Source organism: Papaver somniferum, chromosome 10 (genome assembly GCF_003573695.1).
Source record: "Papaver somniferum cultivar HN1 chromosome 10, ASM357369v1, whole genome shotgun sequence".
Classification (NCBI taxonomy): Eukaryota; Viridiplantae; Streptophyta; class Magnoliopsida; order Ranunculales; family Papaveraceae; genus Papaver; species Papaver somniferum.
In genome coordinates, this window is record NC_039367.1 from 66,473,893 (window position 1) to 66,537,602 (window position 63,710).

At 36.0% G+C, this 63,710-nt stretch overlaps 5 protein-coding genes across 6 annotated transcripts; 1 reads left to right on the plus strand and 4 right to left on the minus strand.

The window, feature by feature from the left end:
• Positions 1 to 5,867: 5,867 nt before the first annotated feature.
• On the minus strand, positions 5,868 to 6,550 carry LOC113315238 (glutaredoxin-C9-like). The gene has a single exon (XM_026563540.1). The coding sequence runs from the start codon at positions 6,462 to 6,464 to the stop codon at positions 5,958 to 5,960; it is 507 nt and encodes a 168-aa protein (XP_026419325.1). The 5' UTR covers positions 6,465 to 6,550; the 3' UTR covers positions 5,868 to 5,957.
• Positions 6,551 to 16,258: 9,708 nt separating this feature from the next.
• LOC113318704 (prohibitin-1, mitochondrial-like) lies at positions 16,259 to 19,297 on the minus strand. The gene is made up of 5 exons (XM_026566923.1): positions 19,018 to 19,297; positions 17,964 to 18,080; positions 17,247 to 17,417; positions 16,892 to 17,104; positions 16,259 to 16,763 (listed from the first exon to the last, which is right to left on the minus strand). Exons 1-5 carry the CDS (start codon positions 19,195 to 19,197, stop codon positions 16,569 to 16,571), a joined length of 876 nt encoding a protein of 291 aa, XP_026422708.1. The 5' UTR covers positions 19,198 to 19,297; the 3' UTR covers positions 16,259 to 16,568.
• An 8,565-nt stretch (positions 19,298 to 27,862) lies between these two features.
• On the plus strand, positions 27,863 to 31,215 carry LOC113318739 (mitochondrial arginine transporter BAC1-like). Of its 2 annotated transcripts, XM_026566964.1 has the most exons (9): positions 27,863 to 28,216; positions 28,870 to 28,959; positions 29,515 to 29,616; positions 29,750 to 29,854; positions 29,943 to 30,041; positions 30,124 to 30,327; positions 30,411 to 30,509; positions 30,663 to 30,798; positions 30,881 to 30,970. In XM_026566964.1, exons 1-8 carry the CDS (start codon positions 28,112 to 28,114, stop codon positions 30,780 to 30,782), a joined length of 924 nt encoding a protein of 307 aa, XP_026422749.1. In that variant the 5' UTR covers positions 27,863 to 28,111; the 3' UTR covers positions 30,783 to 30,798; positions 30,881 to 30,970. The 2 variants fall into 2 exon arrangements, with proteins under 2 accessions (XP_026422749.1, XP_026422748.1); XM_026566963.1 differs by lacking the exon at positions 30,663 to 30,798 and having other exon boundaries at positions 27,867 to 28,216; positions 30,844 to 31,215.
• Positions 31,216 to 31,334: 119 nt separating this feature from the next.
• On the minus strand, positions 31,335 to 32,690 carry LOC113318740 (squamosa promoter-binding protein 1-like). Its single transcript, XM_026566966.1, has 2 exons — positions 32,218 to 32,690; positions 31,335 to 31,748 (listed from the first exon to the last, which is right to left on the minus strand). The coding sequence occupies exons 1-2, from the start codon at positions 32,565 to 32,567 to the stop codon at positions 31,523 to 31,525; spliced, it is 576 nt and encodes a 191-aa protein (XP_026422751.1). The 5' UTR covers positions 32,568 to 32,690; the 3' UTR covers positions 31,335 to 31,522.
• Positions 32,691 to 34,121: 1,431 nt separating this feature from the next.
• LOC113318515 (protein RETICULATA-RELATED 3, chloroplastic-like) lies at positions 34,122 to 38,304 on the minus strand. Its single transcript, XM_026566684.1, has 2 exons — positions 38,134 to 38,304; positions 34,122 to 35,522 (listed from the first exon to the last, which is right to left on the minus strand). The coding sequence occupies exon 2, from the start codon at positions 35,428 to 35,430 to the stop codon at positions 34,303 to 34,305; it is 1,128 nt and encodes a 375-aa protein (XP_026422469.1). The 5' UTR covers positions 35,431 to 35,522; positions 38,134 to 38,304; the 3' UTR covers positions 34,122 to 34,302.
• Positions 38,305 to 63,710: the final 25,406 nt, after the last annotated feature.

The following is a 63,710-nucleotide window of genomic DNA, read 5'->3' on the forward strand; positions in this document are numbered from 1 at the left end:
CCCCCCCCTCAAGTTGGAGCGGTAGAGCCCGAATGAACGCCCAACTTGGTAACCAATCAGCCAAACTGTGGAGCACCTAAAGGTTTTGTAAATATATCTGCAAGTTGATCGGAGGACGGAAGATACTTCGGCAAAATCAATCCACTAATCAACTTCTCACGAACAAAATAACAATCAATTTCAATATGTTTAGTACGTTCGTGAAATACATGATTCTGAGCAATATGAATTTCTGCTTGACTATCACAGGAGATGGTGATAGGAAGAGGACATGAAATGCGCATGTCATTAAAAAGATATCGCAACCATTGTAGCTCAGCTGTTAAGTTGGCTAATGCACGATATTCAGCTTCAGCCGAAGAGCGAGAAACCGTTGTCTGCTTCTTTGATTTCCAGGAAATAGGACTGGAACCTATTGTAACTAAATATCCTGTGGTAGAACGCCTAGTTATAGGACATCCTGCCCAGTCTGAATCAGAGTATCCATGTAAAGAAAGATTACTGGACGAAGAAAGAAAAATACCATGTCCAATGGTACCTTTAAGATATCGTAAGACACGATGGGAAGCATCAAGATGAGCGGTATGCGGATGCTGCATGAATTGACTCAAATAATTTACGGCATACGTAATATCTGGACGAGTGACAGTAAGATACAAAAGTCTTCCAATAAGACGACGATAAGAGCTGGAATCAGGTAAAGCCTTACCATCAGTAGGTAATAACTTAAGATGTGTATCCATCGGAAATGATGAAACACGAGCTCTTGTAAGTCCAGAATCCTTAAGAATGTCAAGAATATACTTTCGTTGACATAGAAAAATACCTTTAGAGGATCGTGAAACTTCAATGCCTAAGAAATATTGAAGACGACCAAGATCTTTAATTGAAAAATGAGAGGCAAGACGTGATTTAAGTGAAATAATGAAATCATTATCTGTGCCAGTAATGATGATATCATCTACATAGACAAGGACAAAAATAGATGTTGTGCCTTGATGATATGTGAAAAGAGAATTATCACATAGAGATTTCTGAAATCCTTCCTGTAATAAAACGGAGGAAAGTTTGGAAAACCATTGACGAGAGGCTTGTTTAAGACCATAAATGGATTTCTTAAGTTTAAAAACTTTGGACTCACCTTTTCCAGCTAGTCCGGGAGGAATTTTCATGTATATTTCTTCATCTAGATCTCCCTGAAGAAACGCATTATTGACATCGAGTTGATGAAGAGACCAATTTTTAATTGCCGCAATAGACAGTAGGACGCGAACAGTCACCAGTTTGGCAATAGGTGCAAAGGTGTCATAGTAGTCGATTCCTTCTTGCTGAGTGTATCCCTTTGCCACGAGACGAGCCTTGTATCGTTCCACGGTACCATCAGATTTAAATTTGATTTTAAACACCCATTTGCATCCAATGGATGTTTTCCCTGGTGGCAAATCAACAATAATCCAAGTGTCATTTGCTTCGAGAGCCATTATCTCTTTTGCCATTGCTGCACGCCATTTAGGGCATTGAGTGGCTTGAGAAAAGGATTCGGGTTCTGCGGACAAAATAACCTTAGTAAGGAAAGCTTTATGAGAAGATGAAAACTTGTCGAATGACAAATAATTAGTCATAAGATGAACTGAAGTTGAAGTACATTCAGTAGAAAAGCAATGATAGTCTTTTAAATAGGCTGGTGGATTCCTAGCACGAGAAAATCGAGAATCTGTAGGAGCTGCAGGTATTTGCTGCAGATTTGAGGAGTCCACAGACGGGACTGCAGGGGCCGATGAAGGAGCATGTGTAGGTCCTGGATCATCTGCAGGGATAGAGGTAGAAGTAACTGCAGTTACAGGCGGAAAATCTGTGCGTGTAACAACAGATGCGTCTGGCGAAGAAAGAACTAGTGTGTTCGGCGAACTAGAACCGGGAGATTTGCTGCTCGGCAAGGATTGTGAGCGAACAGGAAGAGCAGGAGGTGCACTGGGAAAAGGATCAGTGGCTGCAGAATCCAAGTTACTCGGCAGAGAATCAGTAACATTGGAGCTTCCTGTATGGCTGTCAGGAACGTGCATGGAAGGATCATGCAATGAAGACTGTGACAAATGCACAGGAGTAGAAGATTGTGAATTAAAAATAGAATCGTAATGAATATATTCTGAAGATTGCACAGGTGGGGATGCCTGGAAGTGAGTATTGATATCATGAAATGGGAAACAATCCTCATGAAAAACGACATCCCGAGAAACATATATATGTTTTGATTCGAGATCAAAAATTTTGTACCCTTTCTGACCATGGGGGTAACCAATGAAAATGCCTGGTTTAGAACGCTGATCAAACTTATGAGAGATTCTCGTGTTTCTGCCAAAACACAAACAACCAAAGACACGCAAAGACATATAGTCCGGAGATTTATGTAACAACAGTTCATGCGGAGTTTTGTGAGCCAGAACTGGTGTGGGCATTAAGTTTATTAAGTACGCAGCGGTGAGAATACACTCGCCCCGAAAACGAAGAGGCAAGTTGGATTGAAACCGTAATGAACGTGCAACATTGAGAAGATGTCGATGTTTTCTTTCGACACCACAACCATTCTGTTGTGGTGTATAAACACAACTGGTTTGGTGTAAAACACCGTTTTGATGGAACCACTTTTGTAATTCAGTGGATTTGAACTCAGACCCATTATCAGAACGAAAAGTCTGTAATTGAGGAATGAGAAATTTATTGATACCAGAGGAGATGCTGGTAATAGAATGACCAAACTGAGTGATCACAAAAGCAAAAAAATATTTGAGAAACTTTAAAGTTTCGGATTTAGATTTCATGAGATAAACCCAAGTACACCTAGTATAATCATCCACAATGGTAAGGAAATATTTCGCACCAGTGAATGATTCAGTTGCAAAGGGACCCCATATATCAGCATGAATTAATTGAAAAGGTCGTGAAGACAAAGAATGACTTTTATTAAACTTCAATCGTGTTTGTTTTGCCATAGGGAATACATCATATGAATGATTAAACCGAGAGATAATATAAGCAAATTTGGAAGCTAAAAAACGAAAACAATCCATACTAGGATGGCCGAGACGGCGATGTCATGTATCAACATGCTTATTTGCAGAAAGTGATAAAGCAAATGGACGAAACATGAAATGATAAAGACCAGCGATGCGTTTACTCCATCCAATCTCCGTGTTCATGGACAGGTCCTGAAAGATACAATAATCTTTTGAGAATTTGAGACAACAATTCGTTGAACTAGTCAATTGACTAACCGAGATTAAATTGAATTTGAAACTAGGAATATAAAAAACTTCCAATAGTTTGAGAGTCGGAGACAAATCAATGTTGCAAATATGTGTCACGGAGGTAAGAGATCCATCCGGCAGTTGCACACTAATTGGTTTGGTAACCAAAGTATAAGTAGTAAAGAAAGAAAGAGATGAACATATGTGATGACTAGCACCACTATCTACTATCCAAACATGATTCGAACAAGATAAAATAGTACTTGCAAAGTTTGCAGAGGGGATAATATAGATACCTTCATTGGCTGGATCCAACAGCGAGAGAAGCCGGGCATACTGTGCTGCGGAGATAGTCAGTGCAGCAACGGCCGACATAGGCACAGACGCTGGTATCGTGGCAGCAGCGAGAGGATGAGAATCAGAGTCTCTGGGCTTTGGTAAGTCCTTTGGATATCCATTCAGTTTCCAGCAGGTGGCCCTGGTATGACCGTGCTTGTTGCAATGGTCACAAAAGGGGCGTTGTCGTTTGTTATTTCCCGAGCTATGGTTGTTGTTTCCTCCAGGTTGTGCAGAGAACCTTTGGGTTCGATAATCACCACGAGAAGCATATAAAGTTGATGATTCAGTCGTAGGAAAAGAGGAAGAATTGATACCTTGTTGCTCTTCCTCATGCCTAACATAGTTGTAGATCTTAGCAGGAGATGGCATAGGTTCCATTAAAAGAATATGGCTTCGCAGAGAGGAAAATCTTTCATGTAAACCCTGCAAAAATTCTATCGATTTATCTTGATTATGATGATCCACATAATTTTTACCTGCTCTGCAGATGCATGGTTCGATCGGCCTGAAGGTATCTAGCTGATCCCAAAGAGTTTTGAGTTGAGTATAATACATCGCCACATTAAGATTCTCTTGCTTTAATGTTGCAATCGACTGCTTGATTGCATAAAGCTTGGATGCATTGTGATGTGAGAATCGGGACTTTATCTCCAGCCATTGTTCACGCGCGGAAGGAAAGTTCTGTGTGCTGGATCGAATCCCTGGATCGACCGAGTTGGAAATCCAACTTCCAACGAGATCATCGCAACGCGTCCAGTGAGAGATGTATGTCGGGTTTGTAGGTTTCACAATAGTTCCATCTATGTATCCTGTTTTTCCTTTCGCACTAAGTGCTTTCATCATTCCTCTTCCCCAAGTGCATTATTTTTCACTATTAAGAAGAGGAGTATAGATGACTGATGTAGGATTATCAGAAGGATTACATAATATGGACTTGATGGAGTTAATACAGTATCTGTTTCAGGATTAACTTTAGGAGGGTTTAGGTTTGATTGATCTTCTGCTAGAGTCTAATGATTAGGATTCTCAAAAAAAATAATTAAGCTAGCTCTTGTATACCATAAAGAAATGGTTGACAAGGTTGTTTGATTTCACAACAATGTGAAGTTTCAATTCATTGATCAGTGTATTTTATATACACGGTTACAATTGTGTTTACAAAAATAAGGAAAGGAAAATAATTAAAGATCCAGAAGACTTAAAACAAGAATAACAACAAAATAGGGAAACAAAGTGTGTACAAAAGAATGTCGTCATAGGAACGACAACAGAATGTCGACATACGTCGTCATAGTAGTCTGATTATTCTAATAGGTATTATCTTCTTAGGTTTAGTCATATCACACTATAAATAAGAGCGTGAATGTAAATGTAAAGTCATCCCAGAATTATCAAACTCTGGAGATCAATCAAATTCACCCTTCGGGGTTCTATCAGTGGACGTAGGCGTTAGTGCCGAACCACTTTAAACAACCAATAAAGATTGAATAAATCACCATCAAAGTGAAGAAATAATCGCTCTCAAAGCGAAAAAAGAGTCGCTTAAAAAGCGAAGTTAAAATCACCAAAATGGCGAAGAAATGTATCAAAAGACACCATAAATTAAAAAACAACATCTTATTCAATTACAAAAATCTACTAAAACGAAAGAAAAACAATAGTCCTTGCTCAGATCTGGCCCAAAATGACCAAATCTGAGCAAGAAAGATGAAAAGATTTTAGGGTTTTCTTTAGAAGGGAAGAGAAAACAAAAAAGAAAGATGAAAAGATTAATCTAGACATAAACCATATTATTAGATTTCTTGCTATTAGTACCCGTGCTACTTATTATTAGTCTTGCAAAAAATAAAAAAGAACAACCAGTTTATGACTTTTCTAATGCTCATGAATAAAACTCTTTCTCCCATCCAAATATAACCACAGAATTTTTCCCTCCGAGAGTGACAACCGGGGCACTGTTGCGCCAACATTTTTCAGTGTGTAGAGTAAGGGACTCAAAAAGCCAAGAGTTCAATTCATTTCAGTCATGCATGATTCAATTTTGAGATATGATGCCAAAAGACATCCGTATGTACATTCTAGCGGTCACCCGTAACGGAAGGGAACAAAGAAACCGACAATCAAACAACAAAAAGATCACAAGTGACAAGTACCTAGATGTGCAGTCCTTAACATATCATACAAAATTTCTAGGAAATGTGTAGTTCTTAAATGTAAAAGGATCTCACAATTAAAAGAAAGGAGAATGGAAAAAACAGAACGACATTACTAAAACAAATATACACAGGAACAATCACAAAAATCTTCAAACTATCGTCCACAAGATCGCCAAATATGGAAAACTAGACAAAAAGAGAAAGGAATATTAACTAACTAAAGCAACAAGGCCCCTGCTTTCTTCAGTATGGGTATCAATCCACCTGAAATATGAGCACCCATGAGCTGCTCCAATCCCCCAAATAAATGGCCTCCTATATACACTGCTGGGAATTGATCACCCCTATTAATACTAGTACTTTCCTCATCGGTGGCAAATTCTCTCAATTCATGGATGAGAACAACTTCATCTTCTTCTCGATCTACCTCATAAATAGCCGGATTAACGCCGGAGGCTAGAAGTAAACGTTTCACCACGTGAGACATACAACAACCACGTCTACCAAATATGATCACCGCGTTCTCCGTTACCATACTCTTTACCATCGTCTTATTCATATTAATTTTAATATTTCTTTCTTTTGTTGCTTCTTCTAACGCTTTAGGATGATGGACAACCACGTCTGCTGGTCTTCCTGATTTCAATCCCTCGTTCATGGATGTCGAGCGACTTGTTGATGTATTTTCAGTTAACCATGACCTGTAAGGAAGTGCTTGTTGCATCTTGATGAATGTTGCTGACCCACCCTTAGCTACTTGAAATGAGATGAAGGTTTTTCACTGTATTATTCGAGTTTTCCTTGGAGATAAGAGCGATGTAGTTATATTTATATATGCTAAGTACTGCTACTACCATGGTGGCGTTAATTTAATAAAGAAAGGTACGAATGTGGAAATGAAAGAGGATAGGATTTAGGGAGGGGAAAGGAAGTGCACAGCTAGCCATCGTCAACGGTTGTTTACGTTTTTTCATGCGTCATGCTGGGGTATCTTACGTCCCATTACGTCACCTTTTTTCTTACACTTTTCCTTCTTCTTTTGGAGGTTTGGGGAATTAGAGAAAGGTTAACCCGGCATCAGTTCAGTTGTACCATTAAAAAAGAAATCATTCGTCAGTTTGGTGTCAAACTTTGGCAAGTTCATTTGCGATGACTCTACATGATGATAAGTTTTCAACGTTTCCTTCTTCATTATATCACATGCAGCCATACTCTGTACTCTACCTATTCCATGGCAAATTAGCCATTTCGCTTTGGATTTCGGAACAAAGGGGCATCACTAACATATGCAATAAACGTCACCAATTTTTCCGTTTAGTCTCCTCATGATTTAGCTTAAGATCATATTTATCGACACTTTAGGATTCGGATGTTCCTTCTGTTTTAGTTGATCCTACAATGGCTGAGAAGCCAACTCCCGAAAACGTTTGATATTAATAGAAAAGATGTCCAGAGAAAGTCAGCTTCAAAACTCAAATGGTAAAATGATAATGTTTTTATTTTTGTATAAAAAATGATACTCCACAGAATGATGTAATTAACCACCATGATTTTACTTGATACCAAAAAGATGATGTCGAAATGGATTTCCTTTCCGATAAAACAAATGTTTGGTTGGTGAGGTCCATGACATGACACCATGACATATCTAGTATGATGTCATTTAAAACGATAATTTCTCCCTAAGCGAACTTATAAAACATATGGTCTAAAATTTGGCCAACAAAGAGAGCATTGAACGGGTAAGATTGGTGGGTTAGTTGAGAAAACGACGGAGTGCACGCCACATCAGTATCAAGCAAGATCTAGTTAACCTATTCTCATCCAAAATAAGAACAAAAAAAAAAAAAGAAAAAAAATTTGAGGCCAGAGACATTGGTAACTAAAAACGGTTTTGCAACGCATCAATTAAAATAAGGGGAAAAATTCTATTTCTTTGTTTAGAGTCTTTAGACAGCTGTTGATTTACATAAATCATCCAACCAAAAAGACGTTTAACCTAATTAGACGGTCATGATCATTTGTTAAAGATGAGCTTGTCTCTGGTAGGCTAGCTAATGATGCTCGGAATCTTGAGCTCATGTGCAGCTGGTGCCCTAGTTAGTAAGTTCGCGAATGATTCGCGAATCATTCACGAATTTTTCCGTATCACGAATTTTACCATCTTATTCGCGTACGTTTGCAACTCCGAACCCAAGTCGCGTATTATGTGGCATTTCCGGATTATTCGCGAACCGTTCACGAATTTTACGTATTCCGAATGATACGTCCGTTTAATTCGCCATAAATTCTTTAGCTTTTACTTTTCAAAGACTCCACTTTTTGGGCTTTACTGCCTTCCGAGCATACACGACCGAATATTAGACGTGTTGTAATTTTTATGAAACAAAAACGACTGAAGAGATTTGAAGGTGAAGGTGAGAGAGATCTCAAACTCACTAACCAAGCATTTAAACCACCATACGACGTCCTCTTGGATAACTAATGTTGTATATATTATTAATATCATCATATTAAGTTTATTTTTCTTTAAATAACTCACACATATGCATAAAAATTGGTCTATGACCTTATAAATACAAATTATTTGTTATATATAGATACCGAATTTTCAGAGCCGAACACATTTATAAATCGAATTATACACGTACGTATGCCGTTCCGAATTACTGACGAATCGCGTCCCGTTGATCGAATTTTGGACCGAATCTGAATTTTACAAAACCGTATAATACTCGTACGTTTGCCGTTCCGTACGTTTGCCGAATCCCGAATTGCTAACTAGCCTGGTGCAGCAGATTATGCTCTAAAGCTTAAAAATGTTTTCCCGCACGCTTATGTATGTCTTTTTCTATTGACAAAAGCATTCGCAAGAATCGCAACTCACAAACGCATTCGCACGTTTATGTATGTCTTTACGTACTTATGTAGTAGCATATACGCGTCACGACGGTAAAACTATTATTACAGTAGTTTTCGTATGTATGCTTCCTTTTAAACTAATCTTCGTTATGGATCAAAAAAGAAAAAAAAAAAAAAGCTAAGAGCCTAAAGAGGTCACACCAGCCCACCACATACAAGCACATTACACATGATACAAACATACCATACGTTACATGTGGCAAAATTATATGGGTTGGTGGATGGCTGTGGATAATCTCTGACTTACCAACCCAAGCGTCCAAGACTGCTAATAGAGGTGCCAGGTTTAGTGGGTTGTACCAAGTCAAGGTAATTTTTTTTTGTCCTATATGTAAATTTATTGTCTTATTATAGTTTTGGTACTACCCCACTTAATTTGATTCCCCTATTAGCAATGTTGCAAGCGTCGCGTCAAATATGAATATGACACAAAAGAAGGATTTGATCAGATCACACTGTTGAAATTGTTGTTATATGAACATGGCACAAAAGAAGGATTATATCATATCATACTAGAGAAATTGTTGTTTTCTGCCGGCTACGTGGATATACGTAGGTCCGTTCATTTTCGACTTTGACACTGAGTCAGGCGCAAATGATCGTTGATAATGAAAGTTCTCCGGAAGGTACCAACATCCATATAAACAAACTGTAAAAGCGTTTCTCTTTATATTTATTTTGGTACCCTTTGTAGTACCCGTTAGTTTCTAATTACTTGTTCCGCGTTCTTCTCGACATCACAAATTTGTCCTAAACAAACACTAGAATTACGGAAACCCTTGTCTCATTGACAAGGAATCATGGCAAAATAACCCCATCAGATCTTGGCTAACCGATGACTCAACTAAGTTCAGTTGAGCAGAGAACAACGACCTGAACTAAATTGTGATAAACTCCTCGACCTAGAAAGAAATAAAGAAGTACATTGATCAGATACGGGCAGCTATGAGAATTAAAAGAAGTGGTTACCCTAAATCAAATTGTGTCTGCCTTTAGTAAATCTGAATGGCATTCCTTGTCTCCCCTTAACCTTGGTCAAGATGTTAATAATACTTGTCTCTAAATCACAATTTTGTAATTTTTTTTTTGTCTAGTTAGAACATTTCTTCCTTTTGCTCCACATAATTCCAAAGTACCTATAAAACTCCAAACAAACGTAAAACACAAAATTTATAAGAAAAAAACAAAGAAAGTATAACCAATTGATAATACATAAGGTGTTTAGATACCTGAAAAATTCTCCCACACTTAGACTTTGCTAGCTCTCGAACAAACTAAACTAATGTATATAACTCCCTTTCGTTGAGAATACAGTTGCACTTAGCATATGCAACAAGCCTTTAAACCCATAGGAGGCCTTAAAGGACAAGTTATAGTCTCATGATTTTTTTTATAGTCTCATGAGGGTTACAAGAGATATACCCACAAAACCTGTCCAACTCCTAAATATTCTAAAGTCGCAAGCATCCAAAGAGCTATGAGGACATATAGTTTTTGCACCCAATAATAAGAAGTTAGAAGTACAAGAGAATTGTAAATATAAGTATACTTAATCGACGGGAAAGAGGGTATATTATGTTAAACCAATGTCGTACAAAAGAACACAGCCTCGAGATCAATCAATAATCATTTCTCCTCGACTTCTGCCTCACAGGTTAGCCACTCAAAAACGATAGGAATAGTTCAATCATGCGCGCAAGATGGAATAAAAATTAGAATACTTGCACACGGAAAGGATGGCGATTTTTTTCAATTTTTGACGATCTCTAAGAAAAGAATACAATCATATGTGAGGGTGAAAGCGCTCACTCACCTTCTCATCTGATCTACAAGTAAACACTCCCCTTTACAACATCAAATATAACTTACAAATCTTGTACTTCACATTGTCATTCTTTTACCTGGTTGGTGAAAACCAACTCTTTCACACCTTGTATTGTTCAATTATTGTTGTCTCGAAATGTCTTTATAGATTTCTTCTTCTCTACGGCCTTGATGAATGAATACAAAAATAAATAAATGAATATGATTTATTTATTTTTAAGAACGTGATTAAATATGATATGAAATAAGAAAGTCATAGGTAAGAGATGTTAGCACTTGATTATTTACAATTTTGGTATTCTCTACCCAAACTTCACAAATCACTAATGTCTTCAAATTTCTTCAAAAAAATTGTAATTCTCCACTTGTTGATGATAATGAGTTTTTATCGACAATTGCCTCGAGAGTAATGAACCCTAAAATTCAAACTACAAAAATGAGGTTGATTCGTAATTCTGATGTCAACCTCATGATTGATAAAATTTAGCACTTAACAGATAAAACAATGCGAAAAGGGTGCGAGCTTGAATAGCTCATGATTCTACTCGTGGTTATTTTGAGTGAAAAATAATATACTATAAAAGTAATTTTTAAGTTCGAGAAATCAAAATCATACATGACGAGCCTGACCAAGTAATAGTCATTCACCCGTTGCTTCAGTCATAAGGGTGGAGATGATAGGTTGATCTTAGGGGAGGGAAGCAGAAAAGGTTGAGAAATTATTGTGTGATAAATTTTTCAGTGTGGAGTTATTGAACTACGACACGAAGGACTCATTAATGGAAGTCTGATTATGATTTGAGAGATCTCTTACCCTTTTGATAGATGAAGTCATCTATTTATATTTTAGTGAGAAGTTGTGTTAAAGTAGAGAAGTGATGGTCATGCAAGTTGTGGTGAAAACGTGTATGTTATGTCAGGGAAGGTTGTATGACCATTGCTCTCTCATCTTCTCAACTGCTTTTAATCGTCTCACTACTTATTACCTTCTCTTGATGGATGTGTTACCACATTGCACGTTGTTGTAAACCGTCATACTAATATCCCAATGAGAATTCTCACATGTGACATATTTGATGTCTCGTAGAAAACAGTGAAGTCATAGTAATTCTAGGTGTAGATTGTATTGTCATGACTAGAGTGTTGAGCTCTGGTGATGATACCAAGGGAATCCGAGCAAGCTGATACTCAATGATGAGATGAATGACCATTGATGGCATCTCAAGTGACCTCAGCTAAGAGGCTCATTCGATTCATGGCGTGGAGTAGGTAACTCAAACTCGATATGTGCACATGAGCAGAACAGAGAACCTGGTATTTTTCCAAGATTAGGAGTGCTAGTCAAGTCTAACATTATGATATGATCATCGTCGGCTTTAGGCTAACACTTTGGTAACAATGGTGCTAGATTTAGGCTAGCACCGAAGCTTAGATAGTGTCAGCGCAATTATGACATTTGGCATTGGATTAACCCAACGCCATGCCATGTTTTAGCAGTGCTAGCACTAGGCTATAGCTGGGATTTTTAGAGCGTTACAATATGTTTTTAGATAGTGCCAGAGGCTAGTGCTTGTTAGAAATTTGGTATTGGGAATAGCCCAGAGCCATACAAGCTTTGGAAATCTGGGGATGGGACTAGCCCAGCATCGTATCAATTTGCTTTTTAGCTCCATAATCATTAATTCCACTGTCATATTAATATGGTTTAGGTAGTGTGGCACTGGGATTAGCCCAACGGTGTGTTAGGGCATGTTTGGAAAACTCTATGTCGTCCTTTTCTATGTACCATTCTGAGGGTGAACGGGAATGCTATTTCGCTTTTAAATGCTCGAACAAACATATGCTTGTAATCTAACTATAGGGAACTCATAAATATCTGCTAAGAATATCCATAAGTCATCTCAATAGATATGTAATCATTAAATAAACTTCCGTAAGTTTTATGTCGATACTGTGGATACAGTAGCAAATTGATATTGTTCAAATAATAATTTGAGCTTTAATATGCATGTGAAACGAGTTCAAAGAATTCATCAATGGAAATTCTGCAACTGTTGAAGAAAAATTCAGTATTGTTGCATACTAGTAAGTGTTCGTCTAGTAGCATATTTATTCAGGAATAACGCAACAACTTATTCCGAGTTTACATCTTCATATTCAGAAAATCTAGGAAGAATTGCAACAAACACTAGTAACTCTTTTAAAATTCCAGTAATTAGAGGGATTTTTTTGTAAAAAATCAGTACCGAGTCATACAATACTGAAATTATATACATAAAATATTGAAAGTTCAGTTGGGTGAATCTTTAATATTGTATATATATGTGTATATATATTTAGAGAGGTTGTAAGATAAGTACAAGGTACCTAGCTATTAATAGGATCTGTATTCTCAATTATCTTGAGGATTGCAAAAAAAAAGAGTACATAATTTATGTTTCTGATACAAGGCCAGAAATATACATTTATATTATGTATATGCTAATGGGCAGATGCGATTTTACAATTTTTGCCTTTGTTGAAAATCCCCATCGACAAGCACGCATGAAACACTATAAAAGGATATTGAAGGTTCGATGTCTCACTCAAACAGGGTAGTCTCCACTAATGACTGATAACTCTCTAATACTTCATACATTCTGCACTGAATTCGCCACCAACATGGTTAATTTCATTGTGATTACTCTCTCAATCGGTTAAGTATATCGAATGTAAGTTTTCTAGCTATTCTAAGTTCAGTTATTTGGTAAGAACTCCGTATGTAAACTCACCGAAAGTATACCATGTGGCTCTAAAATCTCTAAAAGTTGGAGGTTTATGCGAAATTTACAAGGAATCCGGGAAAAAAAATCTACCTACGAAAGTGAATACTAAAAGTTTCTATATGCTTAACCACTCTCCACATTTAAACATTACATTATCCTCAATATAAATTGACTCATTCAATGTAAAATCAAGGTGGGGAATTCCTAATATGAAACAAGATAAAAGAATAAAAAATTTAAACCAATGAGTTGCCTCCAATACATTAGAAAATATATTGAATTACCATCATTTGGGTACCGCCTGGCTTCAAATATATTGAATCGGATAACCCCATTGTCAAACTCCATGGCCAAGATACCATTGTGGACATCAATCTTCGTTCCAGCAGTACTCATAAATGGTCTACAGTGAAGGTATAGACGAGGATGAATTTGCATTTTTCATGTTTAAAACATAGAAATCTACTGAAAATATTAGTCCGTTTACCTGCATCAAAACATCCTGCGCAATCCCTTTTGGTTAAACATTAGATCTTTCAGCAATTTGAATAACTACGTCAGTTTTCTTGAAAAGACCAAGACTTAAAGCATCATAAATTAAAACAGGCATAACATTAATAGATGCTCTTGGATCTAGCATAACTTTTGTAAACCTAGTTTTACCAATTGTGCATAGAACAATTTAATTACCGAGATCTTTCAATGTAGGTGGGAGTTTTTTTTTAAGACATGTCGAAGCATTCTCCCCCATACTCATCACTTCATTACTGGTTAGCAAAAAATTTCTTTAGAAACCTTGCACGACGAGAAACTTATCTCATCTTAGCTTTATGTAGACATTTCCATAGATGACATTCTCGTGTTTGGGCGGCATTTGGAGTTGTTATCCCACTGATACAAATAACCCGATCTTCTCATTTCTCATCGGAGAATCAAATCCAAGTGAAACCTAAATTCTAATTCATCATAAAGATAAATAAACAATTACCATTGCAGATATAGATATGCTTTGGTAAAGTTTTGATTCGGATTCCCGAACATGTTGTTTCAAATTGATAAAAATTATCAGGTGTTCACATCTACAGAAAAGTTCAAAGATACAACACTTGGAACAAAATAAAGAAGGCTATTATTGGGGCGTCACGTACCATTAGAGGGGCGTCACCTAATAAGACAAAAATGGGTCACCCACAAGTAATATAAAAAACCTCTTATCTCAAATAATTTTGTAATGACCAAAAATCCTTATGTAGTTAATTTTAATTTAATTAGATAATAATTAAATTAAGAAGATGAATTTTGTTAGATGGTAGAGAGGGTTTAACACAAAGTGATGATGAATCCCAACCAATTGAAGAAATAAATCAACAAAGTGAAGAACCAATGGTTGAAAATCAACAGGTACACCTCTAAACTATCTCTCATGGGTTGAATTTCACTCAAAACTAGCTTAAGTACGTAAAAAGTTTGAGATTTTTAGACTTTCGTGGAAAATTACGGTTGGATTGAGCTTCGTTGCCAACTGTAATTCAATTTTACGTCTGGGTTTGGAAGAACTCCAAACCGTAACTGGTTTCCAATAGGACAAAACCTGAATTATGTCTAGGTTAGATTTGTCATCCAAACCCAGTCGTAAATAGTTTTTGCATGGGTATTTATTACTTGTTTTATGTCTAGGTTAGGTTAGCGTCTGAAAAAAACACTTCAAAAACCCAGACGTGGGAGAATACGTCTGAAAAAAAATTCACGAACCTAGACGTAGTATATTACGTCTGGAAAATTTATTTTGCGATCCTGGACGTAGGAGGTTACGTCTGGAAAAGTTACTTAGCGAACCTAGACGTAGAAGATTACGTCTGGTAAAGTTGCACCACGAACCTAGACGTAATCCAATTTGAAACTTCTTCTATAAAACATACAGGAAGAATTACGTCCAGGTTGATCCTATAGAAATACAAACCGTAAAATTTACATTACGTCTAGGTTTACAAAAGGAAAATTTAGTAAACTAACCTAGACGTAATACAACATTGGACGGTTTGATTCAAACAAAACCTAGACGTAAGACTACATGCAAATCATATTTTACGGTTGGACTGAATTCAACCTAGACGTAAGTTCTTCAATTTCCAAATTTTACGTTTAAAAACCTAGACCCGAACCCAGACGTAACACGAGCAGATGAATAACTGAAACCTAATTTTACTCCGATTTCATTCAATCTAGCCTATTTTAAGCACAAAAAGGAGTAAACAAAGATGGGTTTGAACGATTATTACCTAACATACACCATGTGTTGTTGTTGTGGAGTTTGAAATTGTGATTCTTGAGATGCTTGGAGCAGAGGAAGAGAAGAAAGATGAAGAGGAGCAGCTTTTTTGTTGAATTAAAATAGAAAAGATTAGGTTTTTAAGTTTTTATTTTAGTTCAAGGATAATCTAGACATTTTGTTTTGGTGTTAGGATAACCCATAACCACATTTTTGGACACTAAGAATCCAAATGAAACCCCTCTATTGGAGTGTGACGCCCCAATAATAGCCTTCAAAATAAAAGTACTGATCCAGTTCCAGGTAATTAGAAACGGAGGGAGTATTAAGATGTGTCCTAAAAGTCGATTAACCCACAACATGTGCATAGCTGATGGCAAGTGGTGATATAAGAAACATGGAAGGCGGGTCCAACTTAGTGGGGGATGAGATCTTCCTTTGCGTTGTCATCAAAGATCGACTCTTAAATTATCTATATTCGGAAATCTGAACTGTGGCAACAACCTTTCTATACATGCATAAAATCGTGCTTAAAGATTTAGTTAGGGAAAAGAAAAGAGACATGTATTGGGGATGAGGATAAGTTTGTTAAAAAAAATTGACAAAAAATGGTTCTGGACAAGGCCGTGTCACTTTCCTTCCAAGTGGCAGCATTATCTCACTTCGCAAGATGGTATATTCCAATGGTCCAACAGGCTTCATTTTCATGAATATATCATTCTGAGCTAGCACCAAAAATTCATAGAACTAACAAAAAACTATTTAACGATATTAAAATTCAGCTTAATCTGAAAATTAAGCACAAAAAGTAGAATCTGAATGTTTCCAAGACCAATCACTGAAGTTTCCCTTTTTTATACAATCCCCCCAAAGCCCTCCCTGAATGCATTTATTGTACCCTCAACATCAGTCTTGGGAAAAAACACACTTGAGAATACCCACACTAATAACGTTACCAACCTACAGCATATTTCACTAGCAAAAGAAGAAGAGAAGTTAAGGGGTTTGCACAAAAGGTCTGTCTTTATCTCAAGTTTCTACTTACTAATTACTTCAATTTTGCTGGCTCCAGGGTCATTCCTTGAAGGTTCAACAACAGGTCAGAGGAGTTCAAGAAAACCTTGTTGTTGGAATTTGAGATTGTATGTGCAATTTCCCTTGCAGCTTCAATTCTCCTTAATGTGATGAAAGCTGGATTGTTTGCAATGGCATCCCCAATTAGCTGAGCACTCTTAGCCTCTCCCTGAACATAGAAAACAATGTAAGACAATGATCACCCATAATGTAATGTAAGCAGTTAGAACTAAAGTGAAAATAGACAACCAGCGTATGGAAATCAGGAAGACCTATTTTCATGAGTGAGTTACAAACCTGAGCTCTGATAATAGCACTTCGTTTGTCCTGCTCTGCTTTCTCTACCACAAACTTGGCTCTCTCAGCTTCTTGCGCAGCAACCTGTTTAGCTTCAATTGCAGCTGTAAACTCCCTTCCGAAAGTTAGGGTTGTTATTGACACATCATCCAATGCAAGGTTAAAGTTGGTAGCCCTCTCTGTCAGTACTTTCCGTATTTCCCTACTAACAGCCTACAAATAACAACAACATAATAGCAATGCATAAACTTCTCCCATAATGTAGCTCATAATGTAAAACTAGTTGTTCTAAGTATACTAGGTAAGCTTTAGTAGTATAGTATAGTGGTATGTATGAAGCGGCCCAGATGCATACCTCTCTCTGTGTGAGAAGCTGGCTGGCATTATATTGTGCGACCACAGCTTTCAGCGTTTCATGGATTATTGATGGCAGGACCCTCTCATTGTAGTTCTCCCCAAGAGTTCGGTATATTGTTGGTAACTGGTCTGCCACGGGTCGTGTCAAAACTCGAAGCCCAATCTTGACCTGTACATTATTCAGCCAAAGAGGAACAAGTACAAGATAATAGATGAGTTGACTACATCGATGGATAGCCTGAAGCAAGTCACTACAGAAAGTGTACCACTATCAATATACTTAATGGCACGATTAAATTTGCAATCCTTACTCTACAGGATATATTTGACAAATTCCACAAACCTACAGTTGCTTAAAGCATGCTAAAAAAGAGAAAATTAGTTTACAACATGCAGTAACACCTGCACATGATGCAATGGCGAGTATGAAGTATCATAAAGATAATTACACATGGTAGCACAAATCATACATCTCAAGCACAGCTATTAACATAAAAAACAACAACCGTTGAGTTCAACAAATTTATTTATTTTATTTTATTCAAATGCTGCAATTGAAAAAAAGGATGACAAGTGAAGATAAAGAACCATAAACTAGACATAAGGTTCAAATTTTGAGATCATGATTGACAAAAACAAGTTACTTGAAACATTTAGCAAGCGTGCAAGAAGCATCATCATTTCTCATGCATGGGAAAGGACTAGAAGACCTTACCATCTGAAGGTCACGGCTCCCGGAAGTACTTTCGACAAGATGAGGTCGTGCTCGAACATCATAAATGACAGGCCTCTCAAACCACGGGACCATTAGATGTGTTCCTTCAGGATAAACCTGCACAGAACCACAACAGCAAACTAAAACCAGCAAGAAAGAACAAACTCAACAAAAGAGAAGACAAACAATAAAGACATTAACAAAACAGAAAATTCTGACATATGAAAGTTGCAACCTGATCACTTGTCTTAAACCAACAAGTAAGACTTTGAACGGTCCGTCATACCATAAGGCAGTGAATACATCTAGTTAAGGAACATTTTGCTTTATCAAGATAGAATAGATCTCACATATTTAAGCCCCTCCTGATACTGCCAGATGGGCAATTAAACTTAAGGTGATGAAGGTTCTGTTCTTAAACGACAATAAGAGCGTTATAGACTTCCTATGGACTGGTATTACATCCATTGAATATAGTAATTCTATTTTGTCTAGTGTCATCTCTTTTTGTAATATTCTAGATGAACACTCATTTTGCTATGTAAATAGGGTATGTAATAAATTAGCTAAGTTTATTAGTAACACATCCACTCACAGAATCTATTCTGGAGGTATCGGATATAATCGACAAAGGCTTTGGGTCTGGAATATGTAATAACTTTGATATTACTCTTGCCACTAATATATTGAATCTTCAGTCTTAAATCTAAAGAAAAAGAAAGATTTAAGCCCCTACTGATCTAAGCAAAATGCCCCAAAACAACAATCTACACCAGATACGCAGACCTAAAACCAAACAAGGTGTAGAGTTAAGAAAATCCACAAACTAAAATGAAATTAACTAAAAAAAATGATTTCGCAAATTCCACCTAAAACCAAACAAGGTTCGGAGTTAAGAAAACCCACAGACTAAAATGAAATTAAGTAAAATCATAAGACTAACCCTAGCTTTACTAATTTAACCTAAAATCTAGGAGACTGAAAACACAAATACATCATACTAAAAAGATCAACTTCAGAAGTAGTATGGATGAGAGAGTGAGAGATAGATCACCTTATCTTTGACACCAGTGATACGATTGAAAACAATAGCTCGATGTCCTCCTTCAACATTGTAGAGACTGTTAAAAGCTGCGTATAAACCAAGACCACCGACTATTCCAACTTTGATCAAAGCAGAAGCAGCATTTACTCCTCCTGGGATCTTTGGAGGCTTAACATCTTTGAAATTCATTTTTCCTCTAGCAAGTTTTTTTTTCTAGGGTTTTGGGGGTTTTCTTTTTCTTCACTGGTGATTTGTTCTTCTATATTCTCTTTTTTATCCCTCTCTAGTTTCTCTCTTGCCAAGCTTCAATTCTAGAATGAACTCTAGCCCCTTTCACCAAGCCAGCAACAAAGGCCTGGGCCCATTAGCCTATGTGATTAGTCCGAAGAACCATAATATTGAGCATACCAAAAACTTTATAGGCATACAAAGTCATTTTCCTAACCATGGTGTATTGATAAGGGATGTCTAATGGGTATGCAATGACCTATACACCCTTAAACACTTCGAAAATATTGATTTATAGGCTTTAGGTTCGGCTGACTCGTGTTGATGAGTTATCAGCCGAATTTCCCGCTGTAGACTGAATTCTTTCGATCTTGTTTTGATCATAACTTCTTCGTCCAATGTCGGAATGACCTCATTCTTTTTGCGTTATCTTCGTATTTTCATTCTCTTGAAGATGAAGATAAAATATACTTGATTTTAGTGAGTTAAAATCTACGATTTTCATTATATAAGCTGAACCATTAACATTTTTTATTCCTGAACTCTCAGGAAAAGGTTCGGCTTACATCTATGAGCCGAACCAACCCATTGATGAACAGTTCGGCTTACATTTATGAGCCGAACCTCACATAATTTTTCTTCCAGATCACACGGGACTAGGTTCGGCTCATTATGATATTTTTAAACAAGCCGAACTAGTTGGTTCGGCTCATGACAATAACACTTTCAGCTTGCCGAACTGTTCATTAGTTGTCAATATCCAGGTTTCAGATCAAGGTTCGGCGCATAATTTAGGTGAGTTGTGAGCCGAACCTAGGTTCGGCGCATAATATAGTTGTGTTGTGAGCCGAACCTAAGTTCGGCGCATAATGTTGTTGTTTTTTAAGCCGAAAAGTTCTTCAAATTTTCATCCTGAAAGTGTATATGAACAGTTCGGCTGATACGATTTTCATTATATAAGCCGAACCATTAACATTTTTTATTCCAGAACTCTCAGAAATAGGTTCGGCTTTGTAGGAAAATTTTATACAAGCCGAACTAGTGTCAAGCAAATGTTCGGCGCATACCTAAACAGTTTCAGCTAGCCGAACTGTTCATAAAGGGATCGGTTCAGCTCATAAATGTAAGTCGAACCTTTTCATCCTCCAATGGTTTGGGAATCATTGGTGTAGTTGATGTGCATTTTCCTAGGTTTTTTAGATGATATATGACCCTCCTCATCCTCCATTGAATCAAGAATTAGAATTTTCTCACTTTCTCCTTCTCTTTCTCTCCTTCTTAACCAAACCAAAACTTTGATTTTTTTTCCTCAAATTTTTCATCTAAACAACTCTTATAATTCTGAAAATTATTTTAATCACTAAACAAAATATTTAATCACTAATCAAGATTATTAACACTAATACGTAAAGGGCAGATTTGCCATTAAAAAAAATTTGGGTTAAGGGGTTATCTGATTTTGCTATTTCACAACCTTTTTTGTCTTCATTCAGTATGCTTTGGAAGATTTTGGTATGTCTGAATCCGCATATTTCAACGCAGTCCGTAATTTGACAGGTGGACATCAGATTTGCCTATTGTTGGGCTGGACACGGATGGACTTCTCAAATCCGTTATTTTTATTTTTTTTGAAAATAGAGTTTATATTACAGAGCCAGCATTAATTTGCTAATTCAGGCTTTTCAGAGACTAACTCTTGATGAGTTGCTCGTCCAATGACTGAATTTGTTGGATTAATCCTGGCAGAACAAGATACATTGGTAGAGTCATTAGAATTACATACTCCATATGCTTTGACTGTGTCAAAAGCAATTGCAGGAAATAAAAATCTAGGAGCTTGATCAGTCCAAGAAATTGTGCTACTTGATCTTCGCCCTTCTTTTGCCAACAAGTCTGCCACCTTATTTGCACGTCTATCTACGTACTGAAAACCCTTAAAAGAAACTAAATTATCTGCTACAAGTTTAACCTCTTCCAAGATTGCTATGCATTGCCAGTTTACAGTGATTGTCTTTCCTTGTAAATACTGTATGGTTGCCTGATTATCCCCTTCTATCACCAGATTTTGAATATTATGTCTGTTGGCCCATTGCACTGCCTTTAGCAGAGCTACAACTTCTGCCTCTTGAGCTGAGAAGGTCCTTCACCATCCACATTCTGCTGCTCTAAAGGTGCCTGATGAGTTTCGAAAAACAAGACCAAAACCAGCATTAGTATGTTCTGAAATCCATGAAGCGTCGCAGTTTATCTTTACGGTATTCATACTTGGGAAATGCCAGTAAGGTGTGGTTTTGATGTGACCGATATGTACATGAGATTTGTTATGCAAGTGTGCCAATAGTCATAGTGTCTTATTATGTCTAACGCAAGCTGAGTAGGGGTTCTAGATTTATCCTCAAACACTCTAAGGCATCTTTCTTTCCAAATAAACCAACATTTGGTAGCAGCAAGAGCCATAGAAATTGAATTTATATCCCCTGCTAACCATTCATTATATTTATGCAAGAAAGTATTATGCAAATTATGAGGATTTTGAGATTGAGATACTCCCTGTAAGGCCATTGGCTGTAGATTCCAAACCTCCTTGGCATAATCACATTCAAAAAAGAGATGGTAAGTAGTTTCAACATCACTGTTACAGAAAACACACTTATTATCTATGGATCTGATCTTTTGTTTAGTTGCTAATGCATCTTGTAGGCATTTCATATAAACAATTTGATCCTTTGTGAAGTATCCATATTCCACAGTCCTTTTCAAAAAAATTAGTTTTGGCAGGAGTTGAAATAGAAGGATTAGAGAGTTTAGCGTAAAGGGACTTAACAGAGAATTCTCCATTCTTTGTTAATGTCCACCTAAGTTTATCTCTTTTCAGGGAACCTTCAGGTGTAAGAAATAATCTAATGTTTGTAATCTCATGCACAGTTGAGTTATCAAATAAAGAATGTAACAAATCTGTATTCCACTTATTTGTGTTTGAGTCTATGAGCTCAGCCACAAGTGTTATAGTTGTGTTTCTAGAAGGAAAAGACTCTGCCAAGGTCTCTCTTCTACCCGGCAGCCAAAAATCATCCCAAATGTTTATCAGCAAACCATTTCCTATTTCCCAAATGCTATACTTTTTAATGTGAGCTATTCCTTGTAAAATACACTTCCAAATCCAAGAAGCTTGAGATTTCTTTTTGGAGTGTAAAGCTCCTGATTTCTTAAAATATTTACCTTTAAGGATTTGAGCCCAGAGATCATCAGGATTACTAACTAGTCGCCAAGCTATTCTACTGATCATGGCTTAGTTGACCTTGTTTGCTTCTTTAAAACCTAAACCCCCTTGGTCGATTGGATTACATAAGAAATCGAAAGATTTAATGTAAATGCCCTTTGAATTAGTGTTTTTCCCCCACCAAAAGTCCCTCTGAATGTCATTTATTTTTTTTGTTATCTTTTTGTGGAGAACAAAGCATCCCATGCTAAAAATAGGCATGCTGGAGAGAACATACTTGTTTAAGACAATCTTACTTGGCTGTGACAAGATCTCGCCAAGCCAGTTTTTTATTTTTTGTTCCATTTTTCAATGATCTTATCAAAGGATTTCAGTTTTGACATATATATGAACAGAGATACGCCTAAGTGTGCATCTTTAAAATTTATTTTCTTTATCTTCATCAATCTACAGATAATGCCTATGTGTTTCTTATGCACTTTTTTGCTAAAAAAGAGACCTGATTTTTCAAAATTTATGACTTGTCCTGAAGCTATGCTAAAGGTATGTACGGCTTCCAATAAGTTTTTACAACTACCTAGGTCATCCTTAATAAAAAGGAGCAGATCATCTGGGAAAAAGAGATGGGAGATGGGAGGGGATTTGGGAGAAAGTTTTATCCCCTGAACTTTTTTTGTGTTTTGAAGATGATTTAACAAGTGCGAAAACACTTCCATGCAGAGAATGAAGAGGTAGGGAGATAAAGGGTCTCCTTGCCTAATGCCCCTGATGGTTTGAAGTCTTTACAAGGTTGTCCATTAAGTAGAACAACAATGGAAGACGAAGAGAGACATTGGTGTATAAGCCGGCACAATGTTCTGAAAAGCCAAAAGCAGTTAGAGTTTTTATTAAGAAATTCCAATTGACTTTGTCGAAAGCTTTCGACATGTCAATTTTGAGCCCTATATTCCCAGTTTTCTTTTTACTTTTTTTTCATAGAATGAACAACCTCATGAGCTACGATTATGTTATCAGAAATTTGCCTAGAAGATAAAAAGGCTGACTGTAAAGGGATATTATTTTTTCTAGAGTTTTCTTGAATCTATTGGCCAAGATCTTAGCTATTACTTTATAAGGGGTGTTACATAAGCCAATTGGCCTGAAATCAGCAGGAGATTTAGGATGTTTTTTTCTTAGGGATCAAGAACAAGAAGGTTTTATTTAGCTCTGGGTGCAGATGCCTAGTTGTGAAGAAGTCTTGAATGACAAAGACTAGCTGAGGGACAACTATTCCCCAATTATGTTTAAAGAAACTCACCGGGAATCCATCAGGACCCGGTGCTTTGTTAGGTTTCAGTTTTTTGACTGTGTCCCAAATTTCCTCAGCATAAGGAGTATTTGTTAGTTCTAGATTTTCCTCTAAAAAAATACTAGGTTTAATGTGTGAGAAGATCAATTCATCTGAAGCAGAAGCATTTTCAGTAAACAGATCAGAAAAATAGGAGGTTAAAACTTCTTCAATCTCTGGTCTTGTTGAGACAACATTATTATCCTTGTCTTGAATGCACTCTATATGATTTCTTTTCCTTCTCTTCAGAGTAGTTACATGAAAGAAAGTAGTATTTCTTTTACCTAAAGCTATTGTGTTATTTCTAGACTGTTGCCTGGCTATTTATTCTTATGTATCGTAGAGTACCTCCAGCTCTAGAAGTTTTTTGTTAGTCAAAGAATGAACTGCAACAGAAGCAGGTTGAGCACTCAAATTGTCAATTACTTTTAGAAGTAATTTGATTTTTTTGTTAGGATTTCCAAAAACAACTTTTTTCCAGGTACTAAGATTTTGAGTTAGTGTTGAAATATTAGCTAATAGATCTAGAGTTATGTTCCCTGAGCTTAGAGTCCAAGAGTTTTTGATAACCTCTAAATGGGATGGTTCTTTTAACCATGTATCATAAAATTTAAAAGAAGGAGAAGAGAAAGAAGAACAAGGTTTTAGAGAAAGGCATATTGGTCCATGGTCTGAACCAACATCCACTAGGTTCTATAGAGAAGCTTCTTTGAATTCTAAATTCCAGTGAGCATTTTCCATGGCCCTGTCAAGCCTTTGCTTGATGTTTTCCATGCCTTCTCTTTTATTACTCCAAGTAAAGATGTTACCTTTGAAACCAGGTCTTCCAAACCTGTTCTTTGAATTAAGTTTAAGATTGGTTCCATTTTGGTTATGTTAAAAGGAAGGCATCCTTCCTTTTCCTCACTATTAAAGATTATATTTGGGTCACCTATAACTAACCAAGGCATTCAATTGAGATTGATTCTTTGTGAAATGTTTTCTAGGTTTCCCATGACCTCCAGTTTCATGTCATGCTTTGGAGAACCATAAAAACGGGTGAGCAACCATTCCTTTGAATGAAAATTATTTTTAACTATAAATTTTATCATATTGAGGTTCCATTGAAGAATTTCAAAATGGAAACCATCTACCCAAGCAAGGGCTAAGCCTCCAGTTGTACCTTCTGTTGCAACTGTAACAATAAAACACTAAAAGAAGATGTGAAGAAGTTAGAAATAAAATTTCTGAAAGGTAAATAAACACTCAATTGATAGTAAACAGAGGACAGAGTCACGTGTTCAACACGCTGTCCTTAACACAATAGTTGACCGGTACGCCTCAAGAATGAGTGATGCCTATACCCTGTGGTCAAGTTGTATCCAGGATAAAACTGCCCGTTGCAAGTATTGTTAGCACTACAATACTTTCCCACTCATACGAACTCAACAGCAATGGCACAAAAGAAATGAAAAATACCACACAGAGGGAGAGAGACGAAAAGAAGAGGATAATAGCTCTTCTAGACACAAATTAGAATGAAGAAACCAGAAGGTTTATATAGTGGAGAAGAGAGATAATCAATAATAATGTGCATTAAGAGTGAATTAAAATTAATATAATTTTGTAATAAAACCAAAATAAATTTTCATTAATTCAAGATTTTCCAAAATGGTAAAAACAGTTACGCAATTAACTTCACATTATGTCGACATAAAAATAAAAACGGAAATAAATAAATCCTCTCCAAGTCATACGCCCCCCACATTAAATACAAAATTTATTTTGATATTAAAATATCTAAAGAAATATTTCAAAAGAATTTTGTCCAAAAAGGTAAGTCTTATTAACCTATATCCACGGCGCAAGAACGAGCCCGAGTCCAAAACTCAAGCCTTAGTGGAAACAAATATTGTTTATCCCACCCGTTCCGCCCACATTGTTTGTCTAACTATCCATAATGGAATAGTTAATAGTGGAGCTCCTTTTTAGTTATACCCTATGTAGAACTAAAGGTCATATTTCATTCACTCATAAGAAAATGAGCAAGTGCCCTTAGAGACTCAAAGGTCCTAAGTTCCATTCCCACCAAGACTACAAAACCGAAACAATAAAACTCATTTTCTCCAAAAATCCCCCACATTAATGAAATATCGATAAAAATCAGAAAACGGAAAGCGAGAAATACCACTTAGGCAAGAGGTGTCCATGAGGTCTTGAACCTTTGCTTAGTGAGAAATTGTCGGAACTACTTGATGGACAGTGAACGCGATGTCTTGAACTGCCATCGTTTGGTGTAATCCGCGATAATAACCACATGTGATATCTCTCTAGGTGCTGTCAAGTTTGTGCCGTTGTGTCCTTTTTGGCCCTGGACAAATCCCGTTTCTCAGAATGCTCTAGAGAATCAGCTCTATTCTCATAGGAAGCGACCCACTTCAACATTCAGATAGGTGAGTTCCATCAAGAGTATTTACTGCTACACCCCACTTCAATATTAAATTGAAACTACAGAGCTCATTAAGACTTAATTGAAAGTCATCCTTCACATGCAGTCACACTATCACGTCTACACCATACGAAAGGGACAAAGAATGAAATTATCTGATAGTGTTTACCTAGACCCACCACAAATTAGTTGTCTCATTCAAAACCTTGATCTTGGGATCTCCAGTCAGCAAGGTTGAGTATCCTTCATGGAAAGTTTATTTAATGAGCTTAAGCCCCATCCCCTTTGATGCATAATTAACTATCTCTTTGGACAAACCTTTCGTCAAAGGGTCTGCAATATTCTCCTTGGACATAATCCAATCAATGTAAATAACGCCAATTGAGATTAGTTATTCTTAGCTTTAGCTATTACAGCTTGGCTAACACAAAGTATAGATATAGCTGGCACAGGCCTTTGCCAGAGAGGAATGTCTTCTAAAAAACATCTTAGTCACTCGGACCCCTCTCGTGCTTTATCTAACGTAATACTCTCAAATTCCATAGTGAATTTGAGCAAAACATGTCTGTTTGGAAATCTTCCGAAAACATACCCTCAAACTAGAGTGAAAATATATCCACTCGTAGACTTGGACTCCTCTGAGCCCGATATCCAGTTTGCATCACAAAATCCCTCAAGGACGGCAGGGTACCCTTCATAATTCAAACAAAAGGTCAAACTGTATTTCAAATACCTCAACACCCTAAAAAGTGCATTCCAATGTTCCTGCCCTGGATTACAAGTATACTTACTTAACCTACTCACATCATAAGAAATGTCTGGCCTAGTAGAGTTCATCAAATACATTAGACTTCCTATAACTCGTGAGTATTCAAGTTGTGACACTCCATTACCCTTATTCTTTATGAGTCTACAACAAGGATCATATGGAGTATGAGCAGGTTTGCAATCAAAATGATTGAATTTTCTAAGCGCAGATTCAACATAATGAGATTGACTAAGACTATAACCGTTAGAAATTCTTCTAATTTTCATCCCTAAGATTACATCTGCGGGGCCTAAGTCTTTCATGTCAAAGTTCTCATTTAGCATGCTCTTAGTGGAATTAATTACTTTCATGTTTGTACCAAGAATAAGCATATCATCAACATACAAGCATACAATTACACAGGCATCATTCACAAGTTTAGTATAGACACACTTGTCAGATTCATTGATTTTAAAACCACTAGAAAACATTACATGATTAAATTTTTCATGCCATTGTTTAGGTGCTTGTTTCAATCCATACAAAGATTTTTTGATTAAAGATCAATGTTATTTGCAAATGAGGGTTTATTGTTTCTTAAAAGAGAATGAGTTAGGAGTGAACTCTCTCAAACTCCCCCAAACTCCCTCTAATAAACTCTCTCAAACTCCCTACACTCCCCCAAATTCCCTGAACTCAAAAACACCAAACTCTCTCAAACTCCCTACACTCTCTCAAACTCTCTCAAAATTCCTGAGATTTAAAATACACTCAACTCCCCAGAAATCACTCGAAGACTAACACCTGAATCAATCCGACGCAGATAACAAACCGGTGCCGCGACCAATTTTGAGCGTTTATTTATTACGAGGATAAAATTGTCACCGGAAAGTCACAAGAAAACAAGAAACAGTGTCAACCTAGCATTATCAGCTGATCATACCCTTTTCTTAAACAACGTTTATTTTCTTTTAAGTTTATCAAGTGTCTCGCAGAATCAATAGAGCAGAAAATGGAGTAGGCTCTGATTTGTTGTTACTGGTGCCGATAGTGACAAACCCCATCATCAGTATACAGCCGTGAGTGATGGGATGTTGTGACTGGTTCGAGAGAAAGAAATAAGGAGTTTTGTTTAGAGAGATAGAGATAGAGATGAGAACTGAAACCCAGACATCGTCTGCATACAAGGAGTATATTGCAGGTTTAGCTGGTGGATTAGCTACAGTTGCTGTTGGTCATCCCTTCGACACTGTCAAGGTCTGCCTTTTTTCTTTTCTTCTGTAGTTCATGATATCCGAATCAATTGTTAAAATTGGATTTTTTATTTTTTATTTTATTTTTTTTCTGTTCTAAGAAATGCGTTTGTTATTGTGAGGAATTTGGGAAAATTTTAAATTAACTTGGTTGTTATGTTCAGCAGTTTAAATCATCTTAGTTCACTTAAATGAATTTCTGTTATTATACATAATTGAAAAGAATTTTCATTGGGGAAGTACCAACAATGACTGGTATCGAACAATCAAGTGTACTTCAATTTATCATACCAGTAAAATGCAGTTTGAGGAGCTATAAGAATTGAAAGTTATTACCAAAACAGTTAGGTTATTAGGCATCAAAAGACCAATCTTTACTTAATTAGGTGAAAATGCTGAAGTTGATTGTACAAAAACACAATACTGAAACTCATGACACAATTGACGGAAAAAAAAAAAGGAAAATGCTGAAGTTGATTGTATAAAGCCTATGCTGAAGTCGGTATTTGTGTGCGCACCCGTTTAATTGTTTCCCTTGTGTTAGTGGATTTACATGGTGTTAAAACGGGACCAGTGGCTTTACTAGCTTTCTTGTTTACCGACCTTTCTAGGAAGTACTTATGGTTCTCACATGTTTTTTTTCATTCTATGTATCAGGTGAAGCTACAAAAACACAATACTGAAACTCATGGAATTAAGTACAAAAATGCGTTGCAATGCAGCACCAGAATTCTGACAAACGAAGGAGTATGCTTCTTGTACTTATAAGATGTAAATGAATTTAACTTGTTTCTTTATTTACCCATGTGCTTTCATTTAAACTTTCATTTGGATGCGCAATTACATGCAAGACTTTGAGGAACAAAACTGTTTCTCGTTTCCATGTGCATATCTTGACTATAGGATCCCAATGGTATGGCGAAGAATTTCATGACAATTATATCCTACAGATATACACCAAATCTGTACAAATGGAAATCTATTTGTTAGTGAATAAAATGTTCCAGCTCCCATAATAGTTGAATACAAAAACTTTCAGTTACTATTAGAAGAAAAGTTCTAGGCTACATTTCTATTTGGCACCTGGAGATGAACAATTCTGGTTTTGGATTTTTAATCTCTTCTTCTTTGATAACAATGAATTTCATGATTTTGGACAACTTGAACTAGTATTCATCGGGAGGTATGTGATTGGACTTGCTTAAACTAGCTCAGTCATCATATGCCATTTGCCTTCTTTTGTGCAATGTTCTACATTTAAGCATTATTTCTGGGCAACTCAGCAATCGATACATTTTACAGGTAAAAGGGCTTTACCGAGGTGCAACATCTTCTTTTCTCGGTATGGCATTTGAAGGTTCGATAAGTTTTGGTCTTTATTCTCAACTAAAGCAATCACTTCAGGTAATTTTCCGGTTTTCACATACAAGGAAAATAAGTGGACTGGCTATTATTTACTATCTCACTACTGGGCTCTTTTTTCTTCTTCTTTTTAATCATCTTTTGACATGATATCGTTCATCCTGCACTTCTTTAGGGAGAATTAAATAGCAGTAAACCACAACTCCAGGCCATCATTCCTGCTGCTGCCAGTGTTGGATCTATAATCAGTTTTATACTCTGCCCATCGGAATTAGTAAAAGTAAGTGAATTCCAGAATACATGTACGATTTTTTATTTTATATGGTTTTGATTTTTTATCTAATACACGTGATCCTGCACTTTTTCAGTGTAGAATGCAAGTTCAAGGGACTGACTCGCTGATCTCGAGGAATGATAGATATAGCAGTACCCTTGATTGTGTTTCTAAGACCTTTAAGAATGAGGGGGTAGGATCCAACTTAGCATATTTATGAGTTTTCAATTTTCAATTTGATGCAACTTAAGCTGATGTTAAGCAACCATTGTCAGGTTAAAGGTATATTTCGTGGAGGTTCTGCAACTTTTTTGAGGGAGTCTGTGGGGAACTCTGTTTTCTTTAGCTGTTACGAGTATAGCCGTTACTACATGCGGTTGCAACTGGATTCTTCCTTGTCTGGACACCGTGATCAACAGTTGAAAGTGTTGACAGATGTCGGGGTTGGCATTGTTAGTGGAGGGCTCGCTGGTGTAGCTGTTAGTAATTTTCACAATCTTTCTCCTAACTTGGCATCAAACATGAATATTGTCTCATATGGTTTCATTCTCCCTCTTGACAGTTTTGGTTGACCGTTTTGCCAGTGGATGTGGCAAAAACTGTGATTCAAACCGCGGCAAATACAAAATCTAGCCGGAATCCGTTTCAGATACTTGGCTCGGTAATGATCACTTAGTATTTGGTATTTATTATTGTGCAACATTTTCTTCTCATTCTTTCCTCATCACTTTGTTGGTGAAGAGGCCTTTGACTATGGTTCGTGCGATCTTTGACTCTTGATAAATATAAAACGGAAATCATATATTTCCCACAGAGATTGAACGTGCCTTATTACTGTGCATGGACCGTCAAAGTGTACTCAGCAAATATTGATAAAGATTTCCCAATATATTTCCCACAGAGATGCCAAAAGAATTCTTTTTACCATTCTTGAGCTTCTATATGTCCAAGTAAGTACTCCTTCATGTGAGGATTTCTTTTTCTGGTTTCCGCAGATATACAGAAAAACTGGATTTAGAGGATGTTATGCAGGATTGGGTCCTACACTAGCAAGAGCATTTCCAGCAAATGCAGCAGCCATTGTTAGCTGGGAGCTTACTGCAAAACTTCTAGGGATCAGGCCTGATCGTGATTGAGTAATTTATTTATTTTTGGATAGTAATTTTTGGGATCACTTGCTCATTCCTTGGGCATCTATTTGGTTGTCAGCTAATATAAACTTGGCTCATGTATGATCCCTGGTCTCAACTTTGTGTAATTGACGAGCCATTTTTTGATATCACACCTCAGGTAATAAGAATTCAGAAGTGGACCCTGCATAGCATTTTCCAACTTAATTTTGAAGTGGAAATGAATAAGTTGCAAATCAGCATGCTGTTTTACCCCTGCTGCTGATGTTACTTGAAGTGGTGGTACTGGTTTGCAGGGTTATTGTAGAATATTGGATGTAATTTTCAGCGGAATATAAAAATGCAATCTCCAGAAAGCAGAAACAGCCCACTATTGGCAGCCGGTACTATAAAACATGAAACTGGACTGCTATTACAATTATCTAATTTCTACTTCCAGTCTTGATCTTATGTTTTCCGCTTCTTTGATAGACAGACATAATATGCACAATATCAGCAGTGCATCAAAATATGACAGAAGAGAGAGAGCATGCGCTAAAGGTTCCTATCTACTTTGAAAATGTTTAGCATTTCTAGGGTGAGTGATTTGAACTTTCTTGGTTTCACCAGTTGGCCTGCGATGATTTTCCTCCAGCTGCGGGTTCTTCCCTTGTTGGCTTGAAACTTCTCCATTGGATTCAGAAGAACTCTTCCTGCGTCTTTCATTATGTCCAGCTAAACGTCTGCGGCAACTTCTTTTAGATTCATCAAACTCGGAGACTTCATGGAACCTGCATAAAGAAGCATCATATGCCGTTCCAAATCCGAACAGAATAGATCAAAGCTAGAAGGAACAAGAGGTCCAGGGTACCACACTAGGAAAGTAAGTGGGAACAATTTTCGTGTTATAATGGAATATGCTAAAATGGGGTTTGGTTATCAAACTATAGCAGTGGAAGATGTATGATCAAACTGGTGATAATTGGAAAGAATTCTGAGCCTTAAAGAGTAGCTACAACATCCATATAGGTACACAGTTTTTTGTATGTATCACACTATCTAGCTTTGCGGGATGACCCTTAAGTGGAAGGAAACTAAACAGCTCACATAGACCTGAAAACTAAGCAACTGTCAAGCTGATCTGGGCATTCTACTTAAACAGTGACTTGATCACTGGGGAAATAAGAAACCAATAAGTATAGAATTTTAAAGAAAACAAGAACAATAGTGATCCACTAGTTTGAGTTAGGATTTATAGACCTGCTACATTGCTGACAAAACCTCTGATGAAGTCCAGCAAGAAGAACAACAGAAGCTTTAGAGTGCAACTCACAAACTTTATGTCTTCTATGGTAAGTTTTAGCATCAGTAAGATCAGCCTTGCACTTTTCAACTTGACAAAAAGGAGAAGAAAAAGGAGAAGGGGAAGAAGAAGAAACCCCAATTCCTTCATTTGAACAGCTTCTCTTGCCTTTCCTTTTCTTATCACTAGTACAACCAAGTCCTAATCCCACTTCTTCTTCATCATCTTCAACTAACAAATCCTTGGCAGTCTTCTGTGTAAAACCCTCTTTCGTTTTAAACCCATCGTTATGCTTCTTGCTGTCCATTGTAGTAAGAACAAACGAGAGATGGAGAGTAAGAGAGGAGAGGGAGAGGGGGAAAAGATCTGGAAGAGAGCAAGAGAGAGATTCGACAGTGAAAGAGGGAAAAAGTGGAAAAGAAAGAGTGAAGGAAAGAGGAGATTTGGACCACAATCCGTAAAGCTCCATTGGAGTGGTTCTTTCCCTGTAGAGTGACAATGATTGAACAGTAATAAAAAGAAAATGCTAGTGTTTGCTAAATACTTTACAGTTTGTTTGTTACTGTCTATTACGAAACGGACATCAAAGAATTACTTTCGTACAATAGTAAGAAAAGGGGGAAGAGATTCATTTACTGATGGAGTTAACCATCAGTAAGAATAGATTTACTGATGGTCCTGTAAAAATAGGTTTACTGATGGAGTAAAAATTGATTTACTGATGGTACTGCAAGCTTAGATTAGTATTTGGAGAAAGACTTGCATTCGTGTCAACACTGGCTACTAAGCTGCAAAACTCTTTCAACAGTTGGCATCCCATTTGGCTTCTAGTTTTGAAGAATAATAGCACATCTATCTTTGCAGATCATCCATTGCCATCAAAACCAGGAAGAACAAAAGATATTCCATGTACAAAATACTACTAGATTATCAAACTAGAAGGAAAGAGAAGTAGCAACACAGCAGAGATAGGATATTAATATCACTAGAAGAAACGATTTTGCAGAAAGCCATCCAAAGCATCCTAAAATAAATAAATAATTCTTCTACTTCAACGAGACTATCTATGAGAGTTGGAGAATTTATATGACCTGAAATAATGCTTCTTATTATGAAAATGCACCAAAACTCTATCAAGTTTGCTATCACCAGTTGGTTTACACATAGTTAAACCCTAGTTAGTAAGTTCGCGAATGATTCGTGAATCATTCGCGAATTTTTACGTATCACGAATTTTAGCGTCTCATTCGCGAACGTTTGCAACTCCGAATCCAAGTCGCGTATTATGTGGCATTTCCGGATTATTCGCAAATCGTTCACGAATTTTACGTATCCCGAATGATACGTCCGTTTAATTTGTCATAAATTCTTTAGCTTTTACGTTTTCAAAGACCCTATTTTTTGGGCTTTACTGCCTCCCGAACATACACGACCCAATATTAGACGTGTTGTAATTTTTATGAAACAAAAATGACTGAAGAGATTTGAAGGTGAAGGTGAGAGAGATCTCAAACTCACTAACCAAACATCTAAACCACCATATGACATCCTCTTGGATGACTAATGTTGTATATATAATTAATATCATCATATTAAGTTTATTTTTTCTTTAAATAACTCAGACATGCATAAAATTGGTCTATGACCTTATAAATACAAATTATTTGTTATATATAGATACCGAGTTTTCAGAGCCGAACTCACATTTATAAATCGAATTATACACGGACATATGTCGTTCCGAATTACTGACGAATCACGTCCTATTGACCGAATTTTGGACCGAATCTGGATTTTACAAAACCGTATACTACTCGTACATTTGTCGAATCCCGAATTGCTAACTAGGACGCATACTCCAAGTATAACAAGCTAGACCTCACTATTTTTCAACTTACTGAGTATTATTCCAGAACATTAAAAATAAAAAGGAGAAATCTAAAGGGAGACATTTAGTGTTGGCTTGATTGGAATTCTTAAGATGCCCATCACAAAATTTGCTGGATTAGAGATTCACTTGATCAACGTAACTCACTTACAATTCATTTGTCTTCCACCAAGTTAACCTTTTCTTCGGCAGTTCCTGTTTCTTCCTCCACGCCTTCTTTTATGCTAACAACTGGCTTCCCTTCGACCTTTTGAGATCCCGTCAACCTTGCCAAAGTCACAAAAGAAACTCCTCCAAGAACATTATTCATACACCTCAAGACGACAACTGAGCCCTTAAACACAACTGGAGGGAGACCCTTCGCTAACAAAAATTCGATCCCGTTGAGAGTTTGATATCTAAAGTTACTGCTCAAACCCATATGAGTCGCCCAAGTCATTGCATTCAAAAGTGTAGGTGGAGGCTTGTTTGGTGTCTCAAAATTAGGATCCATCTTCTTTCTCGTTAGAATCAATCCATTCGAAATAGCAGTTCCAACAAGTCCAGCAGCAAACCCAACCGCAGCAAAAACAGCTCCTTTGTAAACAAAAGTCCCAAATCGATCGAGAAGCGTAAACATCCCGGGTTCAAACATATGGCTCTGGGGACAGCTAGCAAAGATGGCAGGAAGAGATGAAGATGCTGAACCCATTGTTGGGGCTAACAGATACATCAGAACGAAATTCAAAATTGATCCGACAACAAGAGTTGAGAAAACAAAATCCAGCTCGTTAAGCCCAAAATTAGGGCGAGATGCCATATCACCAAGAACACATGCACTCACACCTACGATTTCTTCCATTAAAACCTTAAACGGGAATTGTGGATCGGCAGCAACTCTGGATCTCCAACCATTCAGTAAAAGCCCTAAAATTCCAAAACTAGATGCAGAAGATTGGTTGTCGGAATTGCCATCACCATCATTATCACGTCGACCAGAGTCCCCCCCTCCACCATTGTTTCCATCTCCTCCTCTGTTGTGATTACCAATCCCACTACCACTATTCCCACCAGTGTCCGCGGACAGTTCTGCATTTACAGAGAATTTGCGCTTTGAAGATTTGGATTGCAGTAAAGATAGTGATAGATTAGCAGGAGGACGAGAGTTGAATGAGATATTAGATGGACTAGAAAGAGGGAGTGATGGAAGACGAGAAGAAGTTCGAGTTGAGAACTGAGAGTTTCCAGCGAGATCGTGTGGGTTTGACTGAGGAGAAAACCGAAGCTGCACTACGGCCGCCATGCTGGCTAGTAGTTGTACGGAACAGACAAGCTAACCTCCAGGCAATGATGGATGTTGAGGCTAATAACCTTCTTGTGTTGCAAGCTCAAACCCTACAAAAAAGGAAAAGAAATAGTATTAATCAGGGAAGTACTACAATGACAGCAAGCAATGTGATTCACAGATAAGCTTCACCTGCATAATATATGATTATGACCAAAAAAACTGTAGAAGTCAATTAATCAAGTACCAACAATCTACTCAAATCTAAAAATAAAATAAATCAAGAACATCCTAGTGTAGATAAATAGTTGGAAACTAGGAATAAAGGTGCGTAAATGTTGGTATAGGTGTGCACAGAAAATTTTTAGATAATCAAATGAAATTGCAAATTCAAAAGGAAGAGACTAAATACATCATGTAAAGTCATGATAGTTTAACAAACAACAAATCCCCCAACCAAAATGACATGAAATACCATGTAAGTCACACTGTAGTTCAAAAGAAATAAGACTTGTCAAAGCTAATTGATCAGAGACAAGAAGGGATATGAAGAAGGCATACATACTTCCTTGAATGGCTAGAAGTTAGCCAGAACAAACAGATCAAAATGTGCCAAATACAAAATTATCACATGCAAACCAGTACTCAAAATAAATCAGACTAAACAAAGAAAATGAAGATTAAATGCCAAATAGTATAACTAATTCGATAAAGCACAGTGACATATAAATTTTACATCCCATGAACCAAACAAAAAGCACAAAACAAAAGAGTGCTGAAGGTTTAATATGGTCAGTCTCATTAGATAATAGACAAATTTTCCATCCCATGAACCAAACAAAAAACACAAAACAAAAGAGTACTGAAAGTTTAATATGGTCAGTCTCATTAGATAATACAAAAGAGATTCTTCAAACAAAAGGTTTAACAGACACAATTTTACAAGAAACAAGCTCGCCCATTTCATTACTTAAGGATGCTAGTCTAAAGCATTTAGTAAGTGGTTAGATAGGATTTTAATAAGCAAGTGCTCATACTGTAATCTACTGAAGTGGCAAAATCGTTCACATAGCAGTTGAAAACTCATAATAATTTAAGTATGAACTTCGGCGAGATACAGTTTTGACCAGCTTGGTAATTAAGTGCAATACTTCAAATGTACATTAAACAACCAAAAGATGAAGTGGACCAAAACATCCACATGCACATTATCAAGAACAACCTTAATAATAGCATCGATTTGATAAAGAAAGTATTCTTATAAGTTTATAACCTAACCACTCCAAACATCATAATGTTGCCAGAAGTGTATCTAAATCAGAAATTTTATCAAACAATACGTGTGCATTATAAACTTATTAGAACTAGTACTCTACTTTATAACAACTTGGTTTACATTTTTCAAGTGATGAATAGCCTGAAAACAAGTAGATCAGATTCATCCTTTTACAGAAAAACAAGAGAAACATCAAATTGATCATGAAAACTTCTTTACCCCGTATATAGAAGGTACATATATGTTAACTAGTCCTAACTTTTTGATCCAGAAACATGAAACCGATCATGAAAACTTCTTTACCTTATATGTAGGAACCCAAAAGATGCATATATATATATATTTATATATATACTAATTCTAGTTTTTGGTTCAAAAAAAATCTAGGGTTTGGTAAATCTACCAAAAAGATGATGTAAACAACTAAATCAGAGAAAGAACGGAGGGAACTTAACAATAATCAATGATGCGAACATGGAAAAATTAGTGAGAGTTACCGAGACAAGTCTAGAGCACGTTTGTTGCACGTCGATGCATAATTGCACTCATTATAACATAATGTCAGGCAGTAATAAACCAGACACATATTTTTCAAAATTCAGGAGTTAATCCTTTGCATTCAAAGCATCCAAAAAAAAGAGGGCATATCGTAGCAGACTCACCTGACCTTATAAACCCTACCAACAGAATTCATCCTACCCAAAATTTAAGAGACCTAATAACACTTGTGAAATAAAATAAACATTTTATTACAACATACATACACAAAGCTTACTACAATTTGATGCCAGAGCCTCTTCAAGTTCTCTCAACAGAGCAAAACAGAAAAAAAAAAAATTAAAAAAAACTTACAAAATAAAATCTTGCAATTGTTTGATCATCTACCATAGTTACACCTTTATCAATCCGGTCAAGTACAATCACTGAAATAATTAGATCACTGAAGTTCTAGTGCCGAAATTATGTTACGCGGACCAACATCAGCATCAATTTTTTACCCACTAATAAGAACATTATTCAAAGATATATAAGTTTATGTTTCTTCTAAATTACCAACAACTTCACTCCAATTTCAAAAAAAAAAAAAATTACAGAAATTCTTCGAATAAAAGGTCATCAATTTCAAAACCATTTTTTCCAATTTTGTCAATTTCATCAAATTGAGAAAATCGGAACTCAAATTGAGCAAATCAGAACCATTTACACTCCAGTTTCATACAACTACAACAAGAAAATGTTCCAATTAAAGAATTAGTTGATCTAATTCGATCAACTGCAGTAGCAAAGATTGGAAACAAATCAAAAAAAAAATACAGCAGCAGAAAATAAGGTGGAGAAGCTGAAGTCTGGCCCGAGCATTCACCGAAACAAAATTACAAGAAAAAAAAAATCAATTTATGATGAAAAGTATAAAAATGAAACTTAATTTACAAAAACAGACGAACCTGCAGATTTAGCATCAAAATAACAGCATCATCACCTTTGAAAATTGATTAGATTGAGATTTCTTGTAACTTGTTGCCCATGAAGATGGAAGAGGAAGTTAAAAGAAATGTTTTTCTTTTTAGGGTTTTGTATAGCAACACTAAGGTATTACCCAGGCCTTCAGCCTGGGCTCAACTTCTGGTGCGCCTTCGGCGCGTGGGACTTTACGATTTTAGTACTTTTCATTTAAATGCTGATTTTGGGCATACCAAAATTTAAGTCATACTCAATAAAGATAAAAAAGGTTGTGAAATAGCAAAATCAGATATCTTCTTAATCCAAATTTTTTTAAATGACAAATCTATTCTTTACGTATTAGTGTTAGTAATCTGGATTAATGATTAAATATTTTGATTAGTGATTAAGATATTTTCAGAATTATAAAAGTTGTTTAGATGAAAAAATTTGTGGAAAAAAAATCAAAGTTTTAGTTAAGAAGGAGAGAAAGAGAAGGAGAAAGTGAGAAAATTTTATTCTTGATTCAATGGAGGATGAGGAGGGTCATAATTCATATAAAAAACCTAGGAAAATACATATCAACTACAACAATGATTCCCAAATGGCTGATTTCTTAGATTATGAGAATGATTTTACACAAACTCAAGCTCAAACTCAAACACAAACTCAAACTCAAGATGATGATTTTTATGAGCCAAATCCAGATGATGAGCACATATATGAGGAACCCAATGCTTCTAATACACAGGTACACTTCTATCTTATGCTCAGTCTCACTTCTATAGCTACAAATTATCAAAAGTTTGGATTTTTGCTTCATGGTTCGGCGAACCAGGTTGAGGTTCGGCTCACATCTATGAGCCGAATCAACCAAATGATGAACGGTTAGGCTCACTGAATCTGTTTACAGCATGCGACGAACCTATAATTTTCAATTCTCACTCTTTTGCTAGACACTAGTTCGGCTTATATGAAAGTTTCATAGTAAGCCGAACAACATCCTGCATAGCCCGGAATAAGAAATTAATGGTTCGGCTTATATTGGTATAATAGCGTATAAGCCGAAACCTATAAATATTTAAGGTTCGGCACATAATTTCATTATCGTATGAGCCGAACATAAATTTGTTAATTTTTTGGTTAAAATATTGAGTGTGGTTCGACACATATTTAGAATATCGTATAAGCCGAAACCTGTAAATGTTCATGATTCGACACATAATATGATTATCGAGTCAGCCGAACCTTGCTATTATAATTCTTTTCTAGTATTTAACCTTGTGATATTCTTTGTAGATCGTGGTTGGACCCATGGAAAATCAACATGATCCAGTAGACATGATTCACGAGGATACCAAGGATCACTTCCAAAATGATTTGGTATGTAAGAAATTTTTGTTTACCTTAATGTTGTCGAAATATTCCAAAGTTTTTCTTAAAAATTATTTGTTTTGGAATGAACGTAGAATGAAAAACTAAACCCGAAGTTCTTGATTGGCTTGAGGAACATGCGATGAAGGTAAATTGTGTACTAGTTAAAGGACAACAAAGCCGATGGGATCGGTTTGAAATGATTTGTGAGCGTAGTGGAACCGGCGCTAGCAAGGTTAAAAAGGGTACCGTATATGTTGGGAATACCGGGAGAAAGAATAGGACGAAGACGAAGAAAATAAATTTCCCTTTCAAGATCGTTTTCAACTTCAAGAATAAGACCATGAAGAAAGAAGGTCAATATTGGATAATGAATAAAGATATAGATTGTCGTCATAACCATCCACGTCCCAAAGACCTTCATGGACATGCGAAAGTAGCGCGACTCAAACCCGATGAGATGCTAGAAGTGGATAAAATGACACGAGCACGTTTTCCACCTTCTAGGATTCTTAGCAAATTGAAGGCGGACAACAAAAATAACAAGTGGACTATGCAAACTGTCTACAATGCAAGACAAAAGATTAGAAGACTCAATTTGCAAGGTAGGATGGTGATGCAACAAGTAATGTGGTTAGGGGTGAAGAATAACTACGCTTGCCAAAAGAAGTTGGATGACTTCGGTCAAGTCACACACCTTTTCCTTGCCCACCCGGAATGCGCCCAATTGGCTCTATGCTTCCCACAAGTTATTATATTGGATTGCACGTACAAGACTAATAAATATGAGATGTCGTTGATGAACATTGTGGGGCATACTTCGACAAAGGCACCGTTCACCGTGGCTTTTTGTTTCATGAAAAACGAGAAGAAATAGAGTTATGTTTGGGGGTTAGAACAATTGAAGTTAATCTTTCGGGAGGGTGCTCTTCCTAAAGTGTTCGTTTCCGATCAAGATTCATCGTTGATGTATGATATTAAGAAGGTATTTCCGGATGCATTCAATTTTCTTTGTACGTTTCAAATATGGTGCAATGTGAGGAAAAAATGCCAACCGATAATTCAACCACTTAAGTTGAAAGAATTAGAGAATATTGCTAAGCTACCGTTGGAGACACGAGTAAAGAAAAAGAAGGAATTCTTGAAAGCATATGAACATAATGAGATGTTGTGGGCTTCTTTCCAATGCGAATGAGAAGCCTTGATATGGCCAATCACCGAGGATGTCTATGAAGAAAATTTTAAAATGCTTATTAAGCATTGGAAGACCGCCTACCCCGATGTCATTACTTACTTGGTCAAAGATGTGTTGGAACCTAATAAAGAAAGGTTCGTGAGTTTTTTCTCAAATCGACACAAATACTTCGACAACCAAGCCACAAGTATGGTAGAGTCGACTCATTATCGGTTGAAGAAGAACCTTTTTGGTTGTGTTGACACTTTTGTCACGGTTTTTGATGCAATTGATGAATATTTCAAAAGTGATGTTGTGAGAATTAAATCCGCGTTCGAGCATGACCTTATGTTTAGACACAAGAATTATGGTAGTAATCAGCATCCACGCTTCTACCCCTTGCTTTAAGGCCTGTAATCTTACTCGCTTCATCAGGAGAGATTGTCATCTCTCCAAAAGGTAATTGAAACGTGTAAATCTCTGGCCAAAATCTCTCTGCAAAACAGGAGGTTGTCACACTATCATAATCTTGATGTCCATATTGAATGGCAGGCCATAAAGCAGGGGATTGTACGTAAGCAACCACCTCATCAACCTCTTCAGAAAGTTTCCATTCCGCTGCCCTCTGGTGTCTCAATACTCGGACTGCACGGTTGTGATCAAGAGTCTCATAAATCTTTTTTGCCCAAGATTCGGCGTAACCAATCAACACATTTCCTCCATCTTCCGGAAGACCATGAGGCTCACCATCCGATCTAGGTGAAATTACATCATCTTCCTCAGGAATGTGAAAACTTGTAGCCCGTTGTTTTGCAACTTTGTCCACTGACTCTGGTTGTGAAACCTTCTTACCTTTCTCGGGTTTTCTTTGGGGTTGTGTTTCTTGAATATCATCAACTTCTTCATCATAATAAATTCCTTCTTCTTGTACTCCAACTTCTTCATCATCAATTATGTCAGTTCCTTTACGGTTCGCTCCCAATTTTTTCTTACCTCCTCCTCGAGGATCGGGAGTTTTAGAAGTAGAAGGTGTCATCTCCATCCTCTTCTTATTTTTAGCTGCATTAGTCCTGACACAATTATGAAAGTTATAAGTATGCTTCGAACAACAACGGGATACAAACTATATGAAATATGGATTTGAAATGCCAAAAACTTGTCAACAAATAAGAAGGCTCGGCTTACCCTAAATAACACATATGAGCAGAACCATGTCTTGAAATTTTCATGGGCTTACACAGAGGGTGGATCGGCTCATACTACAAAATAATTATAAGCCGATCTTTTATATTCGGCACACAACCTATGCTGTCGAATAAGCCGAACCTATGATTATGAACTCAAACATGTATTCGGCGCAGAATGATATCATATAAATAATCCGATCCTATACACTTTTAAAATTTATAGAATTTTATCAATGACATTCGGCGCAACCCTAATACTATCGAATAAGACGAATCTAGACTTACGATTTGAAACATTTATTTGGCGCAAAATGGTGTCATACAAATAAGCCGATCCTACAATGCAGAATTCATGAAATTTAAACAACATTAATCGGCGCAAAACTAATACAACCATACAAGTCGATCCTAAGCACATGCAAATATTCTGAAATTCAAACAACATGTATTCGGCACAAAACTAATACTACCATATAAGCCGATCCTAAGCACATGCAAAATTTCTAAAGTTCACAAAAAATATTCGGCACAAAACTAACACCGTCGAATAAGTCGATCCTAAATATTAGGCTTTGTGTCATTAAGTTCGGCTCGAAACGGATTTCAGATTTACGCCAAGTCGTTCATATGCACTTTCAGGGTTCAGTTTCAAGAACAGCTCGGCGCACATCAAATTTTTTTTTACGCCGAACCATACACTGTAACCGCCGCACAAACACGTTTTTGACGAATTAAATCTATCATACCAATCAAAAACATCAAATACGAGATGGGTTTGTAGAACTCACTTTCTTATTCTCATTTCCGGAGTTGGTTCTTCTTCAATCTCTTCTTCTGGTTGATTTTTAGTTTGTTCTTCACTCTCTAAATCTTCTTTTTCTTCAATAGGTTGTTCAATCGATCGATTAGAACGATATACCGGCTTACGACGACCCATTATATAGATGAGTTTAATCGTCGACTAAATTTTCACGAATCGACGATTAAATTTCCGCGATGATACGATGAAAAAAACAGTGGTGGGTTCGGCTGTGGAGGAGGAAGAAGAAGAATGGGTTGAATGAAACTGATTTTAGGATTAAAGATTATAGGTTTTTGTATTAGGGTTAGGGATAGATTAGTAATTTAAAAGATTTAAGGGCATATAGGTAATTGAACTACCCATAGGGTACCCCTTATAAGGTCACCCAAGTTAGGACTAGTCCTTTGTATGCCTAGTAAGATTTTGGTATGCCCAAAATCAGGGTTCTTTCATTTTCCTGTGACGTCTAGTCTTCCATAGACTCCCTATGATCAGCACTTAGGCAGGCACTAGCATATAGGTGGGACAGTCCACACCATATGGTCGGCGTTTTTCTTAGCCCACTGCGCTAATTCATGAGCTACATTGTTTCCCAAACGGTTAACAAAAATGAAAGAGAGAAACTTAATCTTCAGACTCAAGGTTTTGATATCTTTGAACAAAGCATGAGTGCGTTGATCCCCTAGAAATATTTTGTTGTTAATATGATCAATAATTCCAGCTGCATCACTTTCCGCGATAACCTTCTCATCTTTCTTAATTAAAGCTATCCTTAGCGCCTTTCTAATTGCTTGCACTTCTGCTTCTTTTGCAAAAAAAAACTAAGTTAGTTGATTCAGCTAGTATGAATGAGTGCTTCGAGTCGCGGATAATCAAACCCATTCCTCTATTGTTGGAATTCGGGTTCCAAGCTCCATCAGTATTAAATTTTATCCAACTGTCTGGAGGAGGCTTCCAAGGAGAGGATTCCCGATGATTTGCATCGATCGTAGCGATTCGATTGAGAGGAGTAGCTCCATGGGACGTCAATAACATTGATTTAGCTCTTGCCATTATAGTTGATGGTTCTTCAATATTGCTATTGTGAACAATCTCAATTCTACTATTCCAAATTGACCATAAAAGGCAAGCAACTAAGGGGAAAACTTCATATCTCCTATAAGAGTCTTTGTAAAGGCTGAGTTGGAGCCAAAATCTGATCCACTGATGGAAAGTATGACTCTGAAACTGTTGAGTATTCACATTAATCATAAACGAAACTCTTTTAAGCTTTTGGAAAGTAACAAGTGAATGCATAATTTATTCTGGCTTCATCTTGCACTTAGGGCAAAGAAATTCATAGATATGTATGCGGGAGCTGAGAATTGCACTCACAAGCATCCTTTGTTAGTTTTGGGCATAAAATTGAAATTTTCCAATTAAATTGTATGTCTCGTAATTTTATTTCACTTACAAAGATTTGACATCATTTAGAATAACACATGATCAGATTTGTGATTATCCTGTATTCATTAGTACTATCCCCAGACTGGTTGATTTGAAACTGGCAATAATAAGGTTGTTATTTAGAGAAGTAAAGTGAGTAAGGTGGTGGTTCATGCAAAAGAAGCTGGTGTGAGCATATATTAGACATTAAAGAGAAACATTCACATATTTGGAGGTATTCTAAGTACTGAATGACCAAATGAATTCAACTCAACTCAACAAATTAAATAAATAAAATACTTCTCAATATAGATAACCTTACTGTGCCATTAACATTTGTTCAGTAAAGGACTCTTCAAGATAACAATTACATGTTTTGCAACATAAAATGAATTGTATAATCAACTTGAAAAAACGCACTTCATCATTAACATTTCTTTATCATATATAGGACTTTTCAAGAGAGACGACAACAACAGATATGTCTGAGTAGACAGTTGACAACTTACCATCACTTTCACTCTCACTCCTTCGGTAGGCATTGTCGAACCCCGTCCAACGCCAAGCCCAACTCCACAGCCTCCTCCTTTGAACCCATATACAAAAATCAAATTTAGTATTGTTGTGAAAGAACAATCTTCTTCTCTGCAAGTAAAAGCAACCACCGAGTCCGTGACCCAAGACACCCAAAGGCATATTTGAAACACAATAAGATGATTAATCAAAGCACAGTGGCACACTGCAAACAAAGAAAATAAAGTAAATGTCAGAAAAACAGAAGAAAAAAATAACAGTTGGAGAGCAGAGGGATATGTTGAGTTTTTTTCTCTTTTCGACTTGGCACGTAAAACCCATAAACAAAACCACCAAAATTCTGAGATTGAAACTACAGAAGATCATCTACTGCACGTACTCGTTACTAATAAGAAAAAATCACCAAATACAATAAGTATTGGCAGATCCAAAAATGACTGAATTGTACAAAAAGCATGTCAGTAATTGATTATCTCAAGATGAATACTTAAATTTAATAATCAAACACCGACAACATACTTACTGAAGTTTTAAAATCGATTGCAAAAACCACTCTTTAGTGAATTTTTTTCTTCAACCTAAAAGTGTCTCCGTTCTTTGAGGGGAACCTATAAAGCAACCATGTTTTTCGCAATTGTCTTATGATCGAAACAGAGATGAAGATGAAAGTCATTGCAGAGGAAGAAAGATGATTTGAGGGTTTTTGAGATGTCTATTAATATCTGTAAAGCATACAATGAGATAATCAAATTAAAAAGAACATAAAACAGAGGGGAATATTAAGGAGTTAAACTCCTATGTCTTTTCTTCATGGTCGGAAATACAAAAATAATTCGGGGGAAACAAATCGAAACTGATTTGTAGTTCTTTCTCGATTGAGGAAGTTATAGGAAGTTACTTACGAAGGACTACACGTAGGCAGAATATAGAGAAATATTAGGAGGTTGTGACACGTACATGTCAAACTGGATTGCAGTAGGATAATAATTCTAGGTATATCGGGAGATAATCCCGTAAAATATACCGAGTTAGAGTAAAAATAATGTGGACCCCACCCTTAACATCACCCCCTGTAAATCTCCTGTAGAGCCCACAATTTTTTTCTTTCACTCGGGATATAACACGGGATTATATCCCAGTGAGTGCAGCATTACTGAGTACGTTTTCGGACCCTTTTGTGTCTGATGAAGTAAGACAAAGAACGGGGGATTTGTGTGTACATACGAAAACGGGAAGATCAGACCTTCTCCTAGTGGGATTACAAAATCTCAACCACTCTTAATTTGTCGTTCCCAGAATCCATCCCAATCGCTCTTTGTCTTTTCCAAAAAAGCAAATGTGTCATAGTTAATTGATTATGATGATATTGCCCTTAGTAACATTTAAAAACCTAATAGTAAGCGCATGCTTTGAATTACTACTCGTGGAAGGCAAAGAAATTTCAAATATGGAGGCGAAGAATCAAATATTTTTGTGATAAGGAATTGTGCTAGGAATATCCGTTTTATTAGTATTTGCGAACTTTTTGTCCAATACTGGAATTCAAGACGTAATTTTTTTATGTACATAACAAAAGCACAACCTAATTTTTCTTACAAAATTAAAAAAGGTGATCGCTAAATACAACCCACAATAGGACTGAATACAAACCCTTGCAAAATATTATTGACTTTATTGATGGGGGTAAGCAGTGCTCACCTTAACCTTCATCGCCTACCTTCTCTCGCAAAAATTATGTGTCTACAGGTTATATATGGAAACAAAACAATGCCTCGTTTCATAATCAATTAAACAAAACCCAACAATGGCAGATTTACCAACGAATGTTAGATAACTCAAAACAAAGTGGAAAGTCATATCTATCCATCTAAGAAATCCTTATGCTCTATTAACTCTCTTTATTCTTTTGGAAATGCAATTGATTTTGGTCAAGTTCATGATCTTTTTGTAGTTCAAGCTTGATCTTATAGTTAAAAGACCCGTGAAAAGACAACACAGATATTTGCTGCGAGCAAAGATTAAGATTGATTAAGAACAACAAATAAAATCAGGATCTAGGGAATAATTAAACAGTGAAAAATTGGGAGAAGATAGTTATGAGTTTTGTCAACCCACTTCAATAAAGTTTACAATAATTTACAAAGGTTGTATTTAGTTTTAATGTGGGTTGTATTTGGTCACTGCCATTAAAAATAAGTTAAAATATTTTAGAACGACTATACTCGCCCCTAGTAGATGATTATCATCCTAAAATATTGAATTGTAACCTAATTTTTCTCATATAGAATATTTTTTCTTAATCAAATTATTCTATTTGACTCTATGGGTACTACATACCCACGTGTAACTGTAACCTAGTACTTTATATAAATGCATCCTTCAAGAAAAAAAGAAAGAAGAAAAAGAATTTTTGAACTAAGTTATAAATATATCCAATTTCAGTCGGCCTTCATTGCTGCAGCAGTAATCTAGTTCTAATAGTTCCTTCTATGAATAGTACCATCAAAGTAATAGGTTTTTACCTAACAACATCACAAAAATGTGTTATGTAAAACAGAGTCTCCGGAAAAGGAGATCTTTAATCTCTATCCATTATGCCCTTATCCTTGGAACAACCTACAAATTTCAAACAAATATGCGAAGAAATTAATATGATTACGAATTATTATAAACCTAGGTTTTCATTCCTAATTCCCAAATTCTCGTAGAATTTTATATATAAATTTAATCTAAATACCAATAAGCTAAGATCAACTTGAAAAAGCGGGGGTCTAACAACCACACCCAATATTTCGCTTAGCAATTTGTATGGACTAACTCCAATATACTTTCAAGAGAATCAACTAGACAGTCAGACTCAATCTTAAAAAAAAGTATATCCAAGAGTTGTATCTTTATTTCTCAATTCAATCTGCAATCAAACAAATAGGAATTTGTGAGCCCGATTGAATATGAGAAATAACTTGGACCGTATCAAAAACCAATATCCAAGTGTCAATCAATTTATATCAACAACCAAAGGTTGGATTATTTAATTGATTGAACTATGCACAACATGTGATATTTCAATTATATAAACAAATATAATTCGGACTGGAATGTAGTTGAGCCCTAACCAGTCTCACACTGATCAAGGTACAGTCGCGTTCCTTACGCCTCAGAATCCCAGCATGACTCTACGCACTTGATTCCTTTAGATGATCTCACCCACAAGTAAGAGTTGCTGCGACCCAAAGTCGAAGACTTGATAAACCAATCAGTCTCACACAGAAAAGTCTATTGAATAGATAAATCTGTCTCCCACAGATAAACCTATGAGTTTTGTTCCGTCTTTTGATAAATCAAGGTGAACAGGAACCAATTGATAAACTGGACTTATATTCCCGAAGAACAGCCTAGTATTATTAATCACCTCACAATAATCTTAATCGACTAACGAAACAAGATATTTTGGAATCACAAACGATGAGATGGAGATGTTTGAGACTACTTTTCAGTATTTCCTATTAGATATTAAATCTCGATCAAATCTTAGAGAAGATAATACTCAATCAAGATAGAAAATAGCAAGATCAGAACACGCAACTACAGAGAAAATAGTTGGGTCTGGCTTCACAATCCCAATGAAGTCTTCAAGTCGTTAACCTACAGGTTTTTGTGAAAAACCTAAGGTTAAAGGAGAATCGACTCTAGTCGCAACTAGTATCACACATGAGGTGTGGGGATTAGGTATCCCAGTTTCTAGAGTTCTCCTTTATATAGTCTTCAAATCAGGGTTTGCAATCAATGCTACCTTGGTAACAAAGCATTCAATATTCACCGTCAAATGAAAACCTGATTAGACTCAAGCTAATATCTTTCAACTGTTAGATCAAACTTAGCTTGTTACACACAATTAAAAAGTGACTTCATTTAGATATGAATAATCGTACCTAAACGTGTGCACCTTGTTGGCTCAACAATAGTTAACCTAAGTTAGCCATATGAACACTTTCATATCAACCATATTCATCTTAACCATAACTAGTTCAAATGACTCAAATGAAACTAGTTCTAGAGTTGTACAATTGTTTATATTCTCATAGAAGTATACAAGACACAATTGAAGCAAAATCGATTTTGATTCACATGAATCAATTCATGAACATTATATCCACGGTTTGCAAAAGATTGCATTCCTTATTATATATAAATGTATTAGTTCATGAACAAACCGATTTTAGAACATAACCTACTCAAGTATGCAAACGGGTGCTCATACCTAAGTAGCCGGACTTCGCTTGGGTTCGCCAGTATGCGAACGCGTAGGCATACCTTCCAAACTAAGCAGAAATTCTCGGACCTGAACCTCACGCCAGTACGCGTACCGGTATGCGTACAAGGTTCCCGGACTTTCACTAAATTAACCAGTACGCATACGGGTATGCATACTATGGTTCTCGGACTTGGATTACATATATGAAAGTACGCATACTGTGCTTTATCCAATCATGGTTAAGTGTTCTAAACTCCATTTCAATCATTGAAACATTCTTGGTAGACGGGAATAGCTGTCTCACACAAACTATTAGCTTCAAAGCAATTTTCAAGTGATCGAATGATCAACACGAAACTTTCCAAGTCTACATCAAATGATTGTCTCACACAAATCATGTAAGATGTTACCAGGCGATTTTCACATGATCATCTTTTGACTTTCGTCAAGAATATAAGACAAACTTGGTTAAAGCGAAAGCTTACCAACACATATTTTGAGAAATATGTAAGCGAGTTAAATTCAACTCGAAATATCAAATGTGTATAATTGAAGTCTATATAGCTATACGACTTTTGTCTCAAATAGGAGATATAGTGGATAGACTTTTGAGTGATAAATGAGTTCAAGTCTCCACATACCTTTTATTGATGAAGTTCCACAAGCTCCCCTTAGTAGTTATTCCTCTTCAATCGATGAACGCCATGAAGTCTAATGCTCAACTACACTTTCTATCATAATCCGAGACTTAGCTATAAGTAGACTAGAAATCAAGACCTATAGTTTTGGAAACTAAACTTGAAACACAAGCTTGAGATAGCAACGCTTGCGAGTTCGACCGAGCAATGCTCAAATGACTCAAATGAAACTAGTCTAGAGTTTTTCAATTGTTTATATTCTCATAGAAGTATACAAGACACAATTAAAGCAAAATCGGTTTTGATTCACATGAATCAAGTCATGAACATTATAGCCACAGTTTGCAAAAGATTGCATTCCTTATTATATAAATGTATTAGTTCATGAACAAACCGATTTTAGAACATAACCTACTCAAGTATGCAAACGGGTACGCATACCTAAGTGGCCGAACTAAGTTTGGGTTCGGCAGTATGTGAACGGGTACGCATACCTTGTCAACTCAGTTGAATTTCCGAAACTTGAAACTCACGCCAGTACGCATACCGGTATGCATACTAAGTTCCCGGACTTTCACTAACCAACCAGTACGCATACGGATATGCATACTATGGTTTCTGGACTTGGAATAACTTGCAACAGTTACTAGTTAGCATACAAGTACACATACTGTGTTATATCCAATCATGGTTATTTGTTCTAAACTCTTATTTCAATCATTGAAACATTCTTGGAAGACAGGAATAGTTGTCTCACACAAACTATTAGCTCCAAAGCAATTTTCAAGTGATCGAATGATCAATACGAAACATTCCGAGTCTACATCAAATGACTGTCTCACATAAATCATGTAAGATGTTACTAGGCGATATTCACATGATCATCTTTTGACTTTCGTCAAGAATATAAGATGAACTTGGCTAAAGCGAAAGCTTACCAACACATATTTCGAGAAATATGTAAACGAGTTAAATTCAGCTCGAAATATCAAATGTGTATAATCGAAGTCTATATAGCTATACGACTTTTGTCTCAAATAGGAGATAAAGTAGATAGACTTTTGAGTGATAGATGAGTTCAAGTCTCCATTACGCGATAACAACCACGCGTGATATCTCCAAGGTTGTTGCCAAGCTCATGTCATTGTGTCCATTTTTTCCCTGGACGTATCTTGTTTCTCAGAATGCTCTAGAAAATCATCTCATATTTGTTAAGGGTTATCCTTTATATACCCCTAAAAACACTAACGATACCCATTTATATGCCTACCCTCTGAGATAATCTTCCTACCCCATCAAAAGCATCTATTTTGTATACCCCTGATAACCACCTTTTGATATTTATTCTTTCAGAATTATTAGACTTTGTGTTCAGTATTTCTAAACAGCGCCACTGGGGTTTTGAAGCAGATTCTAGAGATTCACCACAAAAAAATTAACTTCATTCAAAATCCCCCTTTTATTTCCTTACAACTAAAATATAATCATAAAAACCCCTCCCTCTTAGGGTTTATTTTCTTTTGATCAATTAAAATCCCTTCTAGATTAAAGCCCATATTTTCAAAGCTACTTTTGAGATCAATTTTAGATCGATTTTTTTTCTTCTATTTTGTTGTTATTCTTGTTATTAGGTGGTGTATATACTGGTTTCTATGGTGGTTTTAGGTGGAGACTGCTGAAGATGAAAGGAAGAAGAAGAAGAAAGAAAACGAGGTTAGTGATTGTTTTCTCATTTGCATCTAACTATGATTATTAGGAAACTACAATGAATGACATTTAGTGATGATCTTCATTATCGAGGGTTGGGGAATAACAATTAAAATTGATAATATATTAAACAACTATTTAATATAAGAAGCACTTATCTGATTTTTGGGTTGTCTCTGATTCAATTGTTGATGTCTTGAACATCCCTATTAAACACCATAGAAAGAAGAAACTGCTAATGGTATATTAAGGCACATGTTCCACATGTTGTCCTTAAGACAAGAATGCCCGGCTACACTCTAAAAAGGATGATGTTGTAGCCCTACTGGACATCTGCCTCCAAGCTACAACAATCTTAATAAAGCTTGAATAACACATTCAAACCTTATTCTTCTAGAACTTGGCAACGGGAAACTCATGGAACGTTTGCGCTTAAATCCTCGTGCCAAAAACATAGAAAACGAAGAAGAGGTACTTTTCGTGATTGTATGCAAGAGAGGTTCATCTATTAAAAAACCCTAGCGCAAATCCAAAATATATAAGGTAAACTTATTCCGTAAAAAACTAAGAGATAAATTTGGAAGGTATTTATGTTATTTTGAAAAACCGTTTTATTATTAATTTTTATTCACATAAAACCTTTTTTTTCCCCAACAATCCCCCACATGAATGAAAAAACGATAAAACAAGGAAAACATGAAATGTCACGAATAGGCATAGGTGTCCATTAGGTCTCGAACTTTTTCTTAGTGAGAGGTTTCCGGAACTACTTGTTAGCCACTGAACGCGATGTCTTGAACTGTCCAACGTTTGGTGTAATACGCGATAACAACCACGGGTGATATCTCCAAGGTTACTGCCAAGCTCATGTTGTTGTGTCCATTTTGTCCCTGGACGTATCTTGTTTCTCAGAATGCTCTAGAGAATCGGCTCATATTTGTTAAGGGTGCTCCTTTATATACCCCTTAAAACACTAACGATACCCATTTATCTGCCTACCCTCTGAGAAAATCTTCCTACCCATCAAAAACATCTATTTTGTATACCCCCGATAACCACCTTCAATGTCTATTCTTTCAGTATTATTAGACCTTGTGTTATGTATTCCTAAACAGTGCCGCTGGGGTTTTGGAGCAGATTTGAGAGATTCACTACAAAAAATTTAACTCCACCAAGTGATTTCAAAATCTCCCTTTGATTTCCTTACAACAAAACTCATCATCATAAAAACCCCTCCCTCTTAGGGTTTATTTTCTTTTGATCAATTAAAACCCCTTTTGGATTAAATACCATATTTTCAAACTACTTTTGAGATCAATTTTAGATCGATTTTTTTTTTTGTTATTCTTGTTATTAGGTGGTGTATATACTGGTTTCTTTGGTGGTTTTAGGTGGAGACTGCTGAAGATGAAAGAGAAGAATAAGAAAAAAGAAGATGAGGTTAGTGATTGTTTTCTCATTTGCATCTAACTATGATTATTAGGAAACTGAAATGAATGACATTTGGTGATGATCTTCATTGTCGAGTTTGGTCGGTCATGTTAGATATGCTCGACTTGTTTTCATTAAAACAATTCTCTGCTGGTATTTTTATTCCTTAGATTAAGCATGTGTAACAAGAAGGGATCCGCCCCTTGTGTCCCACCTTCGCCACCGACTATATTATTTGTTGATCTCATTGCCCTGCAAACTAATTCAATTTTCATATATCTATGATTGGAATATCATATTGAACTGTGGAATTTTTTTGTCTTGCTTACATTACTTCTCTCTGACAGTTTTACATCATTGTGTCGATATTACATATGCATAAGCAATATGTTTGCTTGTCTCATCTAAATGTTAAGGATGCCCAACCATTGTGCCAACATTTTTAAATATGATATTTTCGAGCTGGAGATGGATGCCAATTGATGGTCTCTGCATTGTTGAGTGTCATGCATTAAAGATTCGCGCCTGCTAGATATAATCTTAATGCTAAAAAATTAATAATTTATTTTCTGCAGGCTTGTAGTCCACACGTGTCACTCAAAAAATCTTGAACGCCAATTTATTTTTTGCAAACAGAAGCATGAATACATAGTCGTCCAGTGTTTCTATTGCAACAAATAGTGGAAGTTTACTTGGTTGCTAAAGAACAAGGAACCAACGCCATCCATGCCAAGCATTGAAAGGAGTTGTTTTTCTTATCTTTCCACTGCGAAGCAATTTTTTTTATTGTAATATGCATGCTTCCATTCACTAAGTTGTCCGTGTCTTGTTACTATTTGTGCAAAGTATATATTGATATATTATGTCGATAAAAAAAATTCAAACAATTTAAAGATTCTCATATTAATCAATTTATAACTAACTTAACTATTTGTTAGGGGTACAATTAGTGTTTTTACGGGGTATAGATGACATCAACCCCGCACACGAGTTCGAACTACCCTTTTTATTTTCCACCCAAATATATATAACATTTTCCGTCATTTTATCTTTCCTCTCCATTTTTTTTATCCTCTTCCCAAAAGCTACGCAATTGAGAGAAAACTCCCGAGCCTAAATCTCTCCTCCTTTAATGACAACAACACCAAATTGAAATTACTATCCAATTGGAAACACAGAATGAAATTTAGTCGTCAGAATTTCTGACTATAAAATTCATCCGCTGGATCTCGGGAATATTTCGTGTTCTTTTTTCTGTATGAACAATTGATAATAACCATTCGATCTTCTGACTTTCAACAAATTGATATGATTCAAGCCGTCGAGATGATAAAGGAGTTTATAATAATATGTAACTTATTATGGTGGTTTCCTTGAATATAACTATAACTTTCAAGGACATAAGTTGAAAAAATATATAAAACCAAGTTTAAGCCAGAAAAAATTTCTTTTATTTTCTTCGTGGAACTAGAGCTCTGAGCAGGGAATGGAAACAATGAACACAATAAAATATATATTCATCAGATTAAACCCTTTTCTTCTCAACTTCAATTCATTCTTTGTTCACCAAGTTACTCAATTAGCTGATTAGCTTTCATAAAGGTTTTCCTTTTGAATTTAGGGTTTAACTTTAACCAACATCGCACACATTGAATTTAAGAATTGCAGTGCTTCAACTATCAAGTTAGCTTTTTCATTTATTTGGTACTGATTCTATACCTAATTCACCAAGTGAACTTATTAATATTGATTGGTTTTCTGTGGTAATTGATTATATATTTTTTTTGGTAATTTTCAATTTTGTGAATAGAAAATTGAAATTAGGGGAAATATTATATGATTATATAATGCTACGGTAGAATTGTATACAACTGCGTAATTGAGCTGCAGTTGTGTTAGAGCACTGCTCGGTCGAACTCGCAAACGTTACTATCTCAAGCTTGTTTGTGAAGTTTAGTTGCCAAAACAGTAAGTCTTGATTTCTAGTCTACTTATAGCTAAGTCTCGGATTAGGATAGAAAGTGTAGTTGAGCATTAGACTTCATGACATTCATCAATTGAAGACGAAGAACTACTAAGGGGACCTTGTGGCTAACAAGTAGTTCTGGTAACCTCTCACTAAGAAAAAGTTCAAGACCTAATGGACACCTATGCCTATTCGTGATATTTCCTGTTTTCCTTGTTTTATCATATTTTCATTCATGTGGGGGATTGTTGTTACGTGAATAAAAATTAATTAATAAAACGGTTTTTCAAAATAACATAAACATCTTCCAAATTTATCTCTTAGTTTTTTACGGAATAAGTTTAACTTATATATTTTGGATTTGCGCTCGAGTTTTTTAATATACGAACCTCTCTTGCATACAATCACGAAAAGTACTTCTTCTTCGTTTTCTATGTTTTGGTACGAGGGTTTAAGTGCAAATGTTCCATGAGTTTTCTGCTGCCAAGTTATAGAAGAATAAGGTTTGAATGTGTTATTCAAGCTTTGTTAATATTGTTGTATCTTGGAGGAAGATGTCCAGTAGGGCTATAGCATCATCTTTTTAAGAGTGTAGCTGGGCATTCTTGTCTTAAAGACAACATATTGAACATGTGCCTCAATCTACCATTACCAGTTTCTTCTTTCTATGGTGTTTAACTGGGATGTTTAAGACATCAACAATTGAATCAGAAACAACCCAAAAATCATATAAGTGCTTCTTATATTAAACTAGAACCCCACCCGTGCCGTAACGACACAACCTCCATAATAAGTTAAAAAGATTATGTCAAATTTAACCCTTGTCATTTTTTTGTTGGCTTTATATAAACTGAACATTGTTTTCATGTTTTTTAATTATTATATTTTTCCTGGAGAATCGCTAGGTTGACCGAAATATCTGTCTCGAAGAAACCACCAAGTGAAACATGTAGTGGGACCAACTGAAAAGCCTTACTATCCCAATGGTAAATTCATTACCCTACCACCGTTCGATTTTTCTCGGGTTATTTTCCGGAAAAATTGCGGTCAGCCTGTAAATTTTTTATTTATTTATTATAACCAGCTTATTTTTACATTAAAAAATCAGCCACAACTTCCATAATAATGTCATTTGTGTCCTAACTTGCCCACTACCACACTAAACATGCATACCACCACCAGAACCACCCATTACCACTACCTTTTCCACCTTCACCATTATCGTCACCAGATCTATACACCACCACTCACAAACACCACCCCGATCATCCGTAATGTCTATTGATATGATTATTAACAAATTTATTGTATATTTAATGAGAGTATATTTAATAAGATAATTATAAAACATTTATAATAAGAGACTAATAAAATATGTATTATGAGTAATTAATGATACAATAATGATGTAAACAACCACAACCATCGATTTAGCTTTCCCAAGAATAAATCGGGAGCGTTCTTTATCTTGCCTAAGTGGTCTAAACTATGTTTTATAAGCTTGATAGTTGTTTAATATATTATTAATTTTAAATGTTATTCCCCAACACTCGACAATGAAGATCATCACTAAATGTCATTCATTGTAGTTTCCTAATGATCATAGTTAGATGCAAATGAGAAAACAATCACAAACCTCATCTTCTTTCTTCTTCTTCTTTTTACTTTCATCTTCAGCAGTCTCCACCTAAAACCACCATAGAAACCAGTATATACACCACCTAATAACAAGAATAACAACAAAACAGAAGAAGAAAAATCGATCTAAAACTGATCTCAAAAGCAACTTTGAAAATCTGGGCTTTAATCCAGAAGGGGTTTTAATTGATCAAAAGAAAATAAACCCTAAGAGGGAGGGGTTTTTATGATGAGAGTTTCGTTGTAAGGAAATTAAAGGGGGATTTGGAATGAAGTTAAATTTTTTGTGGTGAATCTCTCGAATCTGCTCCAAAACCCTAGCGGCGCTGTTTAGAAATACAGACCACAAAGTCTAATAATACTGAAAGAATAAATATCGAAAGGTGGTTATCAGGGGTATGCAAGATAGATATTTTTGATGGGGTAGGAAGATTATCTCATAGAGTAGGCTGATAAATAGGTATAGTTAGTGTTTTAAGGGTATATAAAGGAGCACCCTTAACAAAATGGAGAACATAGTCGAGTATTAAGACTAATTTCATCCTGAAAAAAAAAATGGAAGAACGAAACAAGTTTGGGAAATTCCAAAATCTGTATCTAACTGAAAACTTGCGACAACTGTCAATTATAATATTTTCTAGATACTTTTTTATGCTTGTTTTAATTAAAAAAAATCTAATATGGATTTCAAATAATTTACGTCAAAGGACAATTACTAATATATAAGAATGAGTTATATAAGAAACTAACTAAGATATAAGTGTGACTTATATAAGAAACTAATTAGCAAAGTGTGTGGAGAACACTCTTATTATTACTATATATTATGTGACTCAGGGCGATTCTTATGGGATGGGAAAATCAAATCAAAGGTTTTCCCATTTAGATCCCACTATGGACTACCCAAAACTGAAAATCGAATAGATAAATGAGCATATTTGTTTACTTGTCCATTGTGATCCATCAAGAGCCGTGCGCTTCTTCAAAAGCTGTGCGGTTTCACAATAGTCGCCAGCGGATTAACATCATTCGCGCGTCTCAACATAATCCGCTGGCGGTTCAACTAAACCGGCGCGGCCTTTGTCTGCCCGTCAACGGATAAATCTGAATTTAATCATCCAATGGATCTAATTCTTTTCCCCATATGATTAGGTTTTCGTTAAAAAGTTGGACCAAAATTCTCGACTGTTGTTTCACAAAACATTTTGAGATACCTAAATGCGGTTGTTTTTCCCATACGGATGTACTCATATGTGGAATCCGTCGGTACCCCATAACATAGTATTCAAAGAGCTGCAGTGATATTTTGTTCAGTAGTAAAGCCTCGTACATGTCGTGGATCATACTGATAATTAAATAAAGGTTGTACCTGATATAACTCAACAGTAATCCTTTGAGTCAAGTTGCGGCCCATGCAGAATCGATGTTGAAAATTTGCGTCAGAATACACACATCCATGATTAAAATAATAATGCATCATCTTGTCGTGGTAAAAATGTCGATCTCGCAATGTCCATCTTCTAGTCATAACTTTTTGTGGCTCTAAAGGCTTTGGTGTCATCCTTGATGTCAGGGCATAGCTCGGTTGAAATCACCGGCGTTGGTATGACAAGTTTGGTTGTCATATTTTAGTATCAAAACTCATCTAGAGTCGCTTGATTAAATACTAGAGTCAACTTTTTTTAGGTTAGACTAGAAAGTCTAGGAATGTTGAGACGTACAAGTATTACTCTGAAGACCTGAAGAATGAGAAGAAGTAACGACTACAACAATGACATCATCCTTTCACTTGAGGTTAGTAATATTGACTTGATCTTGTTTCCATTCCTAACGTATCTTTCAAGTCGCGCTATATTGAAAACATAACATGTGAAGCTGTATATATTGTATATAATACTCTAGTGATGAGACTTGGTCATAACAATATGATCAAAGTATCAAGGAAACACATTACGAAGTATAAACACTCATCTTTTGGAAATTCGTAAATACGACATCGACATAATATATTGTATAATTATTTGATTATGTGTGCATTATATAGGTGTGATTTCATCCTAAAAAACTACGTATCTTTACATTAGTTTAAGGAAGTATATGTATGAAATTGTTTTCATTATCGAAAAGGAAATCGTATTGGTCTTGTTATTCATTGAATATCTTTTGGATGACCAATGGAAGATGATTATGGTAGAACCTATCTTAACTTTGTTGAGACTTGAGGTATAACCGGTCATAGCCTATAACATATAGCTAGTTGGAATCGGTCACAAGTAACTTTGGAATTCAAGGTGTAACCGATCATAAGCTATATTGGAATGCAAGTTGTAACCGGTCACAAGTTACTTTGGGAACCAAGGTATAACTGGTCACATGATGAATTGATAAGTTAGTTGTAATCGGTCACAAGCTACCTTTGGGAAGCAAGGTGTAACCGATCAAAAGTTACTCCGGGAAGCAAGGTGTAACCAGTTACAAGCTACTTAGTGGAGCAAGTTGTAACCGATTACAGCCTATATTGGGAATCATGTTATAACCAATCACAACATATATCAGAGTGATGGTTTAATCGGTTCCATGAACAAAACCGATATCCATGGTTCACATATTTCTTCAAGGTGTGTGTGAATTAGGGTTTTGGGTTTGTCAAGATGAGAAGCTTCCAGATGTCGACATATTTGAACATGTACATAACTATTATCATTTATTGTTCAAAGATATTCTTTGGTTCTCAAGGTGATCCTGGCCCGAAATATTGAAAAGCATTTAATTATGATTTTCATCATATATGTTTTAATTACCAGCAATTGAAGCATATCCTCTGGAAAATATTGTTAGTTAATGTGCTAGACTAATAATAGAATTCTTTCTACGATACTTTTCGGAAATGTTGGTTAACATTAATTGGGAATAGGGAAATAGAAAAATAGGTACTTTAATGCATATCTTGAGAATTTTTTGGTTTTGGAATTTCCTTGTTGTCCAAACAATCTTGGTCTATAAATACTTGAGTTTGCATTTCTTGCAAACTATCCTAAGAGCTAGGAAAGCTTCATTTCTTGATGTTTCTGGTGGAACCGTCTATCCGGAGAGGAAAGTATCCTAATTAGGTGAAATCTTTTACGACCGCTCGTTTAAAGACTTTTGTGGGATCAAGAAGCTCTACGAGTACCGTTGGTGGGAAACTAGATAATTGCAGTGTTATCAGTTTTCAATTATTGATTTGATTGATTAACGGTTGTGGTAACTTTGATTGCACCTAGTTTGTTTATTCTTGAAAACCTTTTCTTCTGATATAAGGCTCACTCAATCTAGATCAAAGTAGCGACGGGATCTTTAGAACCATCTTCGGATCTAAAGACATCGTGTGATAATGCATTGTTAACAGACTCTGTTTTGTGCGTGATTGATCACAATAGGATTCAAGTGTTTTTGTATAGGTTATTGAAGGCAATAGAAGATTGAAGACGAGGAAGAATTCTTATTAGTTTTTCTATCTTGTGGATTTAGTGCACAAACCTTGATTGTCTGGGATCCAACTAGAATCAGTTTATCTTTGATAGACTTGATTGATTAGTTGCATGAGATCGACATTGCTTTATAGTTTCTCTTTGAGATATATATTGATTGATTGCAAATATATAGTTTGATTATTTCGGTAACAGAAGATAGATTGATCTAACTAGACAAAGGAGTTTATTAGATTAAACGGAAGAGCCTTTGTCAACAAGTCACATATCTTCTAGCAAGATTGTTTAGAGTGGTTACCAAACAGATTCTTCCTTTGTTCTTTGGAATACGATCCAAAGGACTTGGTATTCACGTGCGTGACTCTAAAATTCGAAGGCGCAGGGATACTGACGAAACTAAGTAGTTAGGGGTAGTCTGCTTGGTCTCAACTATACAAAGTTGGTATTAGGTTTTGTATAACGTCTTAATTCTGAGAGTATTCAAAACTGGACTAGGTCCCAGGTTTTTCTGCATTTGTGTTTTCCTCGTTAAAAAAATCTTGTGTTGTATTATTTACTTTACTTCCGCATTATAATTTTCTTATATTATAATAAAGTAAATACACTTCCGCGTTAATCATAATCACTTGATATTGATCCTATAGTAAATCAGTTTCGGATTGTAACTATTATCAAGTGAATATCAAGTTGTCGTATTGTCTCGACTTTGTCCATATACGATCACACTTGGTATCGGACTTATAGGTTCATATTTAAAATATTATTGTGTATTTGGGTACCCTCATCTTTTCACTTGAATGTAATTACAACATAAAATTTTGCCGCCTTCTATCCTCAATTGCGTCTTCATCCATTTGGATGAAACAGTGTTGTGATTTTGGAGGATGAAACTGAGTAGTATTTAATTATTGGGGCGGAAAATAGTCGTTCTGGAGACCGTTGGAAAACTAGCAGTTGGCATACTTGGCTAATCCTCCAGCGGTTTTACATCGATCGCGCGGGCCAACTTTAGCCGCACGTATTTTCATTGCTGCACACTTCTTTTTACCATGGTAAAAAATCCACTTTGCCTATCCACCTGGCTAGTCAAAAAATTGGATTTGAACATTGCTAAAGGAACTGCCTCTGGGTCCCAAAAACTTGAGGCTCAAAAAGAAAAGTCTTACTTATATTTTTTATTTTGGTTGAAAAGTTTAGCTTGTATTTAATCTAAAGCTTACATGTTGATTCTGGAGAAAAAAAAAAGAAATCACTCAAAGAAAGAAAAAAAAATGAGAGGAAAAAAATGTTTTGGCAACACAGAAATAAATCTTAAGGAGTTCTTAGTAGATAAAAACATCCATGTTTTCAAGACGGAGCGATAAGAGTTAGATTGCAGATCTTGAGCTAATAAAAATCTATTCAAGAATATTTTTACTGAATATTCTTTTGTTAATGTTATTTATTTATTTTCCAGAACGATGTGACTTTGAACAAGAATGATATTGACGTTCTCTCTGGGAGCCATAATAGAAAGACATAGGTACGCTGAGCAAGCTGGAGCTTTAATCATGTTGGAAGCCATAAAAAGGGATACCCATCTTCAGGTGCAATAGTTCAACATTTTCATTGAAGGATATAACAAAAATGTGGTGGAAAGTGTCAAGGGTGCCAATATGTTTGCTAAAAGGGAAGATCAAGCTAAATAAAAAATCAGAGTTAGAGTGAAATACCTGAATGACGTTGATGTTAGTTTTATTCCCGGGGGAGCAAATGGAGCTGCTCATAAGCTGGTTAAATTAATTTGCAAGAATAAGTAGATGTTATAGAATCTCAGAGAATGATATTCCTCCAGTTGTGTTAGCTCAAATCCTTTGGGATTCAGAGCATTCTAGTGTTTAATTCCTCTTGGATGTTTTGTTCTTATATGTACTTTGGGCTTTGCCCCAGTACTTTAGTGAATTCAGTTTTGTTTTTTTCCTTTTACAAGGATAATATGCAAGAAACATAGCAACTATAAGTATGGATTTGACACTCTAAACATGTAAATTAAGCACCTATCAAATTCCTCCACACTTAGCTTTTGCTAGTCCTCGAGTAAACTACCTAACAAAAATAAAATACAACAACTCCCTTTCGTCGAGGATAAGGTTGCACTTAGCATATGCAACAAGCCTTTAACCTCTAGGTGTCCCAGGTGGACGAGTTATAGTCTCGTAAGGACTTATAAGAGGTATACCTACAAAACCTACTCAACTTCAAAGCCTTCCAGCGTCTCAAGCATCCAAAGAGTTAGGAAGACATAAGGGTTCTCAACCTATTGTCAAGAAGTTAGAAGTACAAAAGAAAATTAACATGTAAAATGTGATTAATCGAAGAAAGTGTGACTAGTCAACTTATGCCACAATGAATGCATGTTCGAGTTTGATCGATTGTTTCGACTTTTGCCTCACTAATAGGGTTTTATGATAATTGCACTCAAAATATCGCTTTTCTAGTCTCACACATGTGTGTAGGCGGGAATGAAGATAGAAATCCTGCACACGTTGAATGGTATGAAGGAAACCTTCTGAATTATTTCTGGAGACCCCACAAGATCATGGGAAACAAAAATATTTTTCTGATGATCTCTAAGAAAGGAAATCAACCACTATTGCAAGGATGGGAGTACTCACTCTCCTTCACGTACGATCGACAGTAATGATAGTACCACTCTCACATCATCCAATAGAAACTTCTTCGTCTCGTCTTCTTCATCTTCTTGGTCTTCGTCTTCAACTGTTGATGATAAACTCTTGAACTTCTTAGAACTTCGACAATTTGTAACTCCTTCTCTTCAATTTCCTTGTTGCTGGAAACTTCTTTATATATTTTTATTCCTCGTGGCCTTATTGATAAAACAACAACCTAAATGTAAATCTTTTTGTATATTTTTTTATTTTGAATAACAAAAAGATTGAAACCATAATAATAAAAATGAAACCAAAATTAACACGGCTATGAAAGAAGTACTTTACCACTTGAATCTTCACAACTTGTATTGTCTTCGTATCATAAACTTCAATAATTGTCATCTTTTGATTTTTTTTCGCTCTTGTAAATAAGTCCTCAACTTGGATATAAAATTATACTCTTGTTATGTAAGTCTTCAACATGTATATAAAAATATACTCATTGTATGTTGCTTTACTTGGATATGAAATTTGCTCTTTTTTGTATTGTTGCTTGTAAACCTTAAACGTCTTCAACTTTCCTTGTTAGATTTTGATGTCACTCCACTTGTTGATGATGATGGTGTGTTTCTACGGACCCGTCGTTGGTGGGAGAGAATGGTCCTAACTGCAAATCAAACTACAATAAGGTGGTTTTCATCTATAGGCGTCACCCTCATGATTGACAAAATTAGCACTTAAGAGATCAAAAATAGTGCTGAAATAGGTGTGAATTGGGTATTTCACCATTCTACCCGGAATTAACGTACGGTGACACACAGTCTATACATATTTTTTAGTCAGCTACAAATAATTTAAGGTTTGGTGCCTCACTTGATGTAAAAATAGGTAGTCTCCACTAAGGTTGATCAACTCTCTAATAATGCATTTCCTTCTGCACCTAATTCGCCAGCGGCATGGTTGAATTGAGCCACAAACACTAAATAACTTTTCTCAAAGATTAATAACACCTAATGTGTAGTATTCTCTAGAAATTCTAAGTTCCATTATTTCGGTGAGAATTCTGTATTTAAACATAGCTAGAAGTATACTAGTGACTCTAAAATCTCTACAAATTGGAGGTTTTATGCAAATATTTACAAATTTTTTGAAAAATCTATATGCAAAATATCCAAACACTCCAATATTTGATGTGTGTCATAATTGCAAAAAATTAATCACGATATTTCCCACTAATTAGCTAGTAATATAGCGGTAGTAAGGATCATTCCCACAAAGAGTTGTGTAATTGATAGGTTATTTGAATCAGCAAAATAAAGTAAAAGGCAAA

Coding starts and splice junctions, on each gene's coding strand:
- LOC113315238 (XM_026563540.1), bottom strand. CDS start 6,464: ATGCAACAAGCACTTCCTTACAGGTCATGGTTAACTGAAAATACATCA.
- LOC113318704 (XM_026566923.1), bottom strand. CDS start 19,197: ATGAATTTCAAAGATGTTAAGCCTCCAAAGATCCCAGGAGGAGTAAAT. Junction 18,081..19,017: donor TCACTGGTGTCAAAGATAAG/GTGATCTATCTC, acceptor GGTTCTGTGCAG/GTTTATCCTGAAGGAACACA. Junction 17,105..17,246: donor AGCTTCTCACACAGAGAGAG/GTATGCATCTGG, acceptor TGTTATTTGTAG/GCTGTTAGTAGGGAAATACG.
- LOC113318739 (XM_026566963.1), top strand. CDS start 28,112: ATGAGAACTGAAACCCAGACATCGTCTGCATACAAGGAGTATATTGCA. Junction 28,217..28,869: donor ATCCCTTCGACACTGTCAAG/GTCTGCCTTTTT, acceptor TCTATGTATCAG/GTGAAGCTACAAAAACACAA. Junction 30,328..30,410: donor GAGGGCTCGCTGGTGTAGCT/GTTAGTAATTTT, acceptor CCCTCTTGACAG/TTTTGGTTGACCGTTTTGCC.
- LOC113318740 (XM_026566966.1), bottom strand. CDS start 32,567: ATGGACAGCAAGAAGCATAACGATGGGTTTAAAACGAAAGAGGGTTTT. Junction 31,749..32,217: donor TTTTGTCAGCAATGTAGCAG/GTCTATAAATCC, acceptor TTCTTTATGCAG/GTTCCATGAAGTCTCCGAGT.
- LOC113318515 (XM_026566684.1), bottom strand. CDS start 35,430: ATGGCGGCCGTAGTGCAGCTTCGGTTTTCTCCTCAGTCAAACCCACAC.